The sequence below is a fragment of the Budorcas taxicolor genome, chromosome 13 (assembly GCF_023091745.1).
Source record: "Budorcas taxicolor isolate Tak-1 chromosome 13, Takin1.1, whole genome shotgun sequence".
NCBI classification, from domain to species: domain Eukaryota; kingdom Metazoa; phylum Chordata; class Mammalia; order Artiodactyla; family Bovidae; genus Budorcas; species Budorcas taxicolor.
This window is the reverse complement of record NC_068922.1, coordinates 35,009,615-35,081,703: the sequence shown is the minus strand read 5'-3', so window position 1 is coordinate 35,081,703 and position 72,089 is coordinate 35,009,615. Positions and strand designations below refer to the sequence as shown.

At 44.4% G+C, this 72,089-nt stretch overlaps 1 protein-coding gene across 1 annotated transcript; it reads right to left on the bottom strand.

Moving 5' to 3' along the window:
• Positions 1-33,562: 33,562 nt before the first annotated feature.
• On the bottom strand, positions 33,563-54,143 carry MAP3K8 (mitogen-activated protein kinase kinase kinase 8). Its single transcript, XM_052651212.1, has 7 exons — positions 53,787-54,143; positions 45,462-45,629; positions 42,790-43,051; positions 41,167-41,273; positions 36,125-36,277; positions 35,147-35,393; positions 33,563-33,693 (listed from the first exon to the last, which is right to left on the bottom strand). The coding sequence occupies exons 1-7, from the start codon at positions 54,123-54,125 to the stop codon at positions 33,563-33,565; spliced, it is 1,407 nt and encodes a 468-aa protein (XP_052507172.1). The 5' UTR covers positions 54,126-54,143.
• Positions 54,144-72,089: the final 17,946 nt, after the last annotated feature.

Genomic DNA, 72,089 nt, shown 5'->3' with positions numbered 1-72,089 from the left:
TGCTCTAGGAAGGAACAAGTGAAAGCTCTGAACAGCCAACCAAATCGCCCAGACATTCACTAGTAAGAGGCCACTTCTTCCAATATACAGCTGAGATGTTGCTATCAGCAAAAATGCCAAAAAAAGCAAAAAGCTTTAAACAACTATAAGTCTCCCTCTCTACCAAACAAACGAGCAAGCACACAAAGAGTGAGCCATTTTTACTGAAGGAAAGTAAATAGAGTGTCAGCTCCTGAACTACAAATTACCTATGATAACTAGAAGGTTATCTCACGGATGCCTATCTCATGGATGACTGGACCTGCAATCTATGCTGTTCTGAGTCTGAAAAGATGAAATATGCCCCCAGAGAAGAGGAGATCTCTTATAGGAAATTCTGAATTACTATTAATAGAAGCCTCTGTATCCAGCTCAGTCACCCTCCCTGACCCCACACTAGGGCCATGTGGCCTAGCCAATCCCCCAGAAGGAAAGAGTATTTTTGAATGTCAGACACAACCCAGAGCCACACAGAGAAAGTCCATCAGAAGTTCAGCTTCAAGAGGGGGAGGGGGGAGGGGGTGGAAAATGCAATAGATGAAGGAATTTCAAGAAGTCATAGGAAAAAAAAAACAAAACTACAAGCCCTGAAATCACATTTCCTGTAATTTCAGGGAAAACATTCACTGTCATCATTCGGTGAATCGCGTCCACAATTCTGCTCGTATGCAGGGAAGGAAGGGAGGCTGGCATGTTTCCTGCCGTCTTCACTCCTTCTGGGAACTCTTACAAAACCACCAGTCCAGTTTTTTTTTTTTTTTTTTCTTTTTTATGGCAGTAGAGTTGATTTAGTGTTGTGTTAATTTCAGCTGTACTGCAAAGTGATTCAGTTATACATATATATCCTTTTACATATTCTCTTTCATTATGGTTTATCACAGGATATTGAATATAGTTCCCTGTGCTATACTGCAGGACCTTATTGTCCACCCATTCTATATATAATAGTTTGCATCAGCTAACCGCAAACTTCTGGCCCAGTCCTCTGTATCTCATGTCTTGAAACCTCTCAACCAAAATATTTATCACTCATTTAATAAAGCACTCTTCCTATACACTGAATAACAAGGCATGTATTAATTATTTCAGTGTACCAAAAGGAAAAAGTGCTTACTTGACTTATTAAGGCACAATTCCTTGAAATACTTTTCCATGAAGTATTTAAAATCTACTTCTAAACAATCCATGACAAGCAAATTTTCAAGCAATTTAGTGTTTAGTCTGTTCTAGTGAATGATGTCTTTTATCACAGATTTAACCAAAAAGACCTTTAAGAAGCCATGCTTGGACTTTCATGATGGAGTCATTAAGACTCCGTGCTGCCAATGCAGGGGGTAAGGGTTCGATCCCTGGTCTGGGAATTAAAATCCTACATGTCACGTGACACAGGCAAAAGGAAGAAAAGAAGCAGCAGCCATGGTTATTTTTAAACACAAGAGCTAAATATTCAGTCAATTTTCTGAGTATCTTTGTCAAATCACGATTTTTAATACTTCTTCAACTTCGCTTTTTCTCAGATAGAAGCCACTGCTTACTTGGAGAGACTTTTTAAACTATAGTAAAATCACCAATTCTGAGGTGGCAGATCCCAATTCCAAGTAAAATGACCAATTCCAAGGAGGCAGTTTCTCCTCTGCGAAGGGGCTAAGATGTGTGTCTTCTATTCCAGGGGCCCAAGAGGAAATGGTGTGGGAGGGGAAGGCATTATGGGAAAGTCTTTAAATGCTAAAGACCCTTGTTAATGAGAGCCACGACATTGTTTGCATCACTGATTTTAGCTTCCAGTCTTCAGAGGGTCTTTCCCCACTGATTTCCTTAAAATGGAAGGTCAAAGCCATCCCAACCTCAACCCTTTTGCCCTCAAAAAATTAACAACCTAGATTCAGTTCTGTGGTTGTTGTTGTTCCAAAGAATCTAACCAGACACTTTTTTCTCACAGGAGCTTTGTAAACACTCAATAACCACCCTCCTCCGATGTTCCCGAGCTGTGAACCAGGTTGGAATCTCTTGTCTGGTGGGTTTCTTAATGGCCAATAAGCAGTTAATGTGGGTTTGGAGTTTAGATTCTATCCTGAAGTTTAGAGATGCTGACCATGAATTTATTATTTTTTTAAATACATCCTTCAGCAACAGTCTAGCTCACGTCTGTTTGGAAGAGCAGAGCTCTACTGACTAAATGAAAACAGTTATTCCAGATGTGTCTCTGCTCTGAAGGAACCAGAATCAGTTTTCCAACCACATCTCCTTAAATTCCCAAACGAGGATATGAAGAAGTGATCCGGTGAGGGGATACCGTCTGGGATATTGATCACTAACTGTAAGCTAGATCGAGCCATGTTCCCAACATTTTGTATGCATTACCTCATTGAACTCTCATAACTCCTTTTGAGGCAGCAAAATTATAATCCCATTGTACAGATAAATGAAACCAATACATGGAGAAGTTAAGTAACTTCCCAAGTCACAGAGAGATTCAAGAGTGTCCAGCCGAGACTCAAATCGATCTCCGGTGGCGTTGGCCTGCAGCAACGTGAAGCAAGCAGAGGTTTTGTTCTTGGCCAGAGATTGAGGTCAGGTCATGACAGTGAGAGTGCTGAATCCTAGCCCCTAGACCAGAGGTCAGCAGCAAGGCCCTGGCCCTTCAGCTTTGCAGAAAAGAATTCCCACAAGACAGTAAGCAGTGAAACAAGTAAAGTATTTATTAGGAGGAAAAGAATACAGTACCTGTTGGTAGACACATGGGCAGACTCAGAGGGAGAGTCACGGCCTCATGGGCATTTGAATCACTTTTAAGAGGCATTTCTTCCAAAGTTCCTTGACCAATGATTTTGATTTCCTGTTTCAGAGACCGTATTTTGCATAACTCAGGATCTTCCTATAGCTACGTGTTCATCTCTCAGCCAAGATGGATTCAGGCAAAGAGGCCTATGGGTAGGTTGACATCACTCCCCTGTTGACCTCCAAGGATACTTTCTGTGCATGTGCAGTCGGCTAGGTCTCCTGACTTCAAGAATGAGAAAAATGTGGTCTCTTCTATCTGGGCAGGGCCCATCCTCCTCTCTAGATTGTCCTGCTGTTCTCATCTTGGAGTATCAGTCCAGAAGGAATGAATCTCTGTCTGCTTTCCCTTGAGGGGGCCCATTTACGTCCAGGAGGTTACCTGCTCTTTTTCTTCAGTTAGTGTTATCTGGTACTTTCTCCATGCTGGGGCCATGATGTGCTCTTGACCTGCGTTATCTAACAGTAGCCCTATGAGATAACACCAGAAGTATCCCCATTTTCCATGTGAGATTCTGAGGAATCTCAGTTAAAAACCATACCCACCACTGTCAGCCAGCTTCGAGCATCCAACCATTAAATATGAGTGAACAGCCGAGGATCAGCAGACGTCAGAAGAAGCCTTGTAGGAAGAAAAACAGAAGTCAAAGCAAACTAAGCAATAATAAAAATGTAAGAGAAGAAAGCTTAAAAAAAACTTTGTGAATTTCTTCAGAACAAAATAAGACAAGATATTCTATCCATAAAATAAGAACAATGTTTTAAAAGAAGTTTCACCGAGACAAATGTTGTGTTTAAACTTAATATATAATAGGAGAAAAAAATTTAATTTCTGAAAGGTTTTGAAGTCAAAATTAAGAAAATGTCCCAGAAATTAAAAAGGAAAAATAGGAGGAAAAAAATCATAAGAAATTTATAGGTACTGATTAAGAGTTGAGGAAAAAAGCTGAGAAAATAAATGAGAATAAAACACTAAGGAAATTATGCATATAAATTTCCCCAAGTCTCAAAATGAGTTTCCAAATTAAGAACCCCAGGATGCCTGAAAAATGTGCTGAGACACATTACCACAGTGTTTCAGGACACTGGAGTTAAGGTTCAAGAACTGGAATGACTTTAAAGTTGTTAAGAGCAATGCTAGAAGGTAGGAGAGAACAGAGCAAAATGCCTGCAGAGTTTTGAAGGGAAGTTATTTCTTGTCTCGGTATCTATCACAGCTGTTGATTAAGTATGAGAGTTCTTCTGGAGGGAGAAATTTCCTCTGTCCTTCTACATTCTTCTGTCTGGTCTAAGAATTAAATTCACGTGAGACAGATAAGCAAAATCAAACAAAAGTTTAATAACATGCATAAACAGGAGAGGGGCTTCCCTGGTGGCTCAGTGGTAAAGAATCTGCCCGCCAATGCAGCAGACACAGATTCAATCCCTGGGTTGGAAGATCCCCTGGAGAAGGAAATGGCAAACCACTCTAGTATTCTTGCCTGTGAAATCCTATGAACAGAGAAGCCTGGAGGTTCATCGGGTCACAAAAGAGTCGGACAGGACTTAACTATTAAACAACAACAGCATACATAGGAGAGACTCACGAAAACTGAGTAATTCACCAAAATGGTCAAAGCTCTCATCTTAAATAGCATCTTCAGCTGAAACCAAAAGAGGATGTTGGGGTAATGGTTTGGGATGTTAAAGGGGAGGGAGCAACTGACGTGAGGGTGAGAAAACAAATGTTTGGCAGACAAATGTTTGCTGGGTCAGCAGAGACAATGGGACAGAGTGGACTCCGATTTCTGGGCCCTGCCAAGTTTCCCCCACCACACCTGGCCTGTAATCTTTGCAAACATTTCGGGTAATAGATCTATTCTGGAAAAAGGCCCTTTATCTAAATTCTTTAGGCAGGTAAGGGGGAAAGGGGAAAAGTGACTTTCTGTGTCCTTTGGGCCTCGATTGCTTTCAGCACAAAATAATTTGCATGCCAAGGAGATATTTTGGGGTGGCAAATTTTCCTTCCCTGTAGAATAAAGACATTTTCAGAGATGCAAGCTTTCAAAAACTTCTTCTTGTGCACTCCTCCTCAGGAAGCTACAGAGAAAGAACTCAGATGAAGAAGCAAACAGCTAAGAAATAAGATGGAAACCATGTGATGGTGAAGATTCTCAAGGTCTCAGCCTCATTTGGTGGCCCTTTGGAGCAGAAAACCAGGAGCCATTCCAGCCTTTTCAGCCCTTCCTTCAGGCGATAACTTGCAGAAGGGACGCAAGTCAGTGATGGCTTCCTGCTGGCAGCTCCCAGACAATGCCTCAGCATGGCAGTGTTAGGGGACCACTGAGCGAAACGGCCTGCCTTGGCCAGACATGATGATAACCACTTGTATGAGTTGTCTCACAGCAGGAGGTCCTGATAAGGAAGATGGTGCTGCTGCTGAAAACTAACTGGGAGAATTTGGGAAGGGCCAAAAGGAGGGAGGAGCCACCAACACATATGTCCTACCAATCTCCCAGAATCCTTCACATGAGAATCCATCTTGGCTGGGAGATGCCAGTGCCACCAAGAAGAACCCTGAGTCAGACCGAATTGGGCCAAACAAGATGACTGGCCAGAGACAACCCAGAAACGAACCCCATCACCATAAACCCTGAGACTGTGAGCCACGTGGCAGAGCAGCCCTCCTGGTTTCCCTTAACCTGCTGCTCTCTGCCTGGGTGCCCCTTCACAACAAAATCTTTGTTTTGTCAGCTCATGTGTCTCCTCGATGAATTCACTTCCAAGTGTCGGACAAGAGCCCACTGTCAGGCCCTGGAAGATGTCCCCCTTCCTGCACCTGCAGGGTTCCTACAGCCAGTCTCTTCTGCCTGACGTAGCATTCTTCTAAGGAGACTCCGGCTGCCACCCTGAGGTTTCCAGGAGCCACAGTGCAGTCTGAGACTCTTCCTACCGCACCTTCCTTCCTTCCTTCTCTCCCTTCCCAGCTGACCTGCATCCCTGTCTGAAGGCTCTCCCTGCCTCCCCCTGCCCCTTTATGTTCCCCCCGCCCAGGCATTTGTCCTAATAAATCTCTTTGCCCTTCAAATACCATCTTGGTGTCTCCTTGCTGGAGAACTCAAATTGGCACAAATCCAAAACAAATTTAGGTCAGAAGTTTCCTGGAAAAGCTTTTTCAAGAAGAAAAAATATTAGAATAAAGATGGCTTGCACCATCTTCCTTATCAGGACCTCCTGCTGTGAGACAACCTCATATTGATTTTATTGAGCAATATTAACACAAGTGGAAGTGAGAGGTGGATAATTAGTGATAAATACATAGGCAGTTAGCCTCCTGCCTGCCCTCTATAAGGGCAATAGTTAACTCTAGTGAGGAAAAACCTAGTTTACTATGTTGACCAAAAAATGCACAATAGAAGTTGAGAACTATGTTTTATTCAGCAGACATACTGAGGATTTAAGCCCAGAAGGCAGCCTCTCAGGTATCTCTGAGGGACTGCTCTGAAGATTTCAGGGAGGATCCAGGACCTATAGGGGGGATTGTAACAAAAACCAGTTAGTCAGAATATCCAAAGATGACAGTTAAAGAAAATCAGATATCTTAAGTTAATGAATTTAACACTTTCCATGTATGGGAAAATACAAGAGTCTGGGCTCACTGAATTCATTCTTTTGACACGAACCTTAGCTGTCTAAGGCAAGTTTCCTACTTTCTCCATCCTGAATCCTCTCAGGGTACACACAGTCTGGCAGCTACAGTGGCTGCTGGCTTGATGGCAGCAACATCCTTTTTCACTGATACAGCAGGCAACATTGTTCATCCACAATCATTTGGCTCAGCTCTAAATAGTATCGTGATAATAATGCTAACACCACACAGTGTAACCTAACTGAAATTATAACTCATGCTGGAAGAACAGGGAATCAGAACGTGTCCAAGGATATTACAAAGGTTTGTTCGGGAGGAGAATTAAATCCTCATCTTTCTATGGAGAAATCAATAGATGACACCTAAGCCGGAAAACTAAGTATTTAATATGCTATTTAGTAAGTAAGTATGTTAGAGGAGAGTGAAAAAGTTGGTCTAAAACTCAACATTCAGAAAAGTAAGATCATGGCATCTGGTCCCATCACTTTATGGCAAATAGATGAGGAAACAGTGGAAACAGTGACAGGCTTTATTTTGGGGGGCTCCAAAATCACTGCAGATGGTGACTGCAGCCATGAAATTAAAAGACACTTCCTCCTTGGAAGAAAAGTTATGATCAACCTAGACAGCATATTTAAAAGCAGGGACATTACTTTGTCAACAAAGCTCCATCTAGTCAAGGCTATGGTTTTTCCAGTAGTCATGTATGGATGTGAGAGTCGGACTATAAAGAAAGCTGAGTGCCCAAGAATTGATGCTTTTGAACTGTAATGTTGGAGAAGATTCTTGTGAGTCCCTTGGACTACAAGGAGATCCAACCAGTTAGTCCTAAAGGAAATCAGTCCTGAATATTCATTGGAAGGACTGATGCTGAAGCTGAAACTCCAATATTTTGGCCACCTGATGCGAAGAACTGACTCATTTGCAAAGACCCTGAGGTTGGGAAAGATTAAAGACGGGGCAAGAAGGGGACGACACAGGAGGAGATGGTAGGATGGCCTCACCAACTCCATGGCCATGAGTCTGAGTAAACTCCGGGTGATGGACAGGGAGGCCTGGCATGCTGCAGTCCATGGGGTCGCAAAGAGTCAGTCAGACATGACTGAGCGACTGAACTGAACTGAACTGATGTTATTTAGTGATGAAGAGAATGTTACCAAAATAATCAATTAAAACTGCTGAAAATACATGCCCTTAGGGAGCAGAAAATGGAGGGGGGAGTTCAGGGAACTGGGATTTGGGAGTTAAAAACCATGAAAACAATTCAGCTCTTAAACCATGCACAACTATAATTTTATTTAAAAATACATTGCCAAGGGACTTCCCTGGGGGTCCAGTGGTTAAGAATCTGCCTTGCAGTGCAGAGGCCATGGGTTCAATCCCTGATCCAGGAACAAAGACCCCACATGCCAAGGGGCAACTACCCTGTACACAACACCAAAGACAATCTGTGAGCCACAGTGAAATACCTCACACAACACAACTAAGACCCAATGCAGCCAAATAAACAAACATGTAACAAATAATTAACTTTAAAAATATATTACCAAACAAAAATATACAATAAAAAGAACCAAGTAAAAAGAAAGGGACTTCCCAGGCCATGCTCATGGTAAAGAACCCACCTGGCAATGCAGTAGATGCAAGGGACACAGGTTTGATACCTGTGTCAGGAAGATCCCCTGGAGGAGGGCATAGCAACCCACTCCAGGGTTCTTGCCTGGAGAAACCCATGGACAGAGGAGCCTGGCAGGCTGCAGTCCATGGGTTCACAAAGAGTCAGACATGACTGAAGCAACTTAACACACACACAAGTAAAAAGAAACAGGAAGGACCCTAGGCGACCTCGGAGGAGAGAAGAGTTAGGTAGATATGAGGTGAGAGTGAACCCAGTGAGCTGGACTTAGCATCTCATGTGCGTTTGACACGGGGTTGGGCAAAGTGAGTGTGGTTGGAGTGTGGCGAGCAGGAAGGACAAGGATGCAGAGGAGGCAGGCAGAGAAGTGGGGACACAGATGACCTTGTGAACCATATCATCTCAGGACATTTTCTTAGGAGCCACAGGAAGACTGAATTGTTCCCTTTGCAAAGATGTCTCAGATGAACGCCTACGATTCATGTCTAGGATGCTGAGAACTTGGAGGGAGACAGGGAAAAGGAGGGAGAAGAAAACGGGTGTCCTGGATGTTGGCCGGCATCTTGGAGGATGGCTGTGCATCTTGGATAAAGCACATACCTAAACAAAAGATGTGAATGTGTTCCTTTTTTGTGATGATGGTTATGTTGTCTGAAAGTTTTCTGGGTCAAGATGTCAAGGAAGCAGTTAGATTCACAGACTTAATTTTAAAAATCTGGCAAATCTGAGTCATTAACACATAGACATGTGGTAATTCAAATCCTTGGGAATAAATGAGGTGTGTCGGGAAGAGAGAACCAACCTTGGGCAGAGCCCTATGGAACCCCACAAGGGCTGAGTATGGAGCAGCCAAGGAAACAAGGAAGGCAACAGTCAAGAGAGTAGAGTGTGTGTGTGTGTGTGTGTGTGTGTGTGTGGAACAGTCTCTCACTGGAAAATTCACTTTGATACATCATTCAGATATTCAAATGGAACTATCTCATGATGACTGAAATTTGGCCACATAGAGGGGCTGCAGGCTGACCCCAGAGCTACTAAAGGTAGTGCTGCTGTGCTGTGCTCAGTCATGTCCGACTCTTTTCGACCCCATGGACTGTAGCCCACCAGGCTCTTCCATCCATGGGATTTAGTAGAGGCAGAAGGAAAAGAGGATGCAAAGTCCCCAGCAGCTTTGTGCCAAAGAAGCCTGATGCTGCTGCCAAAGGCTGAGACACAGAAAACGGCTCAAAGGAAGCAGAATAGTAGAAGAGAACAACAGGAAAAAAAATGCTATCATGGGACTTCCATGGTGGTCTAGAGTTTGGGACTTCACCTTTTAATGCAGGGGAGTAGGTTCAATCCTTGGTTAGGGAGCTAGGATCCCACACGCCTCAGGGCCAAAAAATCAGAACATAAACAACAGAAGCAGCATTGCAACAAATTCAATAAAGACTTTAAAAGATGAGACTTCCCTGGTGGTCCAGTGGTCAAGAATCCACCTGCCAATGCAGGGGACAGGGGGTTCGATCCCTGGTCCAGGAAGATTCCACATGCCACGAAGCAACTGAGCCTGTCCACCACAACTACTGGAGCCCACAGGCCCAGAGCGCGAGCTCTGCAGCAAGAGCAGCCACCACAGTGCGATGTCCGTGTTCTGCAACAAGAGTAGCCCCCACTCTCTGCAGCTAGAAAAAGCCCGTGTGCAGCAACAGACCCAGCACAGTCAAAAATTTAAAAAAAAAAAAATTTAATTTAAAAAAACTTTAAAGAATGGTCCACATCAAACAAACAAACAGAAAAAAAAACCTTAAAAAAATTGCTATTGTGACAAACTGGAAATTAGCTAAACTTTCAGGAGTTTTGAGACTTGTCTTAATAGGTGAAAAACAGTTGCAACCAAAGGTTTATAAGAAACCGTTTGATGTATAAACACTAGATTGAGTGATTTCCTTGGTTTTTCGTCATTCATTTGGGCAGATTGATGCAAACGGCTTAACCCTAGCCACTGACGTGTGTGATTTCTGGATGGTTTCTCCTCACAGTGGGTTGCCCCAGGCAGGCATTGTCAGAACCTCCAGCTGCGCCAGGCCTGCTTATCACACCCTGTGACTGAGGTCTTTCCAAGTGCTAAAACCACTTCCTAAGTACGAGAAACGAGATGTTTTTCTACTCAGGTAAAATACAAAATATAAACACAGGCTCTCTTGAAAGGGTACCTGAATAAAATTATGCCAAACTGGAACATTTACTTTAAAAGCCTGAAGATAATGACCCCTTTGTTGAAATGGTCTTATCAGTTGCTACGTTTGCTTGGCATGTTGTCTTCATAAGGGAACATCAAAAACCTGATGGGAAGGGGTTATCGTTCTTTTACTTCAGCAAAAAATAAATAAATGAAGATTCTGGTCTTTGTGTCCCAGTATACTCTGGGTATTGTCTGCATGTATTTTGAGTTTTGTCTTGATTGCTGTGGGTGTTATATAAATAGTAAACGCCTTAGGAGAAAAATAGTTAATGCTGCTGCTGCTGCTGCTAAGTTGCTTCAGTCCTGCCCGACTCTGTGCGACCCCGTAGACAGCAGCCCACCAGGCTCTGCCGTCCCTGGAATTTTCCAGGCAAGAACACTGGAGTGGGTTGCCATTTCCTTCTCTAATGCAGGAAAGTGAAAAGTGAAAGTGAAGTAGCTCAGTTGTGTCCGACTCTTCGTGACCCCATGGACTGCAGCCTACCAGGCTCCTCCATCCATGGGATTTTCCAGGCAAGAGTACTGGAGTGGGGTGCCATTGCCTTCCCCGATAGTTAGTGCTAATAGATGCTAACTCATAGCAGTGAAAATAGGGCATCAAAAAAATCAGGGAATGGTGGTTTTGACCACAGAAACTGTGGTTGGTATGGTCACTGCTGTAGTGAAAGGAAATGCAAACTTCTTTTATTTCCTGTCCTGAAACAAAGCTTATCAAAGAATACTTTAGAAAAAAGTACCTTAAAAGAATAACATATATATTTCTCTTTTCATCTATTCCTTTTAGAAAATTTTTTATTGAAGTATAGTTGATTTAAAATATTACATTAGTTTCAGGTGTATAGCGAAGTGATGCAATATTTTTCTAGATTATATTCCATTTAAAGTTATTATAAAATACTGGCTCTATTCCCAGGGTGTACTGCATAATTTTACAGCTGATTTATTTTATGCATAGTAGTTTGTTTTTCTTATGCCTATTTTTTACCTCTCTTTTTTATCATTTTGCATTTTTTGTTGTTTATTTAGCTTCACAAAATCTATGATCTTCATTGCAGCATGCAAAATCTTAGTTGCTGCAGGATGAATCCAGTTCCCTAATCAGGGATCAAACCGGGGCCCTCTGCATTGGGAGTGCAGTCACAGCCGCTGGACCACCAGGGAAGTCCCCATTTCTTTACTTTTTTATTTGGACATTGGAGTATCCCAGACAAGGAAGTGCTATGGCGGCTTCACTTTGAGGACCTACTCTGCACACAAGTCCCTGAGATTGGCAGGGTCTTGCCCTGAGAATGTGTAGTCCCTGGAGAAATGGGCTTCCATTGGAGCACTCTGTTGAATTCTGAATATAAGTCCACCAGGCTGAAATCTTCATAGGTTCCCTATTACTATCACATTAAACTTTTTATACCTTTCTTTCAGAAATATCTACAATTTGAATGCATCCATCCTCAGCCTCCCATTCTAAACTATGATATAACAGACTTTCCTTCAGAGTCTTTTGAACCATGTTGTTCTAGAAACAGGATGGAGCCAGCTGTCAGAAACACCTAGGCTTTTCTGGTTTTTGGCCCTTGGCAGCTGTGGGGTTTTTGGACCATCATCTTACTTTCTTGGAAGATCACCTCTCCAGCTCTGAATTAACAGAATCCTGCTAAATCTTCCCCAGACCTCTCTCTGCTGTGATACTCAATCGATCCTTTTACCTTATAGCATATTTTCAATTAGTGGTTCAGGCATTTGTGGCCATTAAACTAAAAAAAAATACATAAGATGATGCTAAACTCTTCCATTCAGTTCTGAACAGCTATTGGACTCTAAGGAGATCAAACCAGTCAGTCCTAAAGGAAATTAGGCCTGCATATTCATTGGAAGGACTGATGCTAAAGCTGAAACTCCAATATTTTGGCCACCTGATGCGAAGAACTGACTCATTGGAAAAGACCGTGATGCTGGGAAATATTGAGGGCAGGAGGAGAAGGGGAAGGCAGAGGATGAGATGGTTGGATGCCATCACAAACTCGATGGACATGAGCTTGAGCAGGCTCTGGGAGTTGGTGATGGACAGGCAAGACTGGCTTTCTGCCGTCCATGGGGTTGCAGAGTTGAACACAGCTAAGCAGCTGAACTGACCTGATAAGTTCTAACCAGCCAGTCCTATGGGCTTCCCAGGCGTTGCTGGTGGTAAAGAACCCACCTGCCAATGCAGGAGACCTCAGAGATGTGGGTTTGATCCCTGGGTCGGGAAGATCCCCTGGAGGATAGCATGGCAACCCACTCCAGTATTCTTGCCTAGAGAATTCCATGGACAGGAGAGACTGGCGGGCTATGTATGGTCCATGGGGTTGCAAAGAGTTGGACATGACTGAATGACTTAGCGCTCATGCACAGCCAGTTCTATAGGCAGTGGTTTAGAATAACACTTTTTTAGATGAGGAGAATTCATTTCTCCAAAGACTTAGGTGTTAATACTGTAGTGTTTATAGATTGGCAGAGAAAGCAAGGGAGAGGGTGGGAAGGAAGTGGTGAGGGCAAGGTGCCCAGAGTCCCTCTGAGAAGTAAACAGCGGTCAGCACCGGTCTGGGGAAATTTCTCTCTCAGGCCCTGTGAACAGAGCTGCACGCTAGAGTGATTCCCCAGTACCCCTTCCAAAAATGCCCTGGGGGCCTCCACTGGGACCAGTCCTGACCTTGACTGACCAGATGGTTCGCATCACATAGCCAGGAAGATTCAATCTCTCTCCCCCTTTCTGTCTCTCTCCTTTTGAAATGAAATTTCAACTTTCCAAGCAGGAATCCAGCTTTTCAAGCAGGAAAACTGTGAACAAAGCTTGGTGCAAATCCCAAATCTCATCCATATACAAACTATCAAGATTTTTTTTTTTCTTAATGCAGGCAAATCAGATTTCCAGAGCAACAGTGCATCCATCTGCTTGCATTCCCTGACCCAGCAGGGCTGCTCACAGTTTAACTGTTCCAGGGGCCTTTCCATACACCTTCTCTAATCCCCAGGCTTCCCTGGTAGCCCAGTGCATAAAGAGTCTGCCTGCAGTGCAGAAAATGCAGGAGATGCAGGTTCAGTCCCTGGGTCGGGAAGATTCCCCTGGGGAAGGAAATGGCAACCCACTCAGCGTTCTTGCCTGGAGAAATCCATGGACAGAGGAGCCTGGGGGGCAACAGTCCATGGGGTTGCAAAGAGTCAGACATGGCTGAAGCAACTGAGAAGAGCAGAGCAAAATCAAGAAAAACTATTCCCCAGCTACACCCAAGGTTTACATTCTATACTTTGGAGAAATCTGAGAATATAGACCAGTGAGGCAGGTGAAGAAAAAGGAAACCATGGACAGTGGCACGAGCCATCCAGGGACCAGTCTCCAACAAGGGCGTCTGGGTGTGCAGAGGTCCTGCACGCACCTGAAAGCTGCTTTAAACCAGCCTGTACTAGAGCCAGTAAAGGTGCGAGATGCAAAAGCACCACACCAGCATCCTCACCCTGCTTCCACCGTACAGATGACTTGAGCACACAGCGGCCTACACAGGGTGCTCCGAGGGGCTTGGGAGGGACCACCGTTCCTGTGTTCTTGCTGCAGAACAGCCTTCCCTGCAAGGCCTGAACTGTAACCATCCATCACTCACTCCCTTTACTCAAGCACTGCCCTCTTTCTAGCTTTGTTGGTTTGTTTGTTTGTTTGTGTACCGAATCTTAATGGCAGCATGCGAACTCTTAGTTGCAGCACTGACCAGGGATGGAACCTGGACCCCCTGCATTTGGAGTGCAGAGTCTTAGCCCCTGGACCATCAGGGAAGTCCCTCCCTCTAGTTTTTATTCAAATTATAAATGTGCCACACTCACTCCCTGGTACTTTCCTAGGCATAAGTCTACTAAGTGGAACCAAAAAGCAGGACAAGCCGGGGAGGATGGAGACCAGATAGGAGGGGGAGATGGTATCTCAACTGCACAAAACCTTTCCCTACACCAAAGATTTGCTGGGTCCAACCCCATCCTTTTGACATGCAGTTCACCCCCAATGCAAGGAAAATTCTGAGCCTGTGGGTATGTTTTCGTGAATTATTAAACCATCTTTCCAAGACAGTCTAGATTGGAAAACACTGTGGCAAAGGAAAGACACCAAGTGAGCAAAACAATGTAAAACATCTCACGTGGCACATATCACTTAATAGATGTTCAATAAATAAATGTTTCCTTCCTTCCTTTTTTAGAGTTGCAGTATCTCTAGTGTATTAATTTTTCTGCATGGGGTTGCATTCCTCAGAAGTGTAGGTTTCATGTCTGGAATGATGGGAAATACCAAGTAAAGTTCATAAAACATCGATCTTAGGGGGGAAATGACATCCATGGGTATCAGGGGATCTCGTACCTGTTGGCTAGATCCAGCTTATAGTTTCATAAGAGGTGGAAATTAAAGAAAGTCCAGAGGGTTGAGACGGTTACTGACAAGAAAAGCATGACTGTATGTTCAGACCTGAATCACAAAGGCTCCTAGGAGACCAGGCAGCACCTCCAGCCCAGGAAAACTGGGTGTGTTCTAAGCCGCCGAGGACCACACGGATTGCATTTCCAACGTGTGTTCTGTGATATGCCTCTCAAAATGAAACTCCATGTTCCACGGGGCGGGGAAGACAGAATAATCATATAAGTTTAGAAGGTCCTGAGTTTAACTGATATTTATATCAAGGTTTCTGAGGCCCTATACTGTTTTGGGACTCAAGGTTGATTTCCTAACGGAAGGGTTTCTTGGAAAAATCTCAAGGACCAGTGTGTTCTTTATGATCCACACATGCACCAGCACGAAAATCAGGCTACCATGATTCTAACTGCAGGTCTGCCACTGTCTGGCTGTGCGGGACACCACAAGCCACTTAACCTCCTTGGATCTCATCTTCCTTGTCCTGCTGAGTTAAGGAGTCGATCTAAGGTGTTCATATCTTTAGGATTCAGTGTCTACCCCAGAGTCAGGGTTGACCAGAAACCTTGAATTTCTCAGGGTAAAAAGCACAACCTCAGAACAACAGACCCCTCAGAGGGCTGCCTGGTGCTTTCTCCCCTTGACCAGACCTTAGTCCTGAACTCATTATTCATCATCGCTGCACAGCTCTGGTCCCTGGCAGTGATACACGCTGACCTGAGTGCCTGTGGCAAGCTCACCCAGCCCCAGATTCTGCCCGGTCTGGTTCTACCTCTGTGACTCACTCATCTCCATCTGTGACACTTGAGTGTTCCCCAGAGTCATCCCACCGTGCCTGGGGTCACGTGTCCTGTGTTCAGAGCTCACCAGACCTCACCGGCAGCTCCACCCATTATGTCCTAGGCAGTTTTCTTTTGGATGCTGATTTTTTTATTTCCAAATCATTTGATTTGTTTCTTATATCTTCCTCTTTTTTCCCACCAACACTGGCCAGTAGTTTTGCCTTTTTCTCTTTCTTCCCCAAATGGCCACTTTCCTTCTTCTCATCCTCTCACTGCTCTCTGTGGCTTCCCTGTAGCTTTCAGGGCAAAAGTTGCCATTGCCCTTTCATGTTAGGACCCTGAAATCCAACCCTCCTTTCCATGTTGTTGGTGGGGTTCTGTGGTCACCCCACTGTGTGCAGACATATGATTTGCTCTATGGCTGACATTTTACATAATTTTCTTTTATGAGTTGCATTTGTGTCCTAATCTTGCAGATTGGAAGCACTATACCTTGAATATAGTGCTTGAGTTACACATATTGCATGTGTCTGACCATCCCCTACATCAGCCAAATTCCTCCTCCGAATGATGAGCTCCCTAATTTGGTGGTCAAAACTGCTATCCTGTTCATAGTCATGGTCACGGGTAACAGCAGCATCTGCACCCTTGCCTGTACCCCCACCAGCTTCCCAGCCCTTTTAGGTACCTCCTTTATTCACCCTGTCCCAGCTTTCTAGCTTGATATAATCACTTACAGCAGCATTCACTGGGATAATCCCAAAGTCAAGAACTTCTTGCAGGGCAGGAAGAGAGACTCAGATGTAGAGAGCAGACTTGTGGACACAGCTGGGGAAGGAGAGGGTGGGACGAACTGACAGAGTGGCATTGAAACTACACACTAGCACGTGTAAAATGGATAGCTAGTGGGAAGTTGTTGTATACCACAGGGAGCTCAGCTTGGTGCCCTGTGATGACCTAGAGGGGTAGGGTAGAGGGGTAGGAGGGAGGGTCAAGAGGGAAGAGATTTTTGTATACATATAGCTGATTCAAGTTGTACAGCAGAAACTAACACGACATTATAAAGCAATTATCCTACGATTAAAAATAAAAGAAAAATCATTTTAAAAAAGGAAAGAACCTCTGGGTCTTCAACTCCCACCAGACCCTTACTAGCCTGTTTCCATTGTGAGGTTTGTGCTCCTCTTCCTCGGCAGCTAGATGCTTTTTGGTGAGTGCCCAAGCTGATTTCACTAGCCTCTGTGTATTGTTGGGCTGGTAAGAGACAGAACCCCAACTCAAGCTAGTTTAGTTCTAAAGGGGAATTCATAGACTCAAGAATCTAAGAGAAATTTTGATGATGAGATTCAGCTGAGCCTGAGAATAAACTGGAACAAAAGGTCTGAGTGGCCCCCAGACTGTCTGTATCTCTTGTCCTACTTAGGTCATCAGTTTGAGTCTCTGCTTGACGACCAGCATCACCCCATGCCAGGAAATGTGATTTCTGTGCTCCTAGGTTTTACACTTTAGTGGTGTGTGTGTGTGTATATGTGTGCAGCCAAAGCCATATTTCCATCAGCTCCTAGGTGTGAACTTGGGACTTGACCACTAGGAGCCCCGGAGGTCACGCTTGGCCAGGGAGAGGGAGTGGGCACAGCAGGTCTCCTGCCTGGAGTAGTGATGACATCACCGCTCGGATGCAGGGGCGAGATCTCGCAACAGCTTGGTTCCTGAGACAGAGAACAGGTTCAGTGGTAGTGTACATACACAGATGGTTTCTGGTGCATTCTCAGGTTCTTCTGCCAGCTTTTGTTGAGGCCTGGGTGAGGAAGTGTTCATTTTACTTAACTGATAGGCTTGGTGAGCATCTGACACACCTCAGTGCTTTTGACACTGAGATGATTAACCGCGTGGCTTTGGGTCTCCAGTCCCAAAACCCAGGCAGGAACCAGCTTGGATCTGACTCTCCAGCCCTATAGAGGATCCGGCCAGAGCCGGAGGGAGAAGAGCAGGGGCTGTTTCCAGGAGACCGGAGTGGCTGGCGGGCAGCTCCTCAGAGTCCTCAACCCGAGTCTCCGGGACCCTGCAGGGCTCATCCACCATCTTCCATGTTTCTTCTCCTGAGCCCTGGGGGACATGCTTTCTCTTGCCGAAGGTGCAACACTCTGTCAGTAAAACTTGCCCTGGTTTCTTTTTGTGCTATTGTTTTCTTTGTGATTATCAGCTGCTGCTGAGGTTATGTTATTTTAGGAAGGTCTTGGGAGTGGTCATTACATAACTGCCCCAGCTGCCACCCAACAAGTCAGAAATTGTTAGGGATGCTCACCTCCACCCAGTGGTTCTAGTACAACAGCTTCTCATCTCCGCCCCCGCGTCCCTCTCCCCAGTTCCTCCCTCTGGGTCCCCCGCTGGGCTAGTCACATGCCGGCTGACTTTCAGCTGAATTTCATCACATGGGAGATTGATTCATCTGAGTTGAACTCCCAAGTTTCCTTCACCTCTGACGCCATTCTTTTGTGTACCTTGAACTTCTTTTCAGATAAATTATGATGATGACTTTGGTCAAGTTGAGTGTCTCCTTCTTTGACTTTCTCATGGGATCTTTTCTGAGGACCTTGTTTGCCCATGTGCCCTAGATCCACAGACCCACACACCCCCAACCATGACCACCTCCATCATCTCCACTTGACCGATTTTCCCTCTGGGCTTCTCTCTCCCTCTTTCCCTCCATGGATCTAAACCATGAAAGCTCGTCCTTGCCCGCCTGCAGATTATCTTCTCCTTCTTGTCCTTTCTTCTTCTCATGCTTTCCCCCAGCTGCTTCTTCAGCATCCCTTAAATTTCCTCAGCATCCACTGATCTACCCTTATTCCTGCGCAAAACTTGTCTTGCAAGCTTTGTCCTCTGTCTTCCAAGGAGCAGTCTCCTGCCTGCCTCCCAGCAGATGCCACCAGCCCTGTGTTTCATTTCCCCTCTCACTCTGGGCCCATCTCCACTGTGGCCTACATATGAGTCGTTTATATAAATGTAACTTCCCTCCACCCAGAGATTACCACAGCCTTTTTTTTTTAAAGTCAAATCATAGATATAGGTACTATGCTTGAAACACCATTCTCAACAGCACCATTGAATTCAGACAGTTTCCTCTTTTCTCTTGTGTTTTTGAAATAACAAGAGTGTCCTTTGGGGGGTGTGAAAATAATACATGGCAGCAATAGAAAATTGGCAATTCAAACAACTTTTTGTTGTACAATGTATCATTTCTGTTGTTTGAAAGATAGTTTTTTTAAAGGAATAGTTGTAATTATATTATATATACAATTATATATCCTCCCATTTTCACTTAATATTAAGATTTTCCAGATATTCATTGAGTGTTTTGTGTGTGAAGGATTGTTTCAGACCCTGGGGATACAATGCTGCCCATCCTCCTTGACAGTGTGGTCTAATGTGAGAGGTCTAATGTCAAAGTTATGATACTGTATAGACAGCACAAAATCTTGTCTTGGAAGGGGTGGTCAGGGAAGGTCTTCTCCCCACCTCTCACCTCGTGAAGTGAGATCCCAGCTAAGACAGAAAGAATTAGCAGGGGTTACCTGGGAAGATTCTTCTAGGTACAGGGAATAACATGCATGCAGCAAGGAGGAGAAGGGCACAAGAGAAGTGTAAATGCTGGTTCTAGAGAGGCAATAACAGACGGTATAAGCCAGGTTATTGAATGTGTATTTTATCTTAAGAGAGCCAGACACTTCCTTTTGAGTCTAATTAGATTTTCCCATAAGACAGCTGTAATTACAGTAGTGAAGCAGGGATCAACTCTTTTGTCTAATTATTAACTCTTCATGATACACCTTTTCTTGCTAATGGAGATTCACAAGTGGAGGTACCATCACTTACTTAATCCTTTCCCTGCTGTTCCTGATATTTCACAGTTATAAATAATGTTGCAGTCAACACATTTCTCCTGGTCTCTCCTCTGCATTAACAGAAACCCTTTGCAGATGCTAACTCAACAGCCTCTTCTATGTAATTCACCCTATGTGCTCTTTGTTCCAACTCTACTCACATTTCATGCTTCCAATCCAAGCCCTTAACTAGCCTACATACTTGGTAGGAGCTACGGGGCCGCCAGGCTTCCCAGGTGGCGCTAGTGGTAAAGAACCTGCCTGCCAGTGCAAGAGAGGTAAGAGATGCAGGCTTAATCCCTGGGTCAGGACGATCCCCTAGAGGAGGGCCCAGCAACCCATTCCAGTATTCTTGCCTGCAGAATCCCATGGAAAGAGGAGCCTGGAGGGCTACATTCCATAGGGTGGCAAAGAGTCAGACACGACTGAAGTGACTTAGCGTGCACACAAGGGGCTTCCCAGCTGGCACAGTTGGTAAAGAATCCACCTGCCAATGCCGGAGACAGAAGAGACAAGGGTTCGATTCCTGGGTTGGGAAGATCCCCTGGAGAAGGAAATGACAACCCACTCCAGTATTCTTGCCTAGAAAATTCAACGGACAAAGGAACCTGATGGGCTATAGTCCATGGGGTCGCAAAGAGTCAGAAAAGTGGACAGGTCTCCTGTGTTTCTGAAAGGAGCTGGGAGTCCTAGTGTGAGAGACCACTGCAGTGTATGGACAGCGCACACACACAGACTGAAAATGGACTGAAATCTCACATCAGCCATTTTCACACACTTCCTCTGTTTCATTGTACCTTTTTTTAGCTTTCCCAGCTTACTTCTTAATTACCATCAGTGAGTGCAGAAGAGGAAGGAAGCAACTACCACCCTTCTTGAGTTGCTGGGCTATTTTAGATTCAATGTGATGGATCCACAATTGAAGCTTTGAACCAAAAGTTCTATTAAGTTTCACACCAGCGTCATAACACGCATAAGGGTTTCTACAACTATTCAGATAACGTGTGTCCCTGCTTTTTCATGTTGTTTTCTGCTGATTGCAGTTCTTGTTATTGTGTCATCTTTCCTAACAACTTAACTTCCTCTCAAATTAAATTTTATTCATTAAAGGAACACCATTTTCATGGTTCATACTTTCTTGCTAACTAAGCTGTGTACAACCGCGGTATTAAAAACCACACCAAAGTTTACAGAGCTCACAAACCTTACACTAATAAACAATTTCATCCTTGGTGCATTTGTTTGTCTCTGTATTTTTAAATCTCTTCTTCTAAGTCCTATTAAAATTCCACAAGCTTCTTTGTGCAGAAAGGAGATTGCCAGAGAGAAGAGTCTTTCATTCACTTATTCATTCACTTACTTTTTTTTTAAAAAAAATTGTTTACTGAAGAACCCATCATGAGTGATGTTTGTGATACACTCTTCTGTCTCAGGACCTGGATGATGTCAAGTATGACCCAGGTCCCAGCTCCAGCCTTGAACTTTGATCAAGAGTTAAGAAGATACAATATTCCGAATACCTCAATTAAAAAAGACTTCTTTGTGCAGTGTGCAAAGACGACTCTATCACAACTGCACTCCTAACATAATGCCTAGAGCAGATCATGTTTTAACACTCCCTTCCTCTATATGACAAAATTATTTTCAGTCATAATTATGATATGAAATAATGTATAGTTATGACCAGAATAGAAGCACAATGAAAATATTCTTTCATTAAATTTCATAATATATACATGGCTGTATAATAGCCATGCCAGTAAAAAAATTAAGAATGAAATAAGTATTACAGTTCAAAAAAAATGTCACCCCTCTAGGTCATCACAGAGCACCAGGCTGAGCTCCCTGGGAGTGGATGGAAGGTGGGAGGGAGGCAATATATGTATATTTATAGCTGATTTACATTGTTGAACCAAGGAAATCAACACATTATAAAGAAATAATCCTCCAATTAGAAATAAAAATTTATTTTTTAAAGAGGGAATGATTAATATTTTTAAATGCATTAATTTATTTTTTAAAGAGATAGAATCTCTACTTTTCTCCCTTGCAGTAGACAATAATAAGTTATAGTTTCTGCTTTCCAGTCATAACTCCTGCAAATCTGTCAATAACAGACTTAGCTTTGATTGATCTTCTTCATGAATATGTGCAATACATTCTATGCATGGTCAGGTTTTCCATTTTTCTTTCTTATAGTTGATTTGAGAACAATGTTTATTAATTTTAATTGCAAGAAGCTCCTTCCACATGAGACAACAGATATACAAACAGTTAGGAAAAGAATACAGTTTAGCAGACATTTCCATGAATCCCATTTCACAATAAACTCCAGAAACAGCAACACTGCCAATATTTTTGTTCTTGGGAATTGATCCCAGTGGCTTTCAAAAGTCTTCCTACTAAGAAAAATTTCCATTGTCTTCCAAATATCTTCTCCAGAAGATTTACTATACATTGCCTCAGTATTTGCTAAAATCTTTCAAAGTTTTTCTACCTCTCCAAAAATCAGAGAGTAAACCTTGACATTACCTGTTCTGTTCCTTTAGAACAAGTGTTGAGTTCTTGGGGAAAATGACTGGGATATTCACACAGTACACTTTGGGTTTCTTGTGGCAATGTAGGCCCCATCTTTTGTCATTGCTATATATTCTTCAATATTTAATTCTATTTTCTATGTCAACATTGCTTGTTCATCTTTTGTTGTTGCAGAGTTAAAGGCCATTTTCATGAAATCTAAGCAGATCTTCCTAACTTCAAAATCAGGATTAATTTTTCAAAATAACCCGTGGCATGGACAGCTTCATACTGACCCCATCTTCTTTGGGAAAGGCTTTTCATTTGATACCTACAGTCTGCACCACTTTTCATTGATGGGGTGAGACTTCTAAGAATTCATTAAAATTTTCCATAATTCCAAAAATATCCCACCTGAAGAAACACAACCGAAAGAGTAAACTCTGTAAAGCTGTGCGAAGGGTTTCATAGAACTGTGCTGGACACCACTGTATACACTGATCAGAGCAATAGCGGGGACATTGCCTTGACCATGGCAGAGGTTTATGCTCAGTCCACCCATATCCAGTTATTCCAAGATCTCTCTGATGCATCCAGCAGCAATCTGGGCCCCAGAATGGCTGCTTAAACTTGTATGATGGTATATGTCAACTCAGTTCAGTTCAGTTCAGTCACTCAAGCATGTCTAAATCTTTGTGACCCCATGGACTGCAGCACTCCAGGCCTCCCTGTCCATCACCAACTCCTGGAGTTTACTCAAACTCATGTCCTTTGAGTCGGTGATGCCACCCAACCATCTCATCCCCTGTTGTCCTCTTCTCCTCCTGCCTTCAATTTTCCCCAGCATCAGGGTCTTTTCAAATGAGTCAGTTCTTTGCATCAGGTGGCCAAAGCTGAAGTTTCAGCTTCAGCATCAGTCCTTCCAATGAATATTCAGGACTGATTTCCTTTAGGATGGACTGATTGGATCTCCTTGCAGTCTTCTCAAGAGTCTTCTCCAACACCACAGTTCAAAAGCATCAATTCTTGGATGCTCAGCTTTCTTTATAGTCCAACTCGCACATCCATACATGACTACTGGAAAAACCATAGTTTTGAGTAGACAGACCTTGGCTGGCAAAGGAATGTCTCTGCTTTTTAATATGCTGTCTAGGTTGGTCAAAACTTTTCTTCCAAGGAACAAGCATCTTTCAATTTCATGGCTGCAGTCACCATCTGCAGTGATTTTGGAGCCCCCCAAAAATAAAGTCTGACACTGTTTTCCCTGTTTCCCCATTTATTTCCCATGAAGTGATGGGACCAGATGTCATGATCGTAGCTTTCTGAATGTTGAGTTTTAAGTCAAGTTTTTCACTCTCCTCTTTCACTTTCATCAACAGGCTCTTTCGTTCTTCTTCGCTTTCTGCCATAAGGGTGGTGTCATCTGCATATCTGAGGTTATTGATATTTCTCCCACCAATCTTGATTCCAGCTTGTGCTTCATCCAGTCCAGCATTTCTCATGATATACTCTGCATATAAGTTAAACAAACAGGGTGACAATATACAGCTTTGACATAATAGGTCAATTACATCTCAATAAAATCAGAAGAAAATAGTTTTAATAAACCACCTATGTTCTCTGTAATTTTGGTACTTGGTAGACATTTATGCAATCATAATATTATCAAATATCAACTGCCTGTTTTATTCTATTTTTTCCTTTCCCTTAAACAGAAGTGAAAAGTGAAAGTGAACGATGCTCAGTTGTGTCCAACTCTTTGCAACCCCATGGACTGTAGCTCACCAATTTCTTGGTCCATTTTTTGTTTTACAACAAACAGTAATTACAAGAGAAAAAGTAACTTTTAATTATAACAATCAGTATTTAAAAGAGAAAAAATAATTTTAAAAGATTTTTTTCAAATTTAAAATATTTCATGTGTGAACCAAATTTTACACCTACCAGACAAAAATATTTTACCTCATAGTTCACATTCTATTTTACTATTTCAAATTTTAAACACAAATAGGAACTCCAAGTGGTCACATAGAGTGATAGAATTGAAGTGACTCAGATCTATTTCTTCTTCTCTAAAACTATTCTCTAAAAGTCATTGTTGATTTTGAATTGGTTTAAACGTGGATATGCCTAAGACCACAGAGGCTGCAGACACCAACTCTGAGTGAGTAATGGTCAACAATTATGTCATGCTGGAAACTTACTCTTGAAACTAACATAGGTAACTGAGTTCTCTGTGGGGATAACTTTGCAATTAGCTCCGTAAGTTAGCACCATATGTTTATCAGATAAGTAATGACTGTCCTACTGTGAGGTATGGAGAGCAGTCAATTCACAGAGACAGAAAGCAGAAGGGTTATCTCCAGGGGCTGGGGGGAGGGGAACAGGAAGTTAGTGTTCAATGGGGATGGAGTTTCAATTTTGCAAGACGAAAAAGGGTTCTGTGCATGGATGGTAGTGATGGCTGTACAACAACATGAACGTATGTAATGACACCAAACTGTATACTTCAAAACGGTGAAAATGCGAAGTTGCATATTTTATGTAGTATATTTTACCACAAGTTTTAAAAATAATTTAAAAAAAAAACAAAAAAGATAAGTAATTCAAATATGATAACTTTTAGCTTACATATATTATAGGAAGTCAGCAATCACCACAGCAATTGTTTAGAATCTAGACCAACAAAAGATTTTTTTTAGGAAGGATCATTTTATCACAGACCAGGGTATAGTAGTACTCAAAGCACAGCTGCTTGTATTGATTTCTTCATGGTTTGTGAGTTCTCTGTAGACAATGCCCCGCCATCCCCTGCATGCTAGAGGATAGCTCCCACTATCCAATCTGAAACTGAGCAAGACACTGTGGGGCTTCTGGGAACAGAAGCCTTTCTGTCCCCCGTTTCTTGTTTATAGGGAATAGACATCAGCCTCCATGACCTTCCCTGAGTTCCAAAGTGAAAGTGAAAGGCGCTCAGTCATGTCCAACTCTTTGTAATCCCACGGAATTCTCCAGGCCAGAATACTGGAGTGCGTAGCCTATCCAGGGAATCTTCCTGACCGAGGAATCGAACCAGGGTCTCCTGCATAGCAGGTGGACTCTTTACCAACTGAACTATCAGGGAAGACCCAGAGGGTGTATTAACAGTTGCTAATCAAAGAAGGGAGAGAATGTGGAGACAGAGAGGAGCTGTCAAAAAACAATAGTGTAGATTTGGGGCAGGTCCTGGTTCCACCTGAAGGGATACACATAATAGCATCTTTGATTTCTTCTAGAGAAATAAAGCTGCCACCAAATGGAAGATAATAGCATTCTTCATTCCAGAAAGAAGATCATGGTTTGATAGCCCTAAGAACCAGAGAAGCTTGTCAAGAGACCACTTGAGGCCAGATTAAAGGAATGTAGGCCCTGCACACACACTGATCTTATCAGCAAACCCACCCTTGAATGGCTGCTATAAATCCTCCGCCAAATCCTCCTGGGTTGACACACACAGTTTTTGGAGGGCTCAAGCCCACTGTGTCCCCCTTTGCTTTGCAAAGCAATAAAGCTATTCTACTTCACCTGAACTCTGTCTCTAAGCTTTAATTCAGCACCAGTGCATAGAGGCCTAGTTTTCAGTATCACATCCTTGGTCTATTCTTTCAAAGGTAATATCCTGGGTTGCACGTGTCAGCATAAGAAGAGATGGTCAAGTGGTGAGTTTTCTCAGTCCCAACCCTCACTTATGGATTTGAGTGAAGTGCTAAACGGAGGTAAATGGAACTTGGTTAATCAGAAACTGCCTAAAGTTACCTAGAGACACAACCCAGCGCTGCAGAAAGGCCAGCACTCACAGGCAAACCTTGACCAGCAAGACAGGACACCTGTGTCTTTTCCTGAAACTGTAGCCAGTTCAGTAATACATTGATTTGCTTCTCATCATTTTCTGTCTTACTCCCTCTTCCCTCACTCTCACTGCCCTGGAATTATACCACCCCTTGACCTCTTAGGAGAGGAGAAGGGCTGGAGGTTGAGTCAGTCATCAATGGTCAATGATTCAGTGAATACATCTGTGAAACAAGACCTCCATTAAAACACAAAAGAGCTTCCCTGGCAGTCCAGTATTAAGACTCTACACTTCCAATGCAGAGGGCTTGAATTTGATGCATGGTCAGAGAACTAAGTGCAGTAGGAAATGACAACCAACTCCAGTATTCTTGCCTGGAGAATCCCATGGACAGAGGAGCCTGGCTGGCTACAGTCAGTATGGTTGCAAAAGAGTCAGATATGACTGAAGTGACTTAGCACGCATGCAGAGAACTAAGACCCCACATGCTGCATAGTGCAGCAAAAACAGAAAAAAAATCTCAAAGGAGGGGCTCAGAGAGCTTCCAAGTTTCTAGCCAGACCCTTCCCCTTGCCACCGTGCCATGTCCCAAACTTCATGTCCCAAGGACAGAAGGACCTCCACAAAGGTCCCTTTGTTTGGGACCTCACCCTAAGGATTGCTTCCTCTGGCTGGTAATTTATTCAGTATGCCTTGTAATAAACAGGTGATCTAGTAAGGAAAATGATTCTCTGAGTTCTGTAAGCCACTCTAGCAAATTAACCAAACCCCAGGAGGGGGTTGTGGGAATCCCAGGAACCCAGGTGACAACCCAGATAGGTGATTAGCATCTGGAATTGGGGTAGGAGGCAGTCTTATAGGACTGAGCTCCTTACCTTGGGACCCGATGCTATCTCTAGGAAGAAAGTGTCAGAATCGTGTTGAATTGTAGGACTACTAGCTGGTGCCTGAGAATTGGGGGGTCTTGTGGGGAAAAGCATCCCCTGCGTCAGAATTGGGGACTAGACATTTGTTCAAGGTCAAAACTACAATACGGTTTGCATCAAAAGGAGTTTGAATACCATGAAGTTCATTCCTTGGAATAGGACTGTCTGCTCCACTACATCCCAGAGCTCTGGGGAACAGAGGGCACATAGCAACGTACTTTGTCATTGCTAACATCAATGAGAAGCTCATGACCTTATTTCTGCATCAAACACCAGCAATTCTTCTCCTTTAACATCGCCTTGATATTTGTCTCCATGTCTAGAGTCCCTCCTTTCTGTGTCCTTTGCCCCAGAGCCTGTTCTCATGAGTGGCATCTCATGACCTCAGCTGGAGACAAGATCCAGCCTCTTTGTACCTGTAGAAAAGAACTTGATTGATGGGTCCAGTCTAGCCCTGTCCATTCAGCACAGCCCAGAGCTAATGGGTGTGTAAAGTGCTGTCTCACTTCTGCTCTGGGATTCCCCAGGCCCTCAAGACAGCCATGTGGTCTGAAGGCAAGAACCTCATGTTAGAAGTCAGCAGCCTTGGTTCCCATCTTGCCCTGTGAACAATTCAATTCAGACCTTTGGCAGCTCCGTAAACGTGACCTGTTCAATTTCCTTTCCTGTTCAATGAATCTTTGTTGTTATTGTTGTTACTTAGAGTCGTGAAGTCATGTCAGACTCTTTCCCACCCAAGCATGGACTGCAGCACTCCAGGCTTCCCTGTCCTCCACTCTCTCCCAGATTGTCTCAAATTCATGTCCACTGAGTGGGTAATGCTATCTAACAATTTCATCCTCTGTCGCCCCCTTTTCCTTTGGCTTCAGTCTTTTCCAACATCAGGTTTTTTCCGATGAGTCAGCTCTTTGCATCAGGCGGCCAAAGTATTGAAGTTTCAGCAATAGTCCCTTCAATGAATATTCAGGGAATTTAAAAGATAGCAAAAGCTGGGAGTGAATAGAGAGGCCCTCTGGTCCCAGCCCTCTGGCTCCACCCCTCTATTTCCAAATGAAAGAAAAGCATCGGGAAGGGCACTGAGGTGGGGGATGTTGAAGTCTCCCTCCACCGGGCAGAAACAGCTGGGGAAAGTTTTGTCTAAGACAAATGCAAGACACTTGTTAAATATGATTGGTCTTATTTAAATTCTTCCTTCTGTCACTGCTGGGAAATAATTCTGTCAAAAACCAAGATGTAAAATTATGTACACATTATGTATTTCGTTGTTGTTTTCCAAGGAAGGGTGCTAGCTAAGCGTAGGTGTGTGTGTGCCCAGAATATCTCTGGGAGCAGCAGCTGTTTCTGGAGAGCTGGCTGGGGCCAGGGGAGGGCCACAGAGGAGAATGAGGAAGGTTATTTGCTAAAATCTTTCTGTTCATTCTTGTCTGCTGGCCAGGGGACAAAAGGAACTTGGGGTTTCAGAAACAAAATCTGAATTAATTACCCTGTTTGCGCTCTCTCTTTCCTGTGTAGTTTAATTAAGATAGAAACAACTGGGGCTTTCTTGCTCATGGGCTCTGGAGAGGACTCACAGAGAAGTCCACACAGGGAAGTTGTGAGAGATCCAGGGCGTCGCCTGGGCCCCTGAGGCCCCACCCAGCCTTCTCATCTTTTGGAAGCAAAGTTTTGGCAAGACCTGAATTTCCAAGCAGAAGAAATACCCAGGCAGAGAGTGGGGAGGCTCTGCTGAGGCCCAAAGTTGACACCAGCCCTTGTCATTCTATAACCTCTCCTTTATCTTTACTGCCTGTGGGTTCGTGGTCCCCAGAGTCCACCCACGTGCTTTCATGAGAAGCCACGTTGACCTAGAAATCAGCCCCACCCCTTGGGTGCACTGCTATCTTGTTCCTGAGATTGTTCTTCTTCCTTTTCATTCCTTGGATGCCTTGCAAGAATGTTAGGCTCAGAAGAACCAAGTCCGTTGGAGCTTAGTTGGACCACTAAGGAGACATGTTCCGATGAAATGCAAAACGATTTCTACTCCTGGAGTTCTACATCCATGTAGGAAAAAGAGACCTGAAGTACTCTAAGCTTCATAGAGAGGAAATTTAGCATGAGTTTATTAAAGGACATAAGAATGATAGTCAGCATTTGTAGAGCAATTGCCCAGCTCTTCTGATTTTCAGGGTTATTCCAAGGATAATACGATTACCAAGACAACTCAGGGCACCTCTGCGTGGACAGAGAGCTGTAATGAGAATATTCTGCCCTCCAGCTGATTCCTTGCTGTTTGTATTTCCAGTTCACTTCACTTGTACAGTCACCAGAATTAACAGGATCTCATGAAATCAGCTTTAGTGCTCTGGACATCCAGATAAGCTTGCCTTTATCACTTCCATCTCTGCAGTTTCTGATGAAACAGATGTCTGAAGGTGAAGTGCTTAGAACTTACCCCAGCACTGATCATAAGTGAAGGACATGCTCTGTCCTCATATGTGATCTCACTTTGTTTTGTTTTTAATTTTTGTTTTTTTTTTTTTAATAGGAGTATAGCTGATTAACAATGTTGTGGTAGTTTCAGGCAGACAGCAAAGGGACTCAGCCAAACATGTACATGTATCTGTTCTCCCCTAAACTCCCCTCCTATCCAGGCTGCCACATAACGAGGAGCAGAGTTCCCTGTGCTATACAGTAGATCCTTGTTGGCTTTCCATTTTATTCGTTTATTGTCGGCTGCTCTGGGTCTTCACTGCTGGGAGGGCTTTTCTCTAGTCACGGTGAGTGTTGCAGTGTGTGGGCCTCTCTGCGGCGGCTTCTCTTGCAGAGCGCAGGCTCCGGAGTGTGCGGGCTTCCGCGGCTGTGGCTCCCGGGCTCTGGAGCACCAGCACAGTGGTTGTGGCACATGAACTTAGTTGCTCCACGGCACGGGCTATCTTCCCAAATCAGGGGTCAAACCCATGTCTCTTGCATAGACAGGTGGATTCTTTACCACTGGACCTCCAGGGAAGCCCCAGTTATCCATTTAAAATATAGCAGTGTGCACACGTCTGTCCCAAATTCCCTAACTATCCTTTCCCCCCATCATCTCTCATTTTGACTTCGGAGTGAGACAAAGCAGATTTCCCATCGCTTCTTCATCGGGACCCATGATTGCGCGATGTCCCCTCCTCCTGACACTGCCACCTGCCTGCCCTCCCTTTTGTTTGGGGGAAGCCCAAACAAAAGTCACAGCAGGGGCATGTGAGATCTGGGACAAAAGTGCTCTGTGTGCAGCCACTTTGCATCCTCATCTCTGGCTCAAAGCGAAGTTTTGAAACCCTGTTACTGCAATGATGACTTTCTTGTGCACTTGAGATTAAATCAACATTTAAAAATATAGCTCCCAGGCAAAAAGTCAGTCTTGGTCAAAAAAGTATTTGGGGAAACAGAAAGTCATACATTAACACAAAGAAACTCCTAACAATTCCAAAATGGGATATACTTCCTTTCAGCAGGGACTGGATTGGTCCGGGGGGCTGGAACCTTCTCCTACTTGTGTCCCCTTGCAGGGGCCAGCCTGGTTCTTTGCCCAGAGAAAGTCCCCATAAGGCTTTGATTCAACTGTCAGCCTGCTGGGCAGCACATTTCTTTCCGGCTGCCCCTAGGGCTAGCCCTGGATGCTGGCATCAAACAATCTTTGTTTCCAATCATGCTGCAGATCTACAGAAAATAAAAAAAATCCCCCAGGCCGTCTAGAAAACATTGCTTTCACACTGAGTTACGCCATGGAAAAGCGCTGTCAATGAAAGATCAATTGACTTCGGTATGTCAGATAGTGGAGGAACTCGGTGGCTGATAGAAACCAGCCCACTGCTCTCAGGTCTTGCTGCATCATGACATGGCATACATCCGGCAGAACTAGCACCAGGGGCGTAGATGTGTTGGTTGACCCCCTGGATGGAAGCTGTTTTTCTGAGGCTCAGCAAGCCCCCATTAGGTCCAGCTCATTCTGGATGGGCAGTCTTCATGATCTGTTTCAAGTTATTTTCAGACCTCAAGGCAGACACAAGGGCGTTGTGATCATCAGAGGATCAGGTTCCAGCGTTGCCCATGTGACCTCCCCAAACAGGTCTATATACCAGTCTAAGAGCAGCTTAGATAAGACATTCTCCAAGGCTCAGATGGAAAGGTCCCATCCATCTTCCATGCTGCTGCTAAGTCACTTCAGCTGTGTCCAACTCTGTGCAACCCCAGAGACGGCAGCCCACCAGGCTCCCCCATCCCTGGGATTCTCCAGGCAAGAATACTGGAGTGGGTTGCCATTTCCTTCTCTAATGCATGAAAGTGAAAAGTGAAAGGGAAGTCCCTCAGTCGTGTCCGACTCTCCGCATAACGCATTCCAATTCCCCCACACAATCAGCCTTGCTGCCTGAAGCAGGAAGTACCCAGGTGGGCAGGTGTTGGTTTCAGGATAGGATCATTCTGTCTTCATTGCCCTGGGGTCTGACAGCCCCACTGCCCATCTTCCAGGAAGGAGGTGAGCAGTGGATTCCCTCAGAACCTTCTTGGGGCTGCCTGGCTTCTCTAAAGCTGATGTTCTGTCTGGTAGCCCATCTCAGCCACAACTCATGGCTTTCTGGGCCTGGTAAGTCCTCAGTGCTCATGTCCCAGCCCTGAACTCCCCTGGGTGCTCTTCTGACCACCTTCTCAGCCCCACTACCCTTGACCACCTCTTGGCAGACAAATATCCCCAGATCTTTCCATGAGAGCTCCAGTTTACTTAAATGTTCTTCCCCAAGTGGAATTTGTTAACTGGACCTCAATTCACATGGGCCGTTTAGGTTTTTCATGAAAATCATCAAAAGTTATGCACCTTTGAGACTTGCCTGGGGGTCCAGTGGCTAAAGACTCAGGGCTCCCAATGCAGGGGGACCAGGTTCAATTCTTGGTCAGGGAACTAGATCCCACACGTTGCAGCTAAGATCCAGTGCAACCAAATAAAAAAGAACATTGTGCACCTTGACAGCTGTATGCAAGTCCAGGTGTGTTGGGCCCAGCCTGGGAGGGTACAGAAGTTGGCATAGAGCCACAGAGGGGTCCCCACAAGCAAGGAGCCCTGAGGCCAAAGCTACATCAGCTTTGTGGTAAACCTACCTCTGCCCTTACTCGGAAACCAGAATCTTAGGGACACTGAGTTTTCTGTCACTTCTGTTGATCTATCATTATCACAAGAACAATCTGAGGAGGAGATTAAGCATGTGATCCAGAAAGGCCCACATGCAAATACCTCCCATCTCTTTCCTGGCAGGCTTTGAGATCTTCAGCATTAAGTTAGCTAACCTCACTCTGCTTCAGTTTCTTCTTCTCAAAAAACAAAAACCAAGCAGAGATAACAGGGCCTCTTTCACAAGTGCAGTGTTGCAAATTACAGGGAGGGCATGTTTATATAACACTGGTACAAGTGTTTAACACTGTTCACTCAGTGAAAGATGGATCAGACCCCCATTCAGCAGTGTTCGTTAGAGTTTGTAGACATGATTGAAATCTACCTTCTACAAAGACAAGTTGGTTATGAACTTGACAATAATTGGTATGGAGAATGCAAGCAGGTATTCAGAGGTGGTATAAATGTATAAAAATAAGATGCAAAATCGAACCACACTTAGCCTAAACCAGCAGCTGAGAATTATTTCCCAGCCACAATGAGAATTATTTCCCAACCACGATGTACTGAAAATACACAATCCAGATCACAATCCAGATGACAACCGTGGCTTCACACAGCAGCAAGAGCAGAGGTGCACACATACCCATACAAAGCTCACAAAGCTCCCGGGCACTTTCGGCCTTCTCATGGCACACGTTCTCCTCCAAGTTCTATTCCAACCCCTAAAACCCACCCCTGGGCCAGTTGAGAATCACACTCTTTACAAGACTTCAGACAAAATACTGAATTTATTCAGCTGATTTGATGGGTCATGTTGGATAAAAGTATCATTTTCATTTGCATGATGTAAAACATACTTGAAGGAGGACTACTCACATACATTACAGTGTTAAAAATATATATGTATGAAAGATTCATGAAGGCATTTGATACAAAACATACACAGTATGCTATTTTAATATACAAATGCTTTCAAGAAAATAGAGAAGTAAGAATTATAAAAGTAGCATCATTAAGAATTTACAAATGTTCCATTTTTCTTAAAGGTCACATTCTCATCCTTTGGGATGTACAGACATTATGTGATTTAACACAGTTTTATCCACATTCAAAACATCATGTTTCAAATGTCTGAAGCATGGCATGTACAGTACAAAATGTTTCCATAGGAACTGAACCAAACCTCACTAGTGGCAGCTGTCACATGGCTCCCAATTCATTGGTTAGCCATTTTTAAGACACTAGTTCAGCTTATCGCTATAATATTCAAGTTGTTCTATTTACCCCAAATATAAAGATTTTCATTTCTATCAGCATTTACAGACAAAGGCTTGAAGAGTTATCATACAATATATACCAATATACACCATATATACACTGAGTTAAAAGAAGTTCCCTTAGTTAAATTATTAACAGAGCCAAGAAGAGTCATTGTAGGCTAATATATTATTCTTGTGATTGGTATTCTTAAAATTTTGACCAAAGTGCACAGTGAATAGAATCAGTCACTGAGAAATGATCCTTCCATGAACTCTCAGCTTCCTTAGAGTCAGGCATACCACCTGAGAAATGAGAACTTTCCAGCCGAGCTGGCCAAGGGTAGCTTCACATATCAACACACAGGAGCCACATGGAGTCACATTCATGAGTCGGAGGAGCCCAGCCAATAAAAATACAATTCCCTCGACGGAGATCCTGTGCAGTCAGCAGAATCAGCTTCCCAGAGATCTATGAACGTTGAGTCCTAATTCAAGGCAAACACCACCAGCCATCAGCCATACTCTAGGGTTGGCGGACCCCGAACAAGGTTGAAATAGCCAGCAAGGGCCCCAAGGTCTATGTAGAGAGAACGCTGCCTCTTCAGCATCTCTGATTCCTCAGTGCTCCCAGCGCACGAAGAGTCTGAAAAAGGAAACATAAATAAAAAAATAAAATGTGATCAGGGGACATGTTCAATAATAGATGCCTGTTCCCTCAACTTAACACAAAACAACACACTTTGGGCCTAATGAAACAGCATTCAAACTCTGTTGAATTATTATTAAAAAGCCATAGAATTGGGGGCTTCCTCGGTAGTCCAGTGGTTGAGACTCTGCCTGCCAGTGCAGGGGCTGTGGGTTTGATCCCTGGTTGGGGAACTAACATCCCACATGCCTCAGGGTGTAGCCAAAATTTTTTTTTTAAGCTGTAGAATTGAACACGATGGGCTAGTTTATGGGATATGGCACAGACAAAATAATTCAAAAAAGAGTCAACAACCACAATAAATTAGCTGGAAACACTGGCCCATTTTCCAACATCCCAGATGATTCTTTTCAAATACAGGAAAGTCAGAGAAGAAGCTGAGAAATGCAAACAAGCATTCCAGGCTTGACATCTGGGTTTGGACCCAGACAGAGTTAGAACATCACAGATTTCATAATAAAAATAGAAACCCTTCTCCATGCATATCCAATGTTTCTGGAATGTGTATCGTTTTTCCTAAATGGGAAGGTTTCACAGCTGGAAGAGAGATTTTTGAGCAGAGGAAGACAGAAATGTAGGTTGCTTTCAAATTCAATATTTTATCAGTGCTGTGATGTTTCCAACCAACAGCTGGCATAGTTTACCATAACTGCATTATACAGAGTCCCCCTCTTTGCCAACAGCAAAACTGTCATGCTTGATCTATTTTTAAAAGCAAACAGTCTTCTGTTGCAAAAGAAAGCAAGGCAGAGGTAATTCTCAAAGACGGCATTACCTCCATCTGCACTGGAAACCAGTTAGGCTTGCTGGTAAATTAGCCGATTTTTTAAAAAATTGTGACTCTTTTTTTTTTTTTGCCACACCCTATGGCTTGCAAGATCCTAGTTCCCTCATCAGGAATCAAATTCATGTCCCCTGCAGTGGAAGCATGGAATCTTGACCACTGGACTGCCAAGGAATTCCCAGCTAATTTTTTCTTTTTTGTGTATATATGCTTTTGCTAACATTCTTGCTAAAATCTCTCCAACAACTTATAGCATGCAGGAAGTCACTTCAGTTTTTTTTTTTTAATTTTACTTAGGTCAAGTTGATTGACAATGTTATATTAATTTCTGCTGTACAGAAAACTAACTCAGTCATATATATATATAAGAATATGAAAAATATTACATACATATATATACTTTTTCATATTCTTTTCCATTATGCTTTATCACAGGATATTCCTGTGCTATGCAGTAGGACCTTGTTGTTACCCATCCTACATATACTAGCTTGCACCCGCTAATTCTATTTGTTTTTCCAGGTGTGTTCATGAGTTCTATCAGAAGGTGGATGGAGACAGAAAAGAAGGGAAGCCAGGGCACCGCACACTGCAGGGTGTCCATACCGGCAATGTTCTCAGGAAGCTCCAACTCCTTCCGGCTCAGCAGCCGCTTCCGCTCAAAGAGGGCAGAGTCCAAACTCTGACAGCGGGGTTGATCCTCCCTGGAGGGGTTCAGCGCCTCGTGTTTCAGTAGGTCTGCTGCCCTAGGCCGGTGATTGGGGTTCCTCTCCAGGGCAGCCTCGATCAGCTCTCTCATACCAGGACTGCAGTCTTCAGCGATATCTTCCAAAGGAGGCGCCTGCTTGTGGATCTGTGAACAAACCAGCTCTTTAAGCATCAATGGCATGAAAATATACCCTCGACAGGACAGGTATTCTAGTTACAAGACCGGGAAAGTCTTTTGTTTTGAGGTGAATACAGCTCATACCCTTCAGTAACATTTCCTAAGGACACTGAGTGAAAGCCATCTTTTGGTTAAATGCAGTCAGAGATAAACACTTGAGGTCTGAATACACAGCTTTCCATAGGAGCAATGCCCGAAGGTCCCTGTGCAGAAACTGGGAAGCGCCTGCCTCTCAAGTTCTCTATAGTCAAAGGAGGGGGGTGAGTGGCAGGGGCGGCGGGGGCGGGGCGCTGCGTGTTTCACTACATGCCAGGCTGCCCTGGGGATCTAGAATCTAATTCTGTCTTTCTGGAAAGTGTTCAAAGAACATATACAACTTCCTCAGTTCAATGATGTATGCTACTCTGATGCTTTTCAGTGGTATCGTGTATAACAGCATAGCATACGATTTCTGCCTGGGCACAGCTGGATGGGTTTCCATAGGGTGATCCCTCCATGTGGGAGAGTGAGGGTTATACTAAGCCTAGCATATGGTCAGCATACCATGGTTAGCATACTGAGCATATACTAGTGTTACCAGAGGATGATGGTCATACTGCACCATCATCCCATCAGTTGTGTGTGCTATCAGAGAGAGAGCAACTCTCCTGAGAAGTGAGATGCTCCAACCCCACCCTCCCCCCGCCGCCCCCACTTACTATGTACAGGTAGGAGGGGTAGGCGGAGCGCGGGTAACGCTTCACCCAGGGCGGGGTGCCCGTCTGCATGTGGATGAGAGTGGCCCCCAGGCTGTAGATGTCTGCTTTGGTCGAATGGCCCCTGCAGAGGATCACCTCCGGACTCATGTAAATCTGAAAGAGAAGCAGGAAGGTCAGTCTGACCCCCTCATGGGTCTAGGCACCATTTCCCTAACCCAGTTCTGGAAGTTGGCACATGCCCCTCTCTATCCACTGCACACTCCATCCCTTGACAACAGCATGTCACTGCTGTGTTCCCTTCAGCAAAGGGGTAGCCCTGACCCATGCAGACTCAGGCAGCTTTACCCTGCAGCCTCACAGCACCTCTCCCCACAGACTGAACACAAGGCAGACCAGGCAGGAAGCCATCCACGGCTGAGAACACATCTGGCACTCCCACTCAAAGTTCTGCAAAGCGAGGATCAATGTTTCCTGTTCCTACTAAAACACCAATTCCTTTTGTATTTCAATGGACACTAAAATACACATCCTCATTTCATGTTTGGCATTAAAACGCCAAACTGATAATTATCTTCAGTCATCAAAAGCAGCAGAGGTCCCAGAGTATCAACACCAACTACACAGAAGAGAAGAATTTAAAGTGTAACACTGGAGGACTTCCCTAGTGGTACAGTGGATAAGAATCTGCCAGCCAATGCTAGGGACACGGGTTTGATCCCCAGTCTGGGAAGATTCCACATGCTTCAGAGCAACTGGGTCTGTGCGCTGTAAGTGCTGCCACTACTGAAAAGCCCACGGACCCTAGAGCCGGTGTTCCATAATAAGAGAGAAGCCACTGCAATGAGAAGCCCGTGCACTGGAACCAGAGAAAGCCCCTCTGCAGCAACAAAGACCCAGAGCAGCCAAAAACAAATAATGTGTAACATTGGAAAAGTGATCCTAATGGGTCATTTCTATGAACCACTTCTTATTTCTACCCACCAGGGAGCCCAGTGACTAAATATTAAAGGTAGGCCATGTTCACATTGTGTAAGTTGGTTTTATGAGCCAATGCTGGAAAAGGAGGGCTCATTTTAGAAATGGTTTCCCTAAGCAGTGTGTGTTTCTAAAAGAGAAAAAGAGCAAACACCAGTGACCTGTCTTTATGGCTGGTACAGGCAGAGTGCAGTTCCTACCCTCACTGTCAATATTTAGCTTTAACAACTTTGGATGCTGCCATGAACATGGAGAAGAGGGTGAGTATTCCCAGAATGCATTTCAGAGTAAATAAAGAAAGAACTGGCTTACAAAAACTGGGGAAATTGCCCAGTTTCCCCACCTCACTTGCCTCAAGTACTTCCTACAGCACACTTCCGGCTGCCTGGGCTTGGTTCCTTTCTCTCTCTCTCCTTGGACTTTCTTACTAAATAAAATCGCAAAGTTGAGCAACACACTCAGTGGTCAGGACAACTGTTAACAGAGGTGCCTGCCTCCCCTCCCCCAACCCCAGGTGACTCTCCTAAGCAAGGATTAGGCAAAGTGCTACTTCTGGTGTCACCAGTGGCAGCTGTGTGCTCGCCTGGGGCCCTGGAGGGGGTGTGGGGTGGCATGTGGTGGTGGCAGATCCCTTGCCCAGAGCCCCATGGCTCCCAGCTCCTGACTCCTTAAGCTCTAGGGAGCCACAGTAGCAGGGCATGAGGTCAAAGGCACTTCCTGAAACAGGCCTGGGGGGAACCCAAGCCAGGCTCTCTGGGGGTTGAACACCCTTAGGCATGGACCCAGAAGCCTAGAGCTCAGCAGGGTGGGGGTAGGGGGTGGGGGTGTCAAGGCCTTTACTTCCCAACACATTTATTACAAAGGGAAGGAGACTCTGTGTGTGTGTGTATACGTGTTTGTATGTCCCCACATACTTGATGATGACATGTGACCTTATATAAGAACTTTACAAAAGGAACAAGGCTATCAAGGGAACTCTAATTACTTTTTCACATTCATTATTTCTTCTTTCTCTGTACCAGGGAATTCCAAAACAATAGTTTAAAGATAGGCTGGATTAACCCTGTATGTGCATCGCATGGCACGGTTACAAGATCATGCCCTGGATAGGAAGGCCGTGGGTGACCAGCATCTGTATTTGGAAGCTTGGCTGGAGGGTTCAGAAGTCATCTGATCAAACCAAATGATCAAGTTCTAATGGAAGGCGAATCTGCACAGCTGACCCTGATTAACGATGCCTTCTTGCTCTTTAAGGATGAGGGTCAAAACAAGCTTTCTGAGAAGTGACCTCTACACCTCAACTCATCAGCACACTTCCTAACACACTACAATCACAACTGCCAGATGTACAGTAAACAAATGCGGGTGGATCAGAAGAGTTTTTACAGCTAGGAACGCCAAGGCCAATTTAGCACTTCATAGAAAGCAATTAACATTTGGTGAAAATACTTCAGTCCAAACTCCTATTCAGGGATAGACACTGTGTTGCTATCTTGTACTCAAACACACACTCCTCTGATAGAAAATCCCAGAAAGGAGATGTCTTTCTCCAGTTATTGCAAAATGTCCAATTTGATCATCCTGCCGGGAAAAGAAAGGTATTTTCCATCTTTAATACCATAAATAGTTTGTTTCTCAAACTGGCTCCAGGAAAAGGGGTAGGGTGTCACATATCTCAATGTCTGACAACTGCCAAAACATGCTGAAGTCTTTCCAAAGAAATCATGTCAGAAGTGTTAAGCCTTATTAGATTTTGTGCTTTGGGGAAGTATTCCCAAGATCTGGAGACTAAAACATGCTTAGAACAAAAGGTCTACAGTTTTCTGAATATTATTTTGCTCGAAGACAACTCTCCAGGATCCTCTCCCAAGTATTTTCCAGAATAAGTTCACTAATAAAAGCGAAACCAAAGATCTCTTCTGCTGCCCAAGAAAGTCTGCTTTAAGAGAGTTAAGAAAAGGCTTACACAGCCTGGATGGGAGGAGAGTTTAGGGGAGAATGGATACACGTGTCTGTATGGCTGAGTCCCTTCACTATTTACCTGAAACTACCACTGCATTTATTAATTGGCTATGCCCCAACACAAATTAAAAAGGTTAAACTTTGAGGGGGAAAAAAAAGATTAAAAAAAGGCTTACAAAATCCCAGCCTAAAATGCAGACAATTCTTTTTGCAACTGTGTGCATACGTGTACTCTGTCACTTAGCCGTGTCTGACTCTTTGCAACACTTTGGCCTATAGCCCACCATGCTCCTCTGTCCATGGGATTTTTCAGGCAAGAATACTGGAATGGGTTGCCATTTCCTCCTCCGGGGGATATTCCCAACCCGGGGATCGAATCCATGTCTCCTGCGTCTCCTGCATTGCAGGCAGATTCTTTACCTCTGGGCCACTGGGGAAACCCTGCACTGCAGCTGAGTGCAATGCAATACATTCACTGGCTAAAATAAAGTCTATCTTTTGAGTAACACCAGGACTGACCTGATAATCTTAAGGCAAAAGATTCAGCAACTTCCCCCTCTTCGCTTCCTGAGGGCACTTTCAACAGAGAAGGGCATGGGGCTGAGGGACTCTGATAGCTAAACACCTCATCGTCATGGAGATGGGCCAGGAGGGCAGATTCTACCCCCATGTACCTTCCCAGATGCAACCAACCCCACACCCATCATAACTGACTGTGAACTAAACAGCTGGTCATTTATTAATAATCCAGGTAAATTTAAAACAGGTCCTAACTCCAGAATGGAGTCCTTGTTGGCTTTGTCTTGGGTTCCATCCCTTGCATACATAGCAGCCTGAACACTCAGATGTCCAACAGACACTCACTACATGAATCAACTATGCAGCCTAATAATGTGAATGCTAAATATATTATCTGAAAGCTCATGAATGCGTTTCTCTGAACCTCATTTAGATTCAGAAGTTTTGTTTTTGTTGTTTTTGTTTCACAAATAAGTTGAATATTATAGTAAGCTTATACCTTCAAATAAGATTCATTCATGCTCCAATAAATGAGAGTTAAGAGTCCAGGGATTAAACAGAGGCCTAAAATATCAGATCTCAATAAATGTTGTTTTTAATGATCATGACGATTATGGCTATAATTGAACCAAAGCAGTAATACTGTTATACTGAAAATGTACATACTAGTTACACAGCAGTTAAACCTTAGACTATAGACTCAGAAAAAACTAGATTCGATTCCCTGATCTGTCAGTAGCTGAATAACTTTGGGCACTTTATCTTAACCTCTTCAAGCTTATTTTCTTATTTTAAAATGGTAATAACAGTATTTCCCTATGATAATAGTATTGTGAGGATAAAATGCTGCTGCTGCTGCTGCTAAGTCACTTCAGTCGTGTCCGACTCTGTGCGACCCCCTAGACAGAAGCCCACGAGGCTCCCCATCCCTGGGATTCTCCAGGCAAGAACACTGGAGTGGGTTGCCATTTCCTTCTCCAATGCATGAAAATGAAAAGTGAAAGTGAAGTCACTCAGTCGTGTCTGACTCTTAGCGACCCCATGGAGTGCAGCCTACCAGGCTCCGCTGTCCGTGGGATTTCCCAGGCATGAGTACTGGAGTGGGGTGCCCATTGCCTTCTCCAGAGGATAAAATAATATAATACAAATAAAGTGTTAAAATGAGCACACGACACAGAGTGAATGCTCATTAAAAATGTTCCCATGATAATAATGATTTAATGTAATGGATTTCTTCCCCTTCTTTGTCCCTTCTGCAGTAATGATAGAACATCTTATTTTTACTGTTGATAAGATATTGCCAGACTGTGCTGATGGTCCAGTGGTTGAGAATCAGCCATGCAATGCAGGGGATGTGGGTTTGATCCCTGGTCAGGGAACTAAGATCAAACATGCCTCAGGGCAACTAAGCCATGTGCCACAACTACTGAGCCCCCTGGCTCTGGGTTCTGAGCACAACAACTTGAGAGAAGCCCATGCATCACAAGGAAAGACCCCAAATGCCACAATTAAGACCCAAGGACAGCCAAACATAAATAAATACTAAAAAAAAAAGCTATTGCCCATTTTCGGATGAACATAATTACCTCTGTTCCACGGAGGTCCTTAGGAAAATAGATCTCTTCGGTCATTTGGACACTTAGACCAAAATCCACCAAAACAGCTTTTGTGGACATGAAAACAATGTTGCTAGCTATAAAGAGAGGAGAAATTTTAGTAAAAAATTGTGTATCTATCGATAAGCAAAATGGAAACATTATTTAAATTGGGTTGCAAATAACGATACATCGAAATGCTTCCTTTATTGAAATGAGCACATTATATTCAAAAGGGAGAGGTGAATGTGGGTGCGAGTTTAGGTAAAAATCACTTCAGATTTGTCAAGAATTCAGTCAAAGTGGATATAAATGAAGGCAGTCATTAATAATTGTCAAATGACAATAGCCAAGACATGGAAACAAGCTAAGCATCTATCAATGGTGATGAATGGATAAAGAAGATTTATACATATGCAAATTTGGTGAATACTTATACACATATAAGTTGTCTGATACATATTAATGTAATGGGATATTATACAGCCATAAAAAAAGGATATCCTGCTATTTGTGACAACATGGATGAACCTTGATGGCTAAATAAATCAGACAGAGAAAGACAAATCTCATACAATCTAACTTTTATGAGGAGTCTAACAAAGAAAAAAGCAAGCAAACATAGAAACACAGAATAAAGTGGTTGCCGGGGTGGGGGTAAAGAGAATTTGGGATGGTGGTAAAAAAGGTACAAACTTCCAGTAACGAGATAAAAACTTCTGGGACTATATGTCCAGAAGTCATGTATAGCATGGTGACCATAGTTAACAATTGTTGTTCAGTTGCTAAGTGGTGTCTGACTCTTTGTGACCCCATGGACTGCAGCTATCCAAGCTCCTCTGTCCTCCACTATCTCCTGGAATTTGTTCAAATTCATGTCCACTGAGTCAGTGATGCTATCTAACCACTTAATTCTCTGACACCCCCTTCCCTTTTTGCCTTCAATCCTTCCCAGCATCAGGGTATTTTTCAATACTGTATGGTATTTTTGTAAGTTGCAGATTTTAAAAGCTCTCACCACACAAAAAAATTATAAATACATGAGATGGATGATGTGTTAACTAACCTTATCATGATAATCATTTTGTAATATATACATGTATCAGATTACTACACTGTACATCTGTTATATTGTCAACGATTATTATGTTATATTGTCACTTATTTCTCAATAAAGGTGGAAAATATTTTTTATATTTTATATACTGTGTACTATTATCAAGCCACTTTCTGAAACTAAAAAGTAAAATTCCCAACTTTTCTCAGTATAAGTTTTGCTAGCCCAATTTATGCTTAGATATTAAGGATTCAGAGTGGACCTCTCCTATGTATTTCCCCACAATCTCTTACTCTTAGAAAGCAGTCATGCTCATGCTTAGTTGCTCATTGTGTACGACTCTTTGCAATCCCATGGACTGCCAAGCTCCTCTGTCCATGGAATTTTCCAGGCAAGCATACTACAGTGGGTTGCCATTTCCTTCTCCAGGGATTATTCCTGACCCACAGGCAGTCCTCATGCCATCAGGGACCTTCATGTTGAACAGAAGAGCCCATCTGCTTAAAGTCCAGCTAGTCTGTTTAAGCCAAAAAGGGACACATCCAAAGATAACTCACGTTTAATGTCGTGGTGGATCACTTTCTTTGAGTGCAGAAAATCAAGTCCCTTGAGAACATGTTTTGTCACCCAAATTATCTCAAATTCTCTCATGGGTCCACAGCTCTCCAGTTTCTCCAGGACAGACCCTCCTTCGCCTGCTTCCATGAAGAGATGAACAGTTTCACCCCATAGAACAGCACCATATAACTCAGCGATGTTCTCGTGCCGGAAGCAAGCCTGGATTTCCACGTCAGATGGCTTAAATTGGTCTACTGGGATCTAGAACACAAAAGCACAAGGAATATCCTCAACAACCCCAGGATAATGAAAAATATACACAATATAGGTCAACTTACAAACCAGAAGGCAAACAAATGCCCTCAAGGATACTCTGATGTATTATGAAATTGTACTCCTGAGTAAAGGTAATGTTTACTTGGGATCTGCCTTTACATGTCTGCATAAGGTGAAAAAATTCAAAATAAGAAAATAAAAGACAAAATAATAAAATAGTACTTTCATTTAGAGTAAAGACACCCAATGAAAGAAATGTTCATGATTGACCCACAGAAGGTAATTTCCCATCTGTTATACATGAAATTTCTATGGTACCTAGATTTTGGGTCATTATTTTCAGTCTTCCTTGTCATAAAACACTGTCTCTAGTCTCACAGTTCACGTTCTATCAATGCTTTGAAATAAGCACTGACCGTCTATTCTACAGAAAATCAATAGTCATTAATAAAGAAAGAAGTAACTTTTACATGACCGGAATGCCTCCAAAATAAACTGTTAGATTGAAGTAGGCAAGATGCAGAAATGCATATATTATGTTCCCATTTGTAAAAACATATTACACTATACAGACACATGTCCACAGAAATTTTCTGGAAGGACATGTAAGAACCCATTAATGGTAACTGCTGCAAGGAAAGGGGTCTCATTCTTTAGCCTACATCCTTATGAACTGTTTGGGGTTGTTAATCATCTTACATGTTTCTCTTTTTTAAGAAAACACACGGCTTAAAAATTAAATATAAGGACTGCAAGGAAAATAACCCACAAATCTATTTGCCATGTCTTTTGTGATAAAACTGAAAAACAGAACACTTTCTGGCTCTAAGAGCTTTAAAAGATGTCTCCAGATTTTTTTTTAACTTGGACATATCTCTTTCTAAATGTAACCTTCAAATAACTAGTATATTACTGCCTTTTTTTCCTTTAATAACAGATGCTCTGGGTCAACCTTTATGGAGGCACAAACGAGGCCCTCATGACGAAAAGAGCGACTGAGATGATAGTGTCATTATTTTCTATTTTGTTTTTTTGTTAAATCAAAAGTGAGTCTGTTTCATTGCCCTTAAAAAACTTTAAAGTGTAAGAGACATATGCAAAAATGCAAAACAGATTATCACATTCAATGAATTTTCAACTGAACACACCCATGTAACCACCATGTAGATCAGGAAACAACTTCACCAGCATCCCTGAAACCCCCTGATGACCCCGACCTGTCACCACTCCCCAGGGACACCCACAGACGGGATTTCCAACAGGTCTGTTCAGCCTTTTGGGCCTTTATATAGGGTTGGCCAAAACGTTCCTTCAGGTTTTTTCATACGATGTAATGGGAAAACCTGAACAAATGTTTTGGCCAACTCAGTATAAGTGGAATCTCATAGAACAGATCCTGTTTTGTGTCCAGCTGTTCTAGCTTCACCTAATGTAGATTTATCTACATCACTGCAGTTGTAAGTCGTTTCTTCTCTTTGCTGGACAGCATTGCATTGTATAAATATACCACATTTCAACATCTGCAAACTTTCCAGTTTGGGGCTATTGCACACAGTGCTGCTATGGACACTCCAGCATATGGCTTCTGGGGATTGTGGATGCATGCCCACTGGTCAGGAACCTGCAGGAGCGGAATTGCTGGGTCATAGGGTGTGTGCCTGCTCACTTTGGTAAATCAGGCCAGTATTCCAAAGTGAGGGCACCGCAGCAGGTGCTTAATGTTTAATAAGAAGAGATAGGGTGTCTTCAATACTGGTCTATTTAAATTTAGCCTTTGGGGACTTCCCTGGTGGTTCAGTAGCTAAGACTCCACACTCCCAATGCAGGGGGCCCAGGTTCAATTCCTGGTCGGGGACTAGATCCAGGATGCTGTAACTAAGAGTCCGCATGCCAAAGCAAAGATCCCACATGCCACAACTAAGACCCAGTGCAGCCAAAATAAATGAATAAATATTTTAAAAATAAATAAATAAGTTCAGCCCTGTATTCTGCAGTTCCGAGAAGTCTTGTGGCTTTCCGAACAGCGTCTACTTCCCTGCCTAGTCCCCTCCTCTGTGGGTGAGATTAAAAACAGCAGCAAATAAATTTGCTCTTGCAGGAGAGCCTCCCTCCCCATCCTACCACAAGAACGATGCAGGCATCCAAGCTGGCACTAAGTAAGCTAGTACCTTCTTTTTTATCAGTGCAAACTGACTAAACTCAGCTATTGTACTTAAGTAGACTTGGGGGTTGAATGACCCCAGGTAGGAAGTCTATCTGTAAAACACAGATGCTTTGTTGGACTGAGCACCTTCAAACAAGAGGCAGTCAAAGGATAGCCAGCTTTGAGTAAAGAAACACACAAAAGCCCCAATGCCAGCACTCAGGGCACCGTGTCTGGTTATGCAGTACATACCAATTTACAGGCCATCCTTTTCTTAGTCTTTATATCTTGTGCTAAGTACACTTTCCCAAATGCCCCCCGAGGAATGAAATCGGAGCCAATGTTCCTGTAGGTCAGCTTCCAAGGGATGAGCAGAACATCAGAGTCTATTTGGTAGCGTCCATTCTGAGGAGTGATTACCTACAACAAAGCAAACATGCAGGAGGGTGAGAATTTCAGCAAGGTTCTCTTCCAAGACCCACCCTTCAGGAACTGGTTATGTTAGAACACATTCTTACACGCAGTGTTAAAAATGAATGTCACTGTATGTAATCCTAATAGTGTACAGAGGCTATATTTAGAGCTTCAGCAAGACAGAGAAAGCATGTAACAGAAACACGCCACTGGCCAGACCTGATCATATTTCTATCTGCATGTGAGTAATTCATTGCGAAAGAGAACTTTAAAAATGGTTTATCTAAGGCACCCTGACTGTTGCGACCAAAGGGCTGAAAATAAAGATTGCAGAAATGTAAACTGTACACGCAAGCTGACTGGCTTCCAATTAAAATGTGCTAACCTGTTAGTCTGCATAACCATTACTCAGAGATGATGCACACAGAGAGAGTGCGGAAAAGAACTGATGATCACAGAGCATTCTGGGAACCAATGTGTTTTGCCAGAGCTGTAAGTTGACATAAATTAAGCAAGGGCAGAATTATCTCTCATCTACTCACTCATTTAATGTTTACTGAGGGCAGGATACATGCCAGGCTCTCTGTTTGGTGCTGAGAAGTCAAGAACAAGAGACAGACAGTCCCTGAACTCTGAGTGTCAGCAGACACTTTGAACAAGACGGCTGACTCAAAAACTGAGAGCCACAACCTAAGATGGATAAAGAAGATGTGGTCCATATATATGCAATGGAATACTGCTCAGCCAGGGAAAATGAGGCAATGCCATTTGCCCCAACACAGACAGACCTAGAGATGATACAAAGTGAAGTCAAACAGAGAAAAGCAAATACCACATATCATTTACATGTGGAAACTTAAAAAAAAGATACAAATAAACTTATATACAAAGCAGAAAACAAACTATGGTTACCAAAGGGGAAATGGGAGAGGATAAGTTAGGAGTTTGGGATTAACATACACACACTACTATATATAAAATAGATAACCAACAAGGAGCTACTGTACAGCAAAGGAAACTCCACTCAATATTTTGCAATAATCTACAAGGGAAAAAAAATCTAAAAAAGAATACACAGCATAACTGAAACACTTGGCTGCATACCTGAAATGAATCAACACTGTAAATCAACTCAAATAAATAAATAAAAACAATAACTAAAAAATTAAGAGACAGATATCTCGATAGCAGTATGGGTTATAAGGGTATGTACCCATGTCAAAACTCATCAAACTGGATATTAAAGATCTTTGTATTCTGTGCCTGTGTGTTAGTCACTCAATCATATCTGACTCTTTGTGACCCCATGGACTATAGCGCCATGCTCCGTTGTCCGTGAAATTCTCCGGGCAAGAATACTAGAGTGGGTGGCCATTTCCTTCTCCAGGGGGATCTTCCTGACCCAGGGATTAAACCTGTGTCTCCTGCATTGCAAGCAGATTCTTTACCATCTGAGCCACCAGGGAAGCCCTCTGTGTATTCTACTGCATAGAAAGTCTATCTCAATTTTTAAAGAGTAAAAAATTAAAGGGAGAAATAATAATAAATAAAATGAAAACAAGTTAATAAGTTCACGAGAGAGGTGACCTGGAGCACATTCCTTTAAAAAAAAAATGGCATGTGGTTTTTTTCAAGGGCTAGAATCCCAAAAATACAGGTTTTACCTACAAGTCATTAGTAATATTATGACTTCGGGAATTATGAGACTATTAAAGTAACACAAAGTTATTTCAAGAACAGAAGAGGCTGCAGGGGAATGCGGATCACGTGGGAGAGAAGATAGCGATTCATCTCCAGACCCACTGGGCCGCTTACTCGACCCTGCTCTGGGAACAACCCTGGTGACGGTAAGGGTTATTCATTCAGGACCCATTATTGCTAATCGTAGCTACGCCCCACAGACGTGTGCACTATTAGTCAGGGGATGAAACAGAGAAAGATGCTAATACTTAGAAATGTGAAGTTACTGACACTCAAAACTTTAGCATTTACTGAGCATGGCCGCTGTGCAAGGCCCGAGGGGGACCATAACTAAGCGGAGACCACGGTCTTGCCAAGTTTGAAATATGACCTCGTTTCAAGAAGCGTCACCTCATTCCTGGAAGCCACTTCTACAGGAGGCTGGGGGCACGGTGGGTTTAGTCCTCAAGACAGAGCTGTGCTCTCGGCACTCGGCTGCACTGGTTTTACTGCCTCTTCCTTGTTATTAAATATTTACAGATCCAATTGCTCTTGATTCTCCAGGGCTCACTTCAGGGTTTAAGCAGCCTTCGGAAAAAACCATCTTACTTTTTTTTAGGTTTGGTTTTTCTTTTTTAATCACTGAAGTATAGTTGATTTACAATGTTGTGTTAGTTTCAGGGGTTCAGGATGGCGATTCAGTTACATAAACACATATATATTTTTTGAGGTTCTTTTCCATTATAAGTTATTACAAGATACTGAGTAGAATTCCCTGTGCTATATGGCGGGTCCTTGTTGTTTATCTATTCTATATGTAGCAGTTTGTACATGCTAACCCCAAACTCCTAATTTCTCCCTTTCCCCTCACCTTTCTCCTTTGGTAACCATATATTTATTTTCGACATCTGTAAGTCTGTTTCTATTTTGTAAGTAAGTTCCTTTGTATCATGTTTTTATATTCCACATATACGTGACATCATGGGATATTTGTCTTTGTCTGACTTCACTTGAAAGTTTTACTTTTGTTCAACTAATCTGCTTTAACCCACTCTGGGCCGTGTCCGCTTAGCTGAGAGGATGAGAGTAATAATACTAGCCATCTGGTGAGTGCTAGCTCTGGGCCAGGCACTGTGCTGAGTACTTCACACACTAACACATCAGTTTTGCACAAGTCTGTATTGTAAGGACTCTCTTTATCTCCACTTAGAGATGAAGAAATTGACTTGAAGAGGTTAAGGAACTCAGTAGGCAGTGACAGAATCAGGTCTGTCTGACCTCAAGCCACAGCTCGTATTCTTTAGATAAGAGCCTTCAGTTTTCCAGAGGTTGTAATTAAAGTTGAACCCAGTGACCAAATGCCTAACTTATAGTTCACTGAGATGGCTTGGCCTTCTCCTCTTTAGATCAAATACCGCAGTTCCTTCACCCCAGTTTACCATTCCCCACATTCTTCTCTGAAAGCCCTGAGAGTTCTCCACGCCACCTCTGATGACACACCCTGAACGTGCAGGGTGACACACAAGTGTTGGCCAGTATGTGGTTCTGCAAAGTCCTGGATCTTCCCAAGCCCTAGACCTTCCCTATCTGGGTTTGAAATATTTTCCCCCTTCTTCTTTCTAGCAGCTCAAGTTAAGTAATCTTCTGGAAATCTCTGTTGTCCATTATCTCTGTCAACTCTTCCATGTACTAAAGCCACATTCAAGTGCAGACACTGGAGGCAAGCTGCCTGTGTGTGTGCGTTTGTGCGCTCTCCATCGCTCAGTCATGTTCAACTTTTTGCAACCCCATATGGACTGTCACCCGCCAGGGTCCTCTGTCCAGGAGATTCTCCAGGCAAGAATACTGGAGTGGTTTGCTATTTCCTTCACTTGCTGACCCAGGGATCGAACCCACATCTCCTACGTCTCCTGCACTGACAGGCGAATTCTTTACCATTCCATCACCTGGGAAGCCCCTATGCTGTCCATTTATTCATCCTGATCACTGCCATTGGCATGACACATCACCAGCCCAGAAACAGAATTTGAGTAGGTAAGTCAGTGAGAATGATTCCATAAGGGTGATGTGGTAGCTAGAAAATGGATGGGACCTTGCGCTACATGAAGAGAGAGAAGGGATCGAGAACAAAGGCCAAGCTGGCTCTGTGCTCCCCTGCTGGTCCCACAGCAAAGGGACAGCCAGGTTCAAGTTCTGGGCTGTAAGATGGGCACTGGCTGGGGCCTGAGGCCCAAGGAGGAGGAAAGTTAACAGCACAGAGCACAAGAAGGGGCAGGCACAGCCAGGGGTGATGGGGAAAGAAGAGAGAAGACGTGCGGGACGAGGGAAGAAGAGGGAAGACGTGCAGTTCTGTAAACGCTGGGAGGACTGTCGTAAGGAAGGAGAGTGACAACCACAATGGCCTGTGTCCTTTCAACACTCACAATGTGCACACAGGTCACTTGCAATTATTCGTCCCAAACAACCATGTGGAGTGAATGTGGCCATTTACCGATTTTACAAATGAGTAAATGGAGGCTGCAGAGGTTGCAGTGGCTGGCTTGGTGTCACCTAGTCCATTTCAGAGCTGAGATACATGCCAGGCACTTTAACTCAAGCACCTGCTCTCTTCACCACTACTCATCATATACCTATGAGATTCATCCCATTTTTATGGCCAAGAAGTAGGGCTAGGACTAAGGGGGCTCACAGATAAATGTTTGTGCCATCTAAGGAAGGACTTCTCTGCAATCAGTTGGCCTGATATGACCATATACGCCCCAGAATATGATGCATGCTTCGTCACAGGTTTCCAAGCAAAGGCGAAAATGCCCCAGCAATTATTGGAGATGATGAATGGGGTGAGCCAAGCCTCCGAGAGACAGCTTGATTCAAGTATCTTTAAGGTTTTTTAAGACTGAGAAGCCGGGAATCTGTGACTAAGCCCTGAGGAGCAGCACTCAGCATCACACACCCACACCTCTGAGTGAGCTCCTTGGGGATCTTCAGCTTCCCAATAATCACCCAAGAGTTGAGTGTTGAGAACTCATTTTAGGCTATTAATCCCCAGATGTGGGTGAGAGTTGGTCTAGATTATAGGTAACTTGTAGCATCCTCATACAAAGCAATCCCTGGCTTAGTCTCCTCACGTTTCTTCCCCAGGTCCTGTGGATATTGGAGAAATCTATAAATATTACTTTTAGAAAATAGCAGCTACCTGCACACACATGCAGACCACCATTTCACATGCCTGTGCTTCAGGTTATTTTTGTAATTCCTGCGCCCTCCACCCTGTCTAATTCCATGGTGCTGTGATTGTTAGTTGCCAGCAACACATCATGTATCTATGCCTCCAATCTCACCATCTGGAATATTCTCTGCTCTCCATCCCCTTCATCTGGCTGATTCCAACTCAGTAATTAAAACATCACTTCCTCTTGGCGGGATTTCCCCTGGCAAGGCAGTGGTTAGGACTCAGCAGTTCCACTCCACCAGGGCCTGGGGTTCAATCCCTGGTTGGGGAACTAAGATCCTGCAAGCTGCGTGGTGTGGCCAAAAACAAGGGGAAAAAAAATCTATTTTTTAATTCCTCTTGGAGGCCTCTCTGATATTCTCCCTTCCTCCTATCAACCCTCATGGTTATGTGAGGTATCTTGCCTAACCATTCCCCTGATCAGGGCGTAGCTGTATTGAGAAATATTACACTGCATTATAACTACATGTTTACTTGCCTCCTTCAGCACACAGAAAGCGACCAGGAAACACAGACTGTATTTCTAGCACCTGAAAAAGCACCTCATGCCCTGTAGATGTTTGAGCTCTGTCTAGCAAACGAATGGACAAATACTGGAAGGAGAGCATGTGGTCCATATGCAGGTATACTTGGAACCAACGTGTTTAGTAGATGATTAGCCATCATCTTGCAAAGCAGAGAAACAGAATTTCCCCGAATTCCCTTCCGCACATTCCCAATTCTGTGGCCCATCTCTCATCAGTCTGATTGGCCAAGGGAAACAAGGGAAGTTTCTACATATTTACAAGCAAAAGCAATGTGTTTATTCTGTATGGTTTCCTTTAAAATAGTCATTTTAACAAGTAAGTATGCAAAAAAGAAACACATAAACCATTATGTTTCTGATCATAGACATATATGTTATTTTGAACCAGAGTTCTCCAGCTATATTTTAGCTAAGACAAACAGGTATGACCCCTAGTTCAAATTATGACTTCCCATGTATGAAAAGAAGCACTCTTCTCAAGACAAAGTATCAAATACAGTTTGGCATATCCAGATCAAAGCAAGTCATACACAATGCAAAACGTAACCTTTATACTTTTTTTTGTAAAACGTGATTTTGCAATCTTGCTGGCAATTGATCTATAGGTGAACACAGCTGGCTTCTAACAAAACAATTCACTACATAGCTGACCTAAATCACTGTGTTGTTTTGAAGTGAACAAATGCGGTACACAAAATAATAATAATTAAGTACTTGATACAGACTCTACTTGTTCAGCACCACCCTCCCTATATTAACCATCTCTCCATTTATATGCACCAAAGGAAACTGAGGTGCTTTCATCATCAGTAAGCATGTTTTGCAAGTGTCCACCCACTCCTTTGAGAATTGTTCTTTTCCAAAAATTAGATCACTTTTAGCCAGCACCGACATTCACCTTTGACACACTGAGACTAACCACACCCCAATACATCACCTGATCTTCTATTGTGGCAACTAAGTGTTGTCACAATATTTTGGATTATTTGCATACTTAGGATAACTAAACAACTATATCCCTTGTTATTCATACCTCACCAATTAAAGAGAGAGCATCTCTGGATAACTACTTACTGCCCACAAACTACATTTCTACAAGAACTGAATTTACCCAGTATAAATACTATGATGTTTCAAGATGTAACAAAAGAGGAGCACAAAAATTCAGCCTTCAAAATTGTTAATTAAACAGAACATTCTTTGACATAAATTATAGCAATATTTTTTGGATCTGTCTCCTAAAGCAAAGGAAATAAAAGCAAGAAGAAACAAATGGGGCCTAATTAAACCTAAAAACTTTTGCACAGCAAAGGAAACCAAGGACTAAACACAAAGACAACCTACTGAACAGGAGAAAATATTTTCAAATGATACTACCAATAAGGAAAGGGTGAATATTCAAAATATACAAATAGTTCCTACAGTTCTTCAACATCAAAAAAATAACAACCCGATTAAAAAATGGGCAGAAGACCTTAACTGACATTTCCCCACGAGGATATGTAAATGGCCAATAAGCACAGGAAAAAATGCTCAACATCTCTAATCACTGGGAAATGCAAATCAAGACTACAGTGAGATATCACCTCACACCTGTAAGAATGGTTATCATTGAAAAGAACACACATGCCGAATGCTGATGAGGATGTGAAGATAAGGGAATCCTCCTGCACTGTTGGTGGGAATGCAAATTGGTGCAGCCACTATGGAAAACAGGATGGAGGTTTCTCAAAAACTGTAAAAGAGAACCACCATATTCCCAAGCAATTCTGCTCTTGGGTATATATCTGAAAAAAGGGAAACAATAATTCAGTCAGACACATGCATCCCAGTGTTCTCAGCAGCATTATTTACAACTGCCAAGAAATGGAAGCAATCTAACCATCTGTCAACACATGAATGGATAAAGAAGATGTGGTGTACACACACACACACACACACACACACACACACACACACACACACACTGGAATACTACTCAGTCATAAAAAAGAATGGAATTTTGCCATTTGCAACAACATGGATGGACTTGGAGGGTATTATGCTAAGTGAAATTAAGGCAGACAAACACAAACACTGTATGATATCACTTATATGTGGAATCTAAAAAATAAAACAAATTAATAAATATTAAAAAAAGAAACAGACTCATAGAAAATAAACTAATGGTTAACAATGGGCAGAGGGAAAGGAAGAGGGTAGAGGATTGAGAGGTGCAAACTATTATGTGTAAAATAACCTATAAGGATATAGTGTGTAACATAGGAAATATAGCCAGTATTTTAAAATATTATACATGGAGTATAACCTTCAAAAATTGCGAATCATTATATTGTACACCTGTAACTTATATAAAATTATAAACTATACTATATTATATATATATAAAGACAAAAGTCTTTATTTCCCTCTCACATGAGTCTCAAAGCCTTTCTCTTGGACTTGACAAGTGAGCTCTTTAGTGAATCATGAAATTAAAATTCATTCTTCTTAATTACCTATCTGTAGAACTACTTCTAAAATAATGGATAAGATTATTTAAACGAAACTTTTAATGAAGGCTGTATTTTTTGCATCTTTCACATGGAGGTCATTCTTACAGATATTCCATTTTTAAAAACCATACCTGGCAGCCAGTCTGAACAACATTCAAATCCCACTCAGCGTTAAATGTAGCAGTAGGAAGCTGAACACACAGCACTCAACTGATGAGGAAAAAACATACCATATTTAACAAAATTCCAGATTCTTGAGGTCGGCATCTGTATAAACGCTTCGCAGTGTTGGATATGTGGTTTGCAAAAGCAAGCAAGTCCTCCACGGTCCCATATCTGACTGAGGACAACCAGGGCCCCTCCTGCCCACTGAGCAGCAGAGACTCAGACCGCTCCTCCTCGTTGTGGTTGCTGTCCTGACACATGGTCAGCAGACTGGGTTCATAAACCGCTGGCTCTTCACTTGCATAAAGATTTTCCATAATGTCTATCACATCGGACACATTCAAATGTTTCATTAATAAATCGAGTTCTTCTTTGTCGTCACTCCCGGTGCTCATGAACTCCATCACTGTTGGGCCCTCCAAAGAGTCTGCAGAAGAAAGCGCGACTACTTACTGTACTGTGTTTGTATTTGCGATCGATAGGAAACTGACAAGATTGACTGGGTACAGGCTTCTATGTGCTTTTGTTCATAAAATAGGGGCTTCAGCCACAGGGTGTGTGAGGTCAAGTGCACAGACAGTGAAGAAGGGACCTGAGATAACCTTTAATCTGGCGCTGACTTTACAGAGAGGAAACCTGAGATCCAGTGAACTCACTAACTACCCACTTACTCACTGAATTGCTGGCATCAGCTGTAGCCTCTGAAAATAAACATTCACTAAACCCAAGTGTGAATTTGAGGAGCAGGAGCTGAAGCACCTGGTTCTTGACAGTTTCCAACCTGCTGCTCTCCCAAAAGGGGCAACCCTTTCTGCATGATCTCTGTGACTTTTAGGCCTTGGGTGAATTTAAAAAGAAAAGAAACTCTCTTGGAATTCCCTGACAGTCCAGTGGTTAGGACTCAGCCCTTTCACCACAGGATCCCAGGTTCAATCCCAGGTCAGGGAATGAAGATTCCTCAAGCCACATGGTGTAGCCAAAGATAAATAAATACATAAAATAAAAATAGAAATACACTTAAAAAAAAAAAAAGAAATTCCTTTACCAAATTCAGGAGCTAGCTTTGCAAATCAAATTCAGGTCTTGAAGCCAGAAGCATCTCAAATGGACTTTAATCTAAGCAAATTTGGTGATGGTAAATCAAGTTTCAGGAATAATTCTGATGCAAATAAATCAAACGGCTCACTTAGAAGGAAGACAGCAAACCTCTAATCCTCCTTCTGCTGAGGATGGCTATGAGAAAGGAGAAGATTCTTTTAACCTGTAATCAGCCGTCCCCTCCTGTGACCAGAACTCTTTAACGGGACAAAGCATGCATCTCACAGACTCAAGAGGGTTCATTTAACATCTAGATCAATGACTCTTTAGAAGTTGTGGTAAGAGGCCAGGGCAGCCAAATCTATCATAAGCAAGACACAGACAAGGTCAACTAAGTCTGCTTAGCCAAAACTGTACTTCAGTTTTTCACACACATCAGGAGCCATACTTGGGGATCTGTAAATGTGAAAATGAAGAGAAATGAAGGGTAAACAGTGAGGCTGTAATCCAGGATTTTGGAACAATCCCATCCCAAAGGGTTAAAGATAAAAGGGCTTAAGGGACCTAAGAAAATAGAAAGGTATATATATCTACTTAAACTACTGCACTCCAAGCAGCCTCTCTCTGAGAGATGTTTCAGGTTCTTAAAAGCATAAGCCTTCAATGCACACAGGGATAAAAAAAAGCCACAGGCTCCCATCAACCTGGAGCACACCAAACCCAGGGAAATATTCCACCTCAGGGCCACCTGCCCACAACCCAGACACAGACCTCTTGGTGAATTTCACTGGAGAAATGAACCATGCAATTTTGTGCCATTATTAAGTTACTGGGGGGATCAATTTCTGCTCTACAAACAGTGTCTGGGGTAAGAAGGTAAGATCCTGCAGTCTGACACCCCACCTAGACTCAGACTGCAGGGGATCCGATCTCTAGCCTCTCCTTTTCTGTCTGCTGATCTTGGGCAAGTACTTTACCCACGGAGCCACCTGCGAAGCCCTCTTTAACCCCACTGCACATCAACGTTCCCCATCTGTAAAATGCAAGTAATAACAGCAAGTCCTTCATAGGTGGTTGTGAGGATCAAAGGAGCTCAAGAGCACAAGGTGCTAGGTGCAGAGTTTGGTACACAGTGAACCAACGGTGTCTTTTGCAGCTGCTGTGATGTGCATGAAAGCAAAGGACCGAGTCTGATTCCTGGCTTTGCAGATACCTCAACAGAGCAGCTTTCTTATCTGCAAATGGGATGTGGCTACCTATTCCCCCACTTCTTTGCAGCAAGGTTTTAAAGATCGTTTCTAAAATAAAAGACAAAGAAAAAAAATAGAAACCTATGAAACGTTTTGATGGCTATTAGTTGCATCTAGAGAGCAAAGGAAGCCCCCCTCTCTGAGAGCTAGCAGGTCTTTGAGGAAGACTGATTTAAGCTCTTGGAGTCTGTTGAATTCTGAAAGGAATTTCTTAGGTTAATGGAGGAACGTTCAACTTGGGTTTCATAGGGCTGTTTAGTTGCAGTTTCTACTTGCAAAATTTACAGGGGGAAAAAAAAACGGAATTAAAACAAAAACAGCCCAATTTAGGATCCCACTGGCTAAAAACTTCCAAAGCTGCTAGGTTTACTTCTCAAAAGGCTGGCCAGAGAGAAAATAAAGTTCCCAGGGGTAACAGGGCTAAAGAAAGAGAAAAAAAGGTCCATACAGTTTACAAGTCAGCTGATCCAGAGAGTGGAAAGGCAGGTTTTGGTTCTTATATTCTCCAGAAAGTCTGGAGCACTTATATGTAACCTAAGAGGCGGAGATGCACACACCCGTAAACTGGAAGCTAGAGGAGGGAGGGAAGGCACAGAGGGAGGGCAGCGAGGTGGAGGAGTGTGTCTTCTGTGCCACTAATTCCTTAGCAACGCCACCCTCCTCTCACGCAAATCTGTGTGCAAATCTGTGTGCTCCCGAGGCAACCCTGATGACCAGCCCATCCACTAAAGGTCTGGGCAAAAGCCTCAGCAACTTTCAGGCCTTAACTAGGCAGACAAAATGCTAACAATTTAGTTATTCACCATCAGTAGCCATCTAGAAAAAGTGTGAATGGTGAAGGTATTCCACGTTAGCCACAAGGACCCTTCTCCACACAGTTTACAAAAAAAAACTGCGTTAATCACTAGTTGTTACTGCAATTGGGGAGTATACCAATTTTAGACATAGACAAATGGGCAGATATAGTCAAAATTCTGCCCATTTGTCCATGTCTAAAATCCCATGGGCAGAGGAGCTTGCAGGGTATAGTCCATGGGGTCACAAGGATCAGACACGACTGGGTGACTAAACCACCACCACAGTCAAAATTATCAGCTCTGAATTATTTCTGACACTGGCAATACAATCAAGAGGAAATACTTTTCCTAAACATAAATGCATACTCCTGGCTTCTTTCATCTACACAAACAAAAGCTGAGGGTTTCCTGGCAAGTGTGAGTGAAAATGGCCAACATGATTGGCCTAAGTTCCTACTTAACAAAAGGATGATTATACCTCGTGGTACTTCCCATTTAAAACATTTTTCTGCCAAAATATTACACTGCCCCTCGGGGCACACATCCAGTAAGACTTTCTCTAATGATATTTTTGTTCTCAAAAAGCCCCAGAATGAAGCCATTCTCACTGTATGAGAAGTACAGCCACTTCAAAATCTCTATGTGCCTCAACTCTCCAATTTTCCTTACAGAAGACCTCAGTCAGAAACACGGCACACAAACCTCCACCCATCAGATCTGGGGGCGTTTGCCGATTCAGATTACCTTCTACTTGGCAAGTACCTACAACTCAGGCCACAGATACAGAAGCCAACTGAATTAGCGCTTCTTTCCCTGTTTTTATCAAGAGCAGTCCTTTATTCTGGGGCAAAATATGTCTTTACCAAAGTGAAACAAACATTGCAGTGTTTCACGTAAAGACAGTTAACTTTTGGGAAAATCTGTATGCCATTCTTCCTTTTAAACTTCGGAATCCTGAATACTGAATTTCCACGGGGAAACATCTATGAAATAACATTTTTCCCCTGAACATTCTTTCTTAGGCCAAAAGCCCAGCATTCGTCTTCTGCTATAATCACCCTATTAGTCACAGAAGACGGTCCACGGAACAAGCATGAAACTTAAGTTTCAGCTCTTCCAGTCTCTCGGTCTTCAGTCTCTCGGTCCCGCCAGCCCCCACCCCTACTTCCCTTCCTCCCGCCTCTTTCCCTAAAGCGAAGGGAGCCTTAAAAGGCTTGCAAGTTAAAGAGCACTCCTCGTTAGGGCGAGGGGCATCGGGAGGCCCCTGCCTCCCGGGTGCACTCACCGGGTCTGGGCAGGAAGAGAGGAGCTGTGCAGGTGGCGCACGCGGCGGGAGGCGCGGTGACAGCGGGTCCCAGCCTTCGGGTGCATCGCCGGGACCTGCTCTGCTCGCGCGCTCGGGATCCGGGAAGCAGGAGGAAGGGGGAGGAGTCGGGGGCGGCGCCCCGAGAGACCCTTGCGCAAGGTGCTTTCCAGCTGTGCCTGCTGCAGCGACTACCCGCGCGCAGCACCGGAGCGCCGCAGCTGGAAGCGGGCAGATCCTACCTCCTGGAGCCCCGGAATACACCCCGCACCCCCACACCCTGATGCCGGGGCTCCCCGGATCTCAGGGTGGGAACCGCCGGGGCATCCAGCAGGGCTGCGATCTAACGATATCCCGGATCCCCCAAAGTCTGCGTTACCTGCGGCCTCCGCGCGGTCCCGCGGACGGAGCGCTCCCGCCGCGGTCCCCCGACGGCTCTCGTCGCAGCTGGTGGGCAGCCCCCGGGAGCCGGGCGCTCCGGGGTCCCCAGGCCCGGCGACAGCAGAAGAGGGAGCCAGGGCGACCGGCCCCAGAGCGTGGCGCGCAGTCCAGGTCCGAGCTGCCAAATGAGCCCGGAGCAGCTCGCGCTCCCGGGCCGCCCTCGTCGGCCCCTGAGTCACGGCGTCTGAGCCGGCCGAGGGGCGGCGCAGCGGACTCCAGCCGCCGCCTCCCCGCCTTTTCCATTTCCCCTTTCGCTCCGTAAACAGAAAGAGCCCGCCGGTTTGCGGGACAGCCCGAGCCCCCGCGCTGGGAAATTCCGTCCCGCCCCCCTGAACCGACTTGCCCTCGGGGCCCGGGGCGGAGCTGGGGGCGGGGCAGGGGTGGGGCGTGCCCTGAGCGGAATCGGCCTCGCCACGCCTCCCGGGGACCTGGACTACCGCGCGGCCCCGGCCCTAGGCCTGGGAAAACACCTACGAGTTCCCTCTGAGCCCGGTTACCCGGCAGCCAGGGTGCTAGAGGGCACCCGGATGCGGAGTTGGCAAGGGCGACCGCGACTCGGCACCCTGTCTGCGAAGGAAGACGGTAGTTCCTAACGTGCTGGCGCCCTCGGCTGTACTCCAGTGTCCCCGGCCCTTTGCGCTCAGATTTCGGTTCGGGTCACAGGCACAGCGGGGTGGTCCGCGCCCCCCTGCACCCCGCACCCACTCAAGTTCCAGAGCTCGCGAGAGGCGGCCGCAGTGTAAGCCCGAACCCGGGGAGTTTGGTAAGGGGTAAGGGCGAACCCCTGGACCCAGGCCGGGATCGCCGCCAGCAAAACCTGGTTTCGCTCTTTCCACCTTCACTGGAACTGGTTATTGGTGGTGTTGCCCGATCCCAAAGTATGTCTGCCCTGATTTCCTCCTAACCCCAGCGTCCAGTCTGGGAGTCTATCCTGCCGGGGCAGAAGCTCAAAGTTCATCTAGAGTGATAGTCCTTCCGAAGTGGAAAGCGTTTACTCCCAGGGAAGCCGGAAGAAGATTCTAGGGAAATAGCGCCCCTCCCACTCCAGTATTCTTGCCTGGAGAATCCCAGGGACGGGAGAGCCGGGTGGGCTGCCGTCTATGGGGTCGCACAGAGTTGGACACGACTGAAGCGACTTAGCAGCAGCAGCAGCAGCAGCAGCAGCGAAATCCACATTTCCAATACCTACTGAGCAGTTCTCCTGGGTTTCCTTACCCTACTGCTCTCCGCCCAGGTGCCCTTTCCCAATAAAATCTCTTGCTTTGTCAGCACATGTGCTCTTTGGACAATTCATTTCCCAGTGTTAAGACAAGAGCCCAGTTTCGGGCCCTGGAAGGGGTCCACCTTCCTGCAACAAATAGCGACTCTGGCAGAGACTCTTCTTCGCTGAGACTGACATCCTGACCACTCCGGGTACTCAGGGGCCAGCTTGCCTGCCAATGGACCAGACCCAGCGGCCGCAACTGGGACCCTTTGGGCCCTGGTCTCCTCCTGACGTGGACAACTGGCCAGAGTGCCCTGACCGGTAAGGAACAAGAGACTTTATTGACCTCTCTCCCCTTCCCTGTCTCTTTCCTCCCCTTAACCCTTCCTATCCTTCCCTGTTTTTCTAGTCCCCCACTCCTGGACACAGGAATCTGGTCGAAGGGCCCTCAGCCTGAGCTGAGGATTGGAGATTGATCACCTCCTCCTGGCAGAGAACTCGAATTCTGGTTCTGGTCTGATCTGATTTCTGGTAGGGCCGAGTTCCAGTCCTCCCTTCTCTGGAGGCCCAGGGAAAAGTCCCATAACGCCTGGGCATCTGTAGGTGGCAGGAGACATCTGCAAGGCCACCCCTTTCGCCCCCCTCTCCCGCCTCCTCCCCCTTCTTCTTTCAACCTGGCTTGCTTTCCTCCCTTGAAATCTTTGATGTTAGTACTTGGATTCTTGTGTTTAAGAATTCCTGGTGGTGCAGAGGTTAAAGCGTCTGCCTACAATGTGGAAGACCTGAGTTCAATCCCTGGGTCGGCAAGACCCCCGGGAGAAGGAAATGGCAACCCACTCCAGTATTCTTGCCTGGAGAATCCCATGGATGGAGGCGCTTGGTGGGCTACAGTCCATGGGTCGCAAAGAGTCGGACACAACTGAGCGACTTCACTTTCACTTCCACCTGCTCTCACGCTCCAGCCAGTAGTGCCAGAGTCTTGCTGGGTACCTTTTGCAAGACAGGCCGAAGGAGATGCTGTTAGGCAGGGGTCCCCAACCTCAAGGATGTAATCCCTGATAATCTGAGGTGGAGCTAATGTCATAATGATAGAAATAAAATGCACAAGAAATGTAATGCGCTTGAATCACCCCTAAACCGTCCACCACCACACGCTTCTCAGTTCAGTTCAGTCGCTCAGTCCAGTCGACTCTTTTCAACCCTATAGACTGTAGCATGCCAGGCTTCCCTGCCCATCACCATCTCCAGGAGCTTGCTCAAACTCATGTCCATTTAGTTGGTGATGCCACCCAACCATCTCATCCTCTGTGGTCCCCTTCTAATGCCTTCAATCATTCCCATCATCAGGGTCAAAACTGTTTCCACAAAACTAGTCCCAGGTGACAAAAAGGTTGCGGACTGCTGCTCTTAGGCACACACCCTCTCTCCCTGTTAGCGACCCAGCCCTGGGATGTGCCTTGTGGAGTCCAGATTCAAATGTCTTTCAAGACTGCATCGGACCTTCTCTAAGACTCTCCATATTTCTCCTATGGAAAGTGAACTGTTACTCCCACCCAAAGAAGTCATCTGAAAATTGCCAGTGGGGGGAGGCTAGCTGAGATGAAGAGCAAGGCCCTCGCTGTAGGACCTTCAGTTCAGTTCAGTTCAGTAACTCAGTTGTGTCCGACTCTTTGCGACCCCATGAATCGCAGCACGCCAGGCCTCCCTGTCCATCACCATCTCCCGGAGTTCACTCAAACTCACGTCCATCGAGTCAGTGGTACCATCCAGCCATCTCATCCTCTGTTGTCCCCTACTCCTCCTGCCCCCAATCCCTCCCAGCATCAGAGTCTTTTCCAATGAGTCAACTCTTCGCATGAGGTGGCCAAAGTACTGGAGTTTCAGCTTTAGCATCATCCTTTCCAAAGAAATCCCAGGGCTGATCTCCTTCAGAATGGACTAGTTGGATCTCCTTGCAGTCCAAGGGACTCTCAAGAGTCTTCTCCAACACCACAATTCAAAAGGATCAATCTGCTGTGCTCAGCCTTCTTCACAGTCCAACTCTCACATCCATACATGATTACTGGAAAAACCATACCCTTGACTAGAGGGACCTTAGTCGGCAAAGTAATGTCTCTGCTTTTGAATATGCTATCTAGGTTGGTCATAATTTTTCTTCCAAGGAGTAAGCGTCTTTTAATTTCATGGCTGCAGTCACCATCTGCAGTGATTTTGGAGCCCAAAAAAATAAAGTCTGACACTGTTTCCACTGTTTCCCCGTTTCCCATGAAGTGATGGGACCGGATGCCATGATCTTCGTTTTCTGAATGTTGAGCTTTAAGCCAACTTTTTCACTCTCCTCTTAACTCCCATCATTTCTCTATGTTCCTGTTTCCCACGATGGTAACAAGGTGATTGATAGGGCCCCAAGACTTTAGTAAAATGGTGAGGACTGTTAGGGGACTAAATCATCCTCCAGATTATTTTAAATACTAGGGTGCTGCGACATGAATGATATGGGCATGTGCCATTTCCAGGTGGTCCCAGTGCTGAACCACCCCCCACCCCCAACCTGGTCCAGGGGACTAGGCTTTTTCTGCTCCTGGAGGAGGGCGTGCTACCTGGACTGACCCAGTGCTCTGACTCTGCAGAGACTGCCGGCGCCCAGGCTGGGAGAAGCCCAGCTGGCCTGGACGCAGACTCCGTGGAATTTGGCTGGAACTCAAGAGCAGATTATCCCAGTCTCCGCTGAAACTGAAGCATTTACTACTTAGTCTTTTCTCTGGGAACCAGATTGACCGGGTTGTTGCCTCTATCTGTAACGTGAGAAACCTCTTATCTGTTGTCTTTCACCAAGGAAGGATGAGTTTTATAAACATTTTAAAAATAGAAACATGGAACCGCCCCCTTGATGAGCTCATGAAAACCACACCTAATCTTCTGGGAACTAAGTATTAGCCTTGTTTCCTACACAGAGATCTTCCAAATATAGCTGCATTTTAGGGAGCTGCTGAAATGGCTGCTCCAGGGGGGTTCTCTCTGGTTCTTCACTGCTTATGCAATAGCAGATTTCATCTGGTGGGGTGAAGTAAGAGGCTTTACTCACTTTTAAATGTCTAACAGAGATTGGCCCTGGTGACCCGGATTACTGGAGAGAGAAGACAATTGAAGGGAAAGAAAAAGTTTGCAGACTACTTGTGTTTTTCTCAGTCAAGACTTTGTTACACAGGCTTGCAAAAGCAATCCTGCTCAGTGTGCTGGAAAAGTGAGGTTTCAGCTTGCCGAGGAGAAGCCACCCAGTGGGGAACGTGCACAGCAAACAAGGAGTGATTAAAGCAGAGATGGCTGTTTGCAGCCAGCAAAATGCACTTGAAAACTGAGCTGCAGGGTTGCAGTTTACTTGAAGAGGCTTCTCCACAGGTGCATTGGGACAGTAATAGGCTTGTTATTTGTAGTGCGGAAATCAGAGCTCATTTACACCCAGGACCAAGGTGATTAACGATGGTAGGTGCATCAGTCAGTGCGTCAGTCTGTGTAACCCTAACCAGATCTATACTGATAAACAGAATACAGGACACTGCTTTCCAGTCTTTTTCATATTCATAAAAATTACAGTATTTTTCTAGAATACTGGGATAAGCTGGAATAAATTGGAGGATACCTATATGTGACTCGGGCTTCCCTGGTGGTTCAGTGGTAAAGAATCTGCCTGTCATGCAGGAGACACAGGTTTGATCCCTGGGTTGGGAAGATCCCCTGGAGAAGGAAATGACAACCCACTCCAGTATTCTTGCCTGGGAAATCCCATGGAAAGAGGAGCCTGGTGGGCTACAGTCTATGGAGTCACTGAGTCAGACACAGTTGAGCGACTAAGCAACAACAATATGTGACTTGAAGAAAAATGTATCAATATTTCATTTTCTTAAATTATAATAATAAAATACAAGTGTTTGAGGAAGATAATTAAATCTTGAATTTTAGCAAAGTTTTAAATAAGATGTTTTTAAAGTTAAGTGGAACTTGAGCCTGATTTCCTGAGTCATAAGCATAACTTTTTGCTATCTGGCTTTTGCTGCAGCTATTCATATTTACCCACTATCCTGGATAGTTCAAATGGTAAAAAATCTGGCCACGATGCGGGAGACCTGGGTTGCATCCCTGGGTTGAGAAGATTCCCTGGAGAAAGGCATGGCAACCCACTCTAGTACTCTTGCCTGGAGAATTCCATGGACAGAGGACCTAGTGGGCTACAGTCCATGAGATCGTAAAGAGTCAGACATGACTGAGTGACTAACACTTTCACATACATATTTACCTATTCAGTTCAGTTGCTCAGTTGTGTCCGACTCTTTGCGACCCATGGACTACAGCATGCCAGGCTTCCCTGCCCATCACCAACTCCCGGAACCTGCTCAAACTCATGTCCATCAAGTCAGTGATCCAACCATCTCATCCTCTGTTGTCCCCTTCTCCTCCCACCTTCAATGTTTCCCAGAATCAGGGTCTTTTCCAATGAGTCAGTTCTTTGAAGCATCAAGTGGCAAAAGTATTGGAGCTTCAGCTTCAGCATCAGTCCTTCCAATGAATATTCAGGCCTGATTTCCTTTAGGATAGACTGGTTGGATCTCTTTGCAGTCCAAGGGGCTCTCAAGAGTCTTCTCCAACACCACAATTCAAAAGCATCAATTTTTCAGAGGTCAGCTTTCTTTATAGTCCAACTCTCACATCCATACATGACCACTGGAAAAACCATAGCTTTGACTAGACACACCTTTGTCTGCAAAGTAATGTCTCTGCTTTTTAATGTGCTGTCCAGGTTGGTCATAGCTTTTCTTCCAAGGAGCAAGCATCTTTTAATTTCATGGCTGCAATCACCATCTGCAGTGATTTTGGAGCCCCCAAAAATAAAGTCTGACACTGTTTCCACTATTTCCCCATCTATTTCCCATGAAGTGATGGGACCGGACTGGATGCCATGATCTTCGTTTTCTGAATGTTGAGCTTTAAGCCAGCTTTTTCACACTCCTCTTTCACTTTCATCAAGAAGCTCCTCAGTTCCTCTTCGCTTTCTGACATAAGGGTGTTGTCATCTGCATATCCGAGGTTATTGATATTTATCCCAGCAATCTTGATTCCAGCTTGTGCTTCATCCAGCCCAGCATTTCACATGATGTACTCTGCATATAAGTTAAATAAGCAGGGTGACAATATACAGCCTTGAGGTACTCCTTTCCCAATTTGGAACCAGTCTGTTGTTCCATGTCTGGTTCTAACTGCTGCTTTTTGACCTGTATACAGATTTTCAAGAGGCAGGTCAAGTGGTCTGGTATTCCCATCTCTTTCAGAATTTTTCACAGTTTATTGTGATCCACACAGTCAAAGGCTTTGGCATAGTCAGTAAAGCAGAAGTAATGCATAAAGCCTCTTACCCATTAAGAGGTTTGAATAATGACCTCTTTAAACTTCTGATAATAACCTTCAGATGAGAAAGTGTGCAGATACATAAGTAATAAATGTAAAACCATTATAATAATCTTAAAATTTTCTGAACAGTTGAAATTCCAGTTTAAAAAATCCAGTAGGTCTTTTTTTCATTTCAACAGGTAGGTTTCTTATGGTAAGTGAATTTCAATGATAATTGAATGTTTTCAAATTAAGTCTTTCTAAGTATCAAGGCTGTAATGTGAAAACTTGCCTGCACTGTCAGAGCATTTAGCTTGGATGCCACTAAAAAGACACAGCAGACGGAAGGATGAAGCATGATGGGGCGGGAGGGAAGATTCTGGGCCACCTGCCCTGCTCCTTGCCCCACCTCCACTGCTGATGCTCCATGGGCTTTGGCCTTGCTCTTCTGGCACACAAAAGGCTTCCTCCAGCCCAGGCTGGGCCCCCTGCAGCTGTTGGCAGATGGACCTGTTGGCCTCACTCAGCATTTTGGGGTGGATTAGGGATTCCATCAGACCTGCGGGGCCCACGTGAGCAACAGTACCTTCTGCTCTGACTCCTCAGTCACCCTATAGCATCCCAGAGAGGACTGCAGAGGCCCCCAAATGCCTTAAGGCTGCAGTACCCAACTTTTTTGGCGCCAGGAGCTGGTTTTGTGGAAGACAACTTTTCCATGGACTGGCGGGGGTGGAGGGGGTGGGAGGAGGGTGGGGGGTGGGGGGAGAGTCGACAGGGAGGGGTGGTGGGCGGTGGAGGTGGAATGGGGATGGCTTCAGGATAATTCAAATCCATTCCATTTATTGTTCACTTTCTTTCTATTATTATGACCTCAGCTCCACCTCAGATCAACAGGCATTAGATCCTGGAGGTTGGGGATCCTTGCCTTAAGGAATATGTACATGCCCAGTCTCTCAGTCACATTCGACACTTTGCAACCCCATAGACTGTAGCCCATCAAGCTCCTCTGTCCAGGAACTTTCCAGGGAAGAATACTGGAGAGGGTCACTGTTTCCTACTCCAGGGGATCTTCCTGTCTCAGGGACTGAACACACATCTCGTGAGTCTCCGGCATGGGCAGAGGGATTCTTGACCATTGCGCCTTTAAGGAATACAAGGGCATCTATGTTCCTCCACATCACTGTGCAGGGCTTTCCCCTACAGATCCCTCCTAGGACTCAAGGCAGAGGACAGACCAGGATGAAGGGGACAGTTTTTTCTGTTCACCACTTTCCTTTGTCTTCTCCTCAACTTTGGGGACTAGAGAAGGAAATGGCAACCCACTCCAGTATTCTTGCCTGGGAAATCCCATGGACAGAGGAGCCTGGAGGGCTATAGTCCACGGGGTCACAAAAAGTTGGACACAGCTGCGTGCATACACACACACACACACACACACACACACAGGCATACACCCCTTTGGGGACCTCACTGTACTCACCAACTTTTGCTCTCATGGCAATGATAGGAAGGCCATGGGCCCGGGGCAGAGATGGAGTCCCCCGGTGGGGGTTGGGGTGAGAAACCCGCTGCTTCCTGGTCTCTTCTCAGCTGTGGTTGGTGTTTACCTCTGAATAAACCTGTGTATACCGGGCCTGGGTGTGAACCAGACACCTTCTGCTCTTAATGTGCAGAAAGCTCAAACTCCAGACTCTCAAAGTACCTAAATTGCACCCGTTTTATATGAAATGTATTCTTTTTTCATTCATTGCTTTGTGCTGTGACTTCCTCAAATGTGCCACACTCTGAAAACAGAAACTTCTGCTCTGTGCCTGCCTCTTCCACCTCCTGAATGGAAACTCCCGGTGCAGCATTTCTTAATCTCCGGCTTCCAAGATTACCACACTGCTCAGGATGCGCCCCCCGCCAAGGAACCATTTGGGGCTCTCTCCTCCGGCAGATGCAATTGCTTTCACTTTTCACATTTGTAGAGGGGGGAGGAGGACTCAGCAACGAGACTCCCCCTAACTGTGTGGGCCCACACATTGGAGCAGTCCCTGGTGGGTTTGTGGACATTCTCTGCTAGGCATATCCCATGACTCCTTGTTAACCAGAGTCTCCTTATCCCAGGACCAGATGTCACCTGCAAACACAATATGAGGGACTATTGGCAACTTACTGCCCCAGCGAGGCAAGGAATTGTTTTAAGAAATTAAATATAGCCTGATCTGCAAGTGTAAATGCAGAGGTAGAAAAAAAGTCACTATAATAGCATCCTCTCCAAAAACAATTTTTACTAACTTCCTTTGGAATGGTGTTCTTTGCACAATACACATTAGGAAATTGGCTGGATTACTATTTCAACAGCCCTTTAAAAACGGCGTTGGGTGCTTATTCTCATGTGATTGCTTTAAACCAAGTGAGTTACATACATTTGGGGTTTTCCTTTGCAGTTACAGCACTAAAAACAATTGCAAGGACTTCCCTGGTGGTCCAGGGGTCAAGAATCTGCCTGTCAACGCAGGAGACAGGTTCTATCCTTGGTCCAGAAAGATTCCACTTGCCGTGGAGCGACTAACCTCCACACACCTCCTCCAGGTATTTAGACTGATAATCTTTTGTCTCTAATCACGGGAAGAGAGGCTGTAAAGGCATTTCATCTGTCTCCTAGTGGGTAGAGATATGGAAGAGGGCCGAGCCCATGAAACCTCAGAAATGAAACACTAGTTTTGCTTATGCTTAAAGGGAAACTGGGTTTCCCAGGTTGACACAGTAAAGGATCCACCTGCCAATGCAGGAGATGCAGGAGATGCAGGGGACTTGAGTTCAGTCCCTGGGTCGGGAAGATCCCTTGGAGGAGGGCATGCAACCCACTCCAGTATTCTCACCTGGAAAATTTCGTGGACAGAAGAGCCTGGCGGGCTACAGTCCATGGGGTCACAAAAAAGTCAGACACGACAGCACAGCCTCACAAGCATAAAGGGAAGCCAACTTTAATTCTCCTTGGGGTCTGTGGGAGCCCAGAGAGACCTCCTGCCTCTCTCACCCTGGTCCTGGGTGGGGTGATGGGTGCCTGGAGGCACTGCTGGGCTTAAGAGGATCCTGAGACCTTCTCCTGGTTGCTGAGGGCAGATGGATGGGCAGTGTCTCCCTCTTGTCCACCCAGCTCTCGCACACAGCGCAACGCCCCTAGGCCAAGACTCTCCCCAAAACAGGAGTCCTTGTCCAGATGCCGACAGACATGCTGGAATGGAGCCTATTTCTATCAGCTCACGGAGCCGGCGATAAACTCCTCATGATTCATGAGACCTGATTGTTAAGTACAGTCAAGACTAAACAGGAAATTATAAGTAAACGAAATCTATATAAAAGACAAAGTGATAAATAATAAAAACTTACCACGTCCTGATTATTCTATTGCATGTAACTGTTTCTCAGCTCTTGAGGTCATTCGTGTCTACTACATAACCGCGGTGGAAATACGACACCGTGATGGGTGCCCATATGTCTTTTTCCAACTCTGCATTCAGTGACCTCGAGTTAGCAGCTTAAAATAGGACATCGTGGGAGTCTTTACACCACAGAAACCAGCAAACACTACAAACCAGGGCAGGGCTTTCACAAGGCTGGTTGTTAAATATTTATCAACCCAGCAGAAGCTGTGTCCATGCACTTTTAACACCCTTTTAAGGTACTTTTGACACGTTTTAGGTTATCTGTTTTTGTGCTCTACACACCTTTTCTAATATTAATAATCCATCAGAATATTTCTTATTTCTACTGAAGTAGAAAATCTCTGACAGTGAAAGGTGTTCATGGGCCACCATCTCTCTGTCACCCCTGGAATTTCATCCTTGTTCTAACAGCAAAGCCATGGGTAGTGGGGAAGGGCATCAGGGGTGTGTCCTGAGAGCCAGGCTACAGCCTAGGATGGCCCCTTGGGGGTACAGGCAGCAGACACTTTGCTTCATAATCTGACTCTCAAGCTGATGCTGGCTGGGTTTACAATCAATTTTGCCCAGTGCCTCTTAGGAATCCCCTGAGGAATTCAGTATAAGGGGGCTTTGGCTTCCCAGGTGGCTCAGCATTAAAGAATCCACCTGCCAATGCAGGAAACACATTGGCGTTTGATATGGGTTTGATCTCTGGGTCTGGAAGACCCCATGAAGTAGGAAACGGAAACCTGCTGTACTCGTCTTGCCTGGAAAATTCCATGGACAGAGAAGCCTGGCGGGCTACAGACTATGGAGTTGCAAAGAGCCAGATGCGACTGAGCACACACACACTTAAGGGGGCTTGGTCCTCTGAGATCTGAATTCAGAAAGCTCAGGAGAATGAAAATATGGGGCAAGTAAAAAGTCGTTTGCACTCAAACGTCTGCTTTACTTTCTGTCCATGTGACCATAGGCAAATTAATACATTCGTGGAGCTTCAGTTTCTTTATTTATAGAAGGGGGGAAAAAACTACTTGGTTTTCATTTTACTTTTTACACTTTCCTTTTTAAAAAAAAATAACATCAAGTGTTATCCACAACCCATAGCTTTGACACTAGGAGAAAAGCAAAATCAATTATTACATGTCTTCAAATTATACTAAAATACCTTTACAAAACACAATACTTTCATCTATTTGTCCATTATCATCATTCATACAGCAGCCTTGAAAGTGACTGTCATTAGGCTCCGTCGATATTCGAGGAAATTTAGAGATAAGTAACTTATCTGAGATTAGTCAAATAATACCCAGAGCCAAAATTCTAACTCACATTTGCCACATTCAAAGCTATGCATTATATGTGCTCTGATTAAAAAAAATTAAATTTTTTTTAATAATCAAAAAATTAAATAGCTAAACAAACTGAAAAAAAAAAAAAACAACCATGCAGCCATTAGAGCTAAGTCACTCATTCAAGAGACTTACGGGAAGCAGGTGCCTCCAGGGACAACCCGCGTTGTCCATCTGCTGCTGTTTACTGTTCAGGAAGACACTGGCCAGTCCTCACTACTTCTGCCTACAGCCGTGCTCTCAGAGGCCACACCAGCTTGAGTCCCCCCAGCCCCTACCTCCTTGGTTGCTTGAAACCGGCCACTGTGGGTGGTACTGGCTAATTGAACCAAAATCAGGTCCTCTAGCTTCACCCACCAGATGAAAGATTCACGAGCATATTCTGGGCACAGACCTCCAAGCAGGGCTGAAAGAGTAAGATACTTATTATCATTCTATTTTTTCTAAATATTACTTGCTTACGGCAGTGCTGGGTCTTCGCTCCCATGTGCGGGCTTTCTCCAGTGCATTCACGGGCTTCTCAGTGCCGTGGCTTCTCTGATTGCAGGGCAAGACTCTGGGTGTGCGGGCTTCAGTAACTGCGGCACATGGGCTCGGTAGCACTGAGGCATGTGGAATCTTCCCAGGTCAAGGTTCAAACTGGTGTCCTTAACCACTGGACCACCAGGGAAGCCCCAAGATGCCTCTTCTTAGCTAATTAAAGATGGAGAAGCTCCAACACACCACACAGATCCTGTAAGCACCCCTGTCCTGGTGCCCAGGTTGTAGCTTTAACTACTCCTAGAAAAACTCCAGATTAAAGATCACAGCAAGACTCTGTGCTTTGTGAAAACTTAAATCTGATGGCAAAGCAAGGTATGTTCACTAAAGACATTCTGGAAAACAGAGATAATGAAATTTTACCTCCGGTCCTAACACTCAGATCTCCAATAACTACTGTCAACATTGTAATCAACAGCATTCTGATTTTCTTTGTAATGCACAGAAATTAAGATTTCCTTGCCTTTTGCCCCTGGGGACTGCTTCTAAAGTCAGCTTTGCAAGTGAGAAGCAGAGAATAACCACCACATGATTTAAAAGGCAATTTGCTCACTCACTTGTTTATTCACCAAACACCTGAGTGGCTGGTCTATGGCAGGGACAGTTTGAGGTGCTAGGAAACAGCAGTGGACAACCCCCCTGGCCTTCTGGGAGCCTGTCACCTGGGGACAGCGAGACCCCGGACAAATACACACGTACACAGCATAGTTCAACTTCTGACGAGCGCTCTGACGGAAATGAACAAGGTGGAGGAAGTAAAGGGAAGTGAAAGATACTTATGAACTAGATCTTGCAAAGCTCAGAGAAGACCTTTCTGAGAATGTGCCCCTCACATAAAGATAGTGATGGAGGTGATAGCAGCATGATATAGGTCAGACGTCTCTGTGTAGGTGTAGCTGTGCATCACTTAACTCCACCTTTCAATTTTGTTCTGAGCTGATGTGGGTCAATTCTCAAAGTAAGCAATGGTCTTAGAGGTGGTTTAACTCAACACGTTCACTTTATAAATGAGGAGGATGATGTCAAGGGGTGGCTTACTCAGAACCATGTTACTAGCAAAGAGCAGCGCCTCGTCTACAGGCTAAATTTCAGTTCAGTTCAGTCCAGTCGCTCAGTCGTGTCCGACTCTGTGACCCCATGAATCGGAGCACGCCAGGCCTCCCTGTCCATCACCAACTCCCGGAGTTCACTCAGACTCACGTCCATTGAGTCGGTGATGCCATCCAGCCATCTCATCCTCTGTCATCCCCTTCCCCTCCTGCCCCCAATCCCTCCCAGCATCAGAGTCTTTTCCAATGAGTCAACACTTCGCATGAGGTGGCCAAAGTACTGGAGTTTCAGCTTTAGCATCATTCCTTCCAAAGAACACCCAAGGCTGATCTCCTTTAAAATGGACTGGTTGGATCTCCTTGCAGTCCAAGGGACTCTCAAGAGTCTTCTCCAGCACCACAGTTCAAAAGCATCAATTCTTCGGCACTCAGTTTTCTTCACAGTCCAACTCTCACATTCATACATGACTGCTGGAAAAACCATAGCCTTGACTAGACGGACCTTTGTTGGCAAAGTAACGTCTCTGCTTTTCAATATACTATCTAGGTTGGTCATAACTCTTCTTCCAAGGAGTAGGCATCTTTTAATTTCATGGCTG

What these genes read in the sequence shown, in the direction of transcription:
- MAP3K8 (XM_052651212.1), bottom strand. Translation starts at nt 54,125, where the DNA reads ATGGAGTTCATGAGCACCGGGAGTGACGACAAAGAAGAACTCGATTTA. An exon ending in AAAGGATGGCCTGTAAATTG is followed by an intron (nt 43,052 to 45,461) that starts GTATGTACTGCA and finishes TTTGTGTTCTAG; the next exon opens with ATCCCAGTAGACCAATTTAA. An exon ending in AGGACCTCCGTGGAACAGAG is followed by an intron (nt 36,278 to 41,166) that starts GTAATTATGTTC and finishes CTTCTCTTTCAG; the next exon opens with ATTTACATGAGTCCGGAGGT.